The sequence below is a fragment of the Orcinus orca genome, chromosome X (assembly GCF_937001465.1).
Source record: "Orcinus orca chromosome X, mOrcOrc1.1, whole genome shotgun sequence".
Lineage (NCBI taxonomy): Eukaryota > Metazoa > Chordata > Mammalia > Artiodactyla > Delphinidae > Orcinus > Orcinus orca.
The window spans coordinates 22,227,296-22,299,384 of NC_064580.1; the positions used below are offsets into that span (position 1 = coordinate 22,227,296).

The following is a 72,089-nucleotide window of genomic DNA, read 5'->3' on the forward strand; positions in this document are numbered from 1 at the left end:
AATTTGCTCATAGATCATTTAGTGAGCATTTGTTACTTAACTACCATGGATCTGGTACTGTTCTGGGAACTGGGGATAAAGCAAAGAATAAAGCAGACAAACTCTCCAGCTTTCATGGAACTTACAGGGGTATAGCACACCAAGAACAAGAAACAGGCAAAGACATACTATGCCAGGTGGTCGATAAGGGCTTTGGAGAAGAAGGAAGCAAGGCAGAGAGGGTAGGAATTCTAGGGGAATGCAGAGTTCATGGAGAATGTTGAGACTTTATATCAGGAGAGTCTCATTGATAATTGAGAAGAGTCCTGAAGGAGTTAGGACAGCTGAGCCAGGTAGATATGTATTGAAAGTTCACTACAGGCAGAAGACATAGCAAGTGCAAAGGCACTGAGGTGGCATTGTATGTGGAATTCTTTAGAAATACAAAGAGGCCAGTAGGGCTGGAGCAGAGTGAGAGAGAGGAAGATTGGTAGGAGATGAAGTCAGAGTTAGTAATGAGGCCCAGTCACAGAGACAACACTTCTCAAGCTTTGATATGCATAGGAATCCCCTGGGGATGTTGTTGAAGTATGGTTTCAGATTCAGTAGGTCTGGAGTGGGGTCTGGGGTTCTGCATTTTGAACCTCTTTTGGGTCTGCAGACCACACTCTGAGTAGAAGCGGTGCAGGGCCATGTAAACTTATAAATAAGGATGTTCGCTTTGGCCCTGAGTGAGATGGGGAGCCACGGGGAGGTTTGGAGCAGACTGATGCCTCTGGCTGCTGTGATAATGAGGCGTGGTTAAAAGCCCTGGCTGAGTTTGTGCATTGTCTGGGTTTCCGTCCTAGTGCCACCACTCACTCACTGCCTGTCTTTGACAAGTTGCTTAAACTCCCTTCTCTCTCAACTTTTTGTTTCAAAAAATGCTAAACCTAGAGAAAAGGTGAAAGAAAAGTACAATTAGCACCCTTATATCTTTCAGCTAGATTGGTCAACTGTAAATATTTTGCTACATTTGCTTTATCTCATACTCTAAGTACATATTATCTCTATTATTATTAACCATTTAAGAGTCAGTTTTTGACATAATGACCCTTCAACCCTAACTATTTCATTATGTACTTTCTAAGAGTAAGAAAAATCTCCTATATAAATGGAATCAGCTATCAAATTCAGAACATTTGATATTGGTATAATTATCTAATATAAGATCTCAATTTAAATATAACCAATTTCCTCCCCAAATATCCTTAATAATAATTTTCTTCTTGTGTATAATCCAATCTAGGGTATTATGTTGGATGTTACGTTGCTTTAGTTTTCATGTGTCATTAGTCTTTTGACTGAAAACTGAGTCGCTAGACCTCAGCCTTACTGAAAAAATTAAATATAATTTTTTTGGTTCTACTAATTAACCCGTTTAATCTGGTTCCCATGTTCTTTTCAGGTTTTGAGTGCTTCCTTTTTTTAAAAAAATTTTATTTATTTATACAGCAGGTTCTTATTAGTTATCGATTTTATACAATTAGTGTATATATGTCAATCCCAATCTCCCAATTTATCCCACCACCACCACCCCCGCTTCCCCCTTTTGTGTCCATACATTTGTTCTTACATCTGTGTCTCTATTTCTGCCTTGCACACCAGTTCATCTGTACCATTTTTCTAGATTCCACATATGTGCGTTAATATGCAATGTTTGTTTTTCTCTTTCTGACTTACTTCACTCTCTATGACAGTCTCTAGGTCCATCCAAGTCTCTACAAATGACCCATTTCGTTCCTTTTTATGGCTGAGTAATATTCCGTTGTATATATGTACCACATCTTCTTTATCCATTCATCTGTCGATGGGCATTTAGGTTGCTTCCATGACCTGGCTATTGTAAGTAGTGCTGCAGTGAACATTGGGGTGCATGTGTCTTTTTGAATTATGGTTTTCTCTGGGTATATGCCCAGTAGTGGGATTGCTGGGTCATATGGTAATTCTGTTTTTAGTTTTTTAAGGAACCTCCATACTGTTCTCCATAGTGGCTGTATGAATCTACATTCCCACCAACAGTGCAAGAGGGTTCCCTTTTCTCCACACCCTCTGCAGCATTTGGTGTTTGTAGATTTTCTGATGATGCCCATTCTGATGGATGTGAGGTGATGCCTCATTGTAGTTTTGATTTACATTTCTCTAATAATTAGTGATGTTGAGCATCTTTTCATGTGCCTCTTGGCCATCTGTATGTCTTCTTTGGAGAAATGTCTATCTAGGTCTTCTGCCATTTTTTGATTGGGTTGTTTGTTTTTTTAATATTGAGCTACATGGGCTGTTTATATATTTTGGAGATTAATCCTTTGTCTGTTGATTTGTTTGCAAATATTTTCTCCCATTCTGAGGGTTGTCTTTTTGTCTTGTTTATGGTTTCCTTTGCTATGCAAAAGCTTTTAAGTTTCATTAGGTCTCATTTGTTTAGTTTTGGTTTTATTTCCATTACTCTGGGAGGTAGGTTGAAAAAGATCTTGCTGTGATTTACGTCAAAGAGAGTTCTTCCTATGTTTTCCTCTAAGAGTTTTACAGTGTCCGGTCTTACATTTAGGACTTTAATCCATTTTGGGTTTATTTTTGTATATGGTGTTAGGGAGTGTTCTAATTTCATTCTTTTACATGTAGCTGTCCAGTTTTCCCAGCACCACTTATTGAAGAGACTGGTTTTTCTCCATTGTATATCCTTGCCTCCTTTGTCATAGATTAGTTGACCATTGGTGCGTGGGTTTACCTCTGGGCTTTCTGTCCTCTTCCATTGATCTATGTTTCTGTTTTTGTGCCAGTACCATATTGCCTTGATTACTGTAGCTTTGTAGTATAGTCTGAAGTCAGGGAGTCTGATTCCTCCAGCTCTGTTTTTTTCCCTCAAGATTGCTTTTGCAGGCTTCCCTGGTGGCGCAGTGGTTGGGAGTCTGCCTGCCGATGCAGGGGACATGGGTTCGTGCCCCGGACCGGGAAGATCCCACATGCTGCAGAGCGGCTGGGCCCGTGAGCCATGGCTGCTGAGCCTGTGCATCCGGAGTCTGTGCTCTGCAATGGGAGAGGCCACAACAGTGAGAGGCCCGTGTACCGCAAAAAAAAAAAAAAAAAAAGATTGCTTTTGCTATTTGGGGTATTTTGTGTCTCCATACAAATTTTAAGATTTCTTTGTTCTAGTTCTGTAAAAAAAAATTGCCACTGGTAATTTGATAGGGATTGCATTGAATCTGTAGATTGCTTTGGGTAGTATAGTCATTTTCACAAGCTTGATTCTTCCAATCCGAGAACATGGTATATCTCTCCATTTGTTTGTGTCATCTTTGATTTCTTTCATCAGTGTCATAGTTTTCTGAGTACAGGTCTTTTACCTCCTTAGGTAGGTTTATTCCTAGATATTTAATTCTTTTTGTTGCAGTGGTGAATGGGATTGTTTCCTTAGTTTCTCTTTCTGATCTTTCATTGTTAGTGTATAGGAATGCAAGAGATTTCTGTGCATTAATTTTGTATCCTGCAACGTTACCAAATTCATTGACTAGCTCTAGTAGTTTTCTGGTGGCATCTTTAGGATTTTCTATGTATAGTACCATATCAACTACAAACAGTGACAGTGTTACTTCTTCTTTTCCAATTTGTATTCCTTTTATTTCTTCTCTGATTGCCGTGGCTAGGACTTCCAAAACTATCTTGAATAATAGTGGTGAGAGTGGACATCCTTGTCTTGTTCCTGATCTTAGAGAAAATGCTTTCAGTTTTTGACCATTGAGAATGATGTTTGCTGTGCTTTTGTCGTATATGGCCTTTATTATGTTGAGGTAGGTTCCCTCTATGCCCACATCCTGGAGAGTATTTATCATAAATGGGTGTTGAATTTTGTCAAAAGCTTTTTCTGCATCTGTTGAGATAATCATATGGTTTTAATTCTTCAATTTGTTAGATATTTATATATTGAAGAATCCTTGCATCCCTGGGATGAATCCCACTTGATCATGGTGTATGATCCTTTTAATGTGCTGTTGGATTCTGTTTGCTAGTATTTTGTCTAGGATTTTTGCATCTATATTCATCAGTGATATTGGTCTGTAATTTTCTTTTTTTGTAGTATCTTTGTCTGGTTTTGGTATCAGGGTGATGGTGGCCTCATAGAATGTGTTTGGGAATGTTCCTTCCTCTGCAATTTTTTCGAAGAGTTTGAGAAGGATAGATGTTAGTTCTTCTCTAAATGTTTGATAGAATTCACCTGTGAAGCCATCTGGTCCTGGACTTTTGTTTGTTGGAAGATTTTTCATCAAAGTTTCAGTTTCATTCCTTGTGATTAGACTGTTCATATTTCCTATTTCTTCCTGGTTCAGTCTTGGAAGGTTATACCTTTCTAAGAATTTATCCATTTCTTCCAGGTTGTCCATTTTATTGACATAGAGTTGCTTGTATGTAGTCTCTTATGATGCTTTGTATTTCTGCAGTGTCTGTTGTCACTTCTTCTTTCTCATTTCTAATTTTATTGATTTGAGTCCTCTCCCTCTTTTTCTTGATGAGTCTGGCTAATGGTTTATCAATTTTGTTTATCTTCTCAAAGAACCAGCTTTTAGTTTTATTGATCTTTCCTATTGTTTTCTTTGTTTTTAGTTCATTTATTCCTGCTCTGATCTTTATGATTTCTTCTGCTAACTTTGGGTTTTGTTTGTTCTTTTTTCTCTAGTTCCTTTAGGTGTAAGTTTAGATTGTTTATTGAGATTTTTCTTATTTCTTGAGGTAGGATTATATTGCTATAAACTTCCTTCTTAGAACTGCTTTTGCTGCATCCCATAGGTTTTGGATCGTCATGTTTTCATTGTCATTTGTCTCTAGGAATTTTTTGATTTCCTCTTTGATTTCTTCAGTGATCTCTTGGTTATTTAGTAATGTATTGTTTAGCCTCCATTTGTTTGTGCTTTTTATGGTTTTTTCCCCTGTAATTTATTTCTAATCTCATAGCGTTGTGGTCAGAAAAGATGCTTGATATGGTTTCAGTTTTCTTAAATTTACGAAGGCTTGATTTGTGACCCAAGATGTGATCTGTCCTGGAGGATGTTCTGTGTGCACTTGCGAAAAAAATGTAATCTGCTGTTTTCGGTTGGAATGTCCTATACATATCAATTAAATCTCTGGTCTATTGTGTCATTTAAAACTTGTATTTCCTTATTAATTTTCTGTCTGGATGAGCTGTCCATTGGTGTAAGTGAGGTGATAAAGTCCCCCACTATTATTTTGTTACTGTTGATTTCCTCTTTTATAGCTGTTAGCATTTGCCTTATGTATTGAGGTGCTCCTGTGTTGGGTGCATATATATTTATAATTGTTATATCTTCTTCTTGGATTGATCCCTTGATCATTATGTAGTGTCCTTCTTTGTCTCTTCTAACACTCTTTATTTAAAGTCTATTTTATCTAACACAAGTATTGCTACTCCAGCTTTCTTTTGATTTCCATTTGCATGGAATATCTTTTTCCATCCCCTCACTTTCAGCCTGTACGTGTCCCTAGGTCTGCAGTGGGTCTCTTGTAGATAGCATATATATGTGTCTTGTTTTTCTATCCATTCAGCAAGCCTGTGTCTTTTGGTTGTAGCATTTAATCCATTCACATTTAAGGTGATTATAAATATGTATGTTCCTATTACCGTTTTATTAATTGTTATGGGTTTGTTTTTGTAGGTCCTTTTCTTCTTTTGTGTTTCCCACTTAGAGAAGTTCCTTTAGCATTTGTTGTAGAGCTGGTTTGGTGGTGCTGAATTCTCTTAGCTTTTGCTTGTCTGTAAAGCTTTTGATTTCTCCATTGAATCTGAATGAGATCCTTGCTGGGTAGAGTAATCTTGGTGGTAGGTTCTTCCCTTTCATTACTTTAAATATATCGTGCCACTCCCTTCTGGCTTGTAGAGTTTCTGCTGAGAAATCAGCTGTTAACCTTATGAGAGTTCCCTTGTATATTATTTGTCATTTTTCCCTTGTTGCTTTCAGTAATTTTTCTTTGTCTTTAATTTTTATCCATTTGATTACTACGTGTCTCGGCGTGTTTCTCCTTGGGTTTATCCTGCCTGGGACTTTCTGTGCTTCCTGGACTTGGGTGGGTATTTCGTTTACCGTGTTAGGGAAGTTTTCGACTACAGTCTCTTCAAATATTTTCTTGGGTCCTTTCTCCCTCTCTTCTCCTTCTGGGACCCCTATAATGCGAATGTTGTTGTGTTTAATGTTGTCCCAAAGGTCTCTTAGACTGTCTTCATTTCTTTTCATTCTCATTCTTTTTTCTTTATTCTGTTCCATGGCAGTGAATTCCACCATTCTGTCTTTCAGGTCACTTATCCGTTCTTCTGCAGCAGTTTTTCTGCTATTGATTCCTTGTAGTTTATTTTTCATTTCGGTTATTGTATTCTTCATCTCTGTTTGTTTGTTCTTTAATTCTTCTAGGTCTTTGTTAAACATTTCTTTTGTCTTCTCGATCTTTGCCTCCATTCTTTTTCCAAGGTCCGGAATCATCTTCATATCATTATTCTGAATTCTTTTTCTGGAAGGTTGCCTATCTCCACTTCATTTAGTTGTTTTTGTGGTGTTTTATCTTGTTCCTTGATGTAGTACACCGTCCCCTGCCTTTTCATTTTGTCTGTCTTTCTGTGAATGTGGTTTTCATTCCATAGGCTGCAGGATTGTAGTTCTTCTTGTTTCTGTTGTCTTGCTTCCTTACTTTCTTGCCCCACAAAATATTCTAGGTACACTTTATACTTTACCTTCCCCAAGTCCGGATCAACCATTTCTTCCAAGAACCCTGGTTCCTTTTAGTGGGGACCTAAACTGGTTTAACTACCAGTTTAAAATTTTTTTTTAATTTATGAGATGGCAGTATAACATAAATTGTAGAGTTATTTTGAGGATTAAATGAGAAAATCTGTGTAAAAGAGTGTACATAATTCTTGGCTCATAGTATGTGCTCAATAAATTAACTTTTTCCAGCTATTTCCAGTGAAGTGTAAATAATGGAATTATGGATGAGAATGACAGTTGATGAATTTACAAAATGTCGATTATAATGTTCTCTGAGAGAAAGCAATTGGTCAGTTGATTCAAAGATTAGATTACATTAACCTCCTTTCTGAGCTTTTCATTGTTTATTTCCATTCTCACTCAAGTTTCTCTCTTCAGAACTCATCCTTAGGATTTAGTTGAATTTAGTCTTGGGTTGTTGATGTTTCTTAATCTTCTCTTAAGTTAAATTTTAAGCAACTTAATATGGAAACCATATCTTATGTGTGTGTATGTTTTTTTGAGGTTTTATAATGTTATTTGACAGCTAGCGGTTAGTTCTCATCTACATTTTGTCTGTAGATTTTTGAGAGTAGTGACAGGTACATATCTAACCAACATATAGAGTTTATTTGGTGAATCTTCATCCTCATTAAGTCTCCTGGACAATTGCACATGGATACAGTGTGGGACATTGCTTATTCCTTTGGCCCAGATAGCGTTACTAAGCCTGGTGTCATTGTGTACATCTGAAGTTCCCACCTCCTTCATGGCAAATTTCTGGATCCTTTTGAGTGCCCAAGGGGCAAGCTTCTTGAAGCCCACTCCCAGGATGCACTTGTGAATGTTGATAGTGTATTCTGTGGTAGCTACCTCGTTGATGGCAGGATGGTCCTTCTGCTTCTCGGCCCTCTTCTTTGCAAGAGCTGTTCTGCTGGGCCCAGGTTGGAAGTGCTTAGGTGTTTTTCATATTTCCTGCATGTCCTACAACAGTGGTGAGCACATATGCATATATTAGATACCAGTAAAAACCTAAGTAATGTATTTGTAGAAGTCACATAAGAAACATTTCCTAGCGAAAAAGGAATGTTATAATTGCTAAGATCTTAATCTAAGATTCTAATGAAAGGTAGACTTTAAGCATACAACACCTTCTTAAAGAATTTGGCATCAACTACACGGCCTAGACCTTTTTCAAATAAATACAAGTTGGAAAGCAGAAGGAGTTGTATGTTTCTGAGCTGCCTAGTGTTGTAATATTAACAGTTTCTGGTGTCATGGCAGGCTGTCTCCTCTTTAATCAAAGGAAAATGTACAGACTGACAATTCTTCCAACTATTCAAATGTCTCTTAAAAATAATGGTGGTAAGTAACAGGCATTTTGCATGTGCTGGTTATTTTGACCTGATGGATCTGCAAATTTCTTACTAGCATAGAAAAGAAAAACTGCTTCTTATTTTTAAGTACAAATCTTGTGTGCAGCAAATGAAGTCACATTTTTTATTTATTCATTTATTTTTTTGTGCTGTTAGAAAACCACTTTGCAGTGAGTGTGAAAGAGAATACTTATTAGGCTAATAACAGCAGAATCATAGAAATGAGGCCTGTAGACAAATCTCCCTCTAGAGAATAAAGTGTGGTTACAGAAGGTTAAGAATGTGTAAAGATCAATGGAGGCCAAGAGCTTAAAATAGAGATAAGCTGCCTGGAGAAAAAAAGTGAAAAGAAAAAGAAAACTTCAAGAAAACACTGAGCGTTTAGGATAGCTATTTTGTCTTTGTTCCCTGTTGAAAATTTCTAAAATTTCGTTTAGAGACAGTTATACATTCCTCCAAATACATCATTTTTATTTTTCACAATGTCTAAACTCCTGTGGGTGTCTTTTTCACTTCAACAGGTGCAATCACACATACACACATACACATGGGCCTTTGACTTCTGTAGTGAAACACACTGTCAAGTCAAAAGTACAGCTAATTCAGTAAAATGTGTTAATATAAGTAGTACAAAACGACAGAGGTTGTAATGGGTAAAGCTGATTCTTAAGTATAATAAGATTCCTGTATCCAAATGCACAAGTTCTAACTGAACTTTGAAACATCCTCATATAATTTGGGAGATAATGCATTATGCTTTCTTTGACTGAAAGGCAGATATTTTGATGAGAGTTTTGTTACTTCCTCTCAGTTTTCAGTGGCTTATTAAGCACTACATTTGCTCTTTATTTAAAATTTTATTTAAATACCTTTATGTTTATTTATTTACTTATTTTTGGCCACACGACTTGTGGGATCTTAGTTCCCCAACCAGGGATTGAACTCAGGCCCTCAGCACTGAAAGCCTGGAGTCCTAACCACTGGACCGCCAGGGAATTCCCGCTACATTTGCTCTTTATGAAGGCATCTATTCAATATGAAACAGGAAGGCCATGGTATAAGACCAGGCAGTTTTATTTGCCTATGGACATCTCCATGTTTTGTCTATCCTTCCTGTCCCCCAAATCTCAAAGGAATCCCAGAATTCATGTTCTGTGTTGTAGAAAAATACATGAAAATTACAAAAAGGCTATCCTTTCTGTCTTTCTAGGTCTCTAATGTTCGTAATATTGTTGGCCCCAACCTGTAAGTCACAGCCCATTTTGAAAGTTGGTAAGGAATAGTAAAACATGGTATTTTTGCCTTAATTTACCCTTTTGCCCCATTTACCTATCATAATTTCAGAGTTCCCTTCATATCCTTACCATATCCATGGTTAAACAATTCCAGTCTCTGACTTTTGATCTTTGGGAACTTGGATGAAGATTCGGACTTGCATGGCACACTGTGCTAGTCGGTTCAGGCTGCCATATCAAAGTATCACAGTCTGGGTGGCTTAAACAACAGAAATGGGTTTTCCCACAGTTCTGGAGGCTAGAAGTTGCAGATCAAGATACTGGTAGGGTTCATTTCTGCTGAGGCCTCTCTCCTTGGTCTGTAGATGGCTGTCTTCTCACTGAGTCTTCACCTGGTGTTCCTCAGTGCTTGTCTGTGTCCTAATTTCTTCTTATAAGGACACCAATCATATTAGCCATATCATTTTACCTTAATCACCTCTTTCAAGGCTCTGCCTCCAAATCCTGTCACATTCTGAGGTCCTAACTGGGGGTTAAGACTTCAGCATATGAATTTCGGGAGGACACAGATCAGTCCATAACACACACCATTCACCAACCTGGTGCAAGAATCTTTAGTCCACTTTATCTGTAGGGAAAAATCTCTGTTTCAAGTCAATTTTTTTCTGAATCACATTGATGTAAATATTTGTGGTTCAACATATGGTTGGCAAGCCAGAAGTGCCTCAGGGATTTAAAGAAGTGTTTTAGATACTCCAACACATTTGGTAGGTAATCCAATCCTATTGGACAGACAGCCTGAATTTCAAAACTACACCCACGTTAAATAAAGGCCAGATATGTTTTTTTTTAATTTATTTTTTTTACATCTTTATTGGAGTATAATTGCTTTACAATGGTGTGTTAGTTTCTGCTTTATAACAAAGTGAATCAGTTATACATATGTTCCCATATCTCCTCCCTCTTGCGTCTCCTTCCCTCCCACCCTCCCTATCCCACCCATCCAGGTGGTCACAAAGCACCGAGCTGATCTCCCTGTGCTATGCAGCTGCTTCCCACTAGCTATCTACCTTACGTTCGGTAGTGTATATATGTCCATGCCACTCTCTCACTTTGTCACAGCTTACCCTTCCCCCTCCCCATATCCTCAAGCCCATTCTCTAGTAGGTCTGTGTCTTTATTTCCGTCTTACCCCTAGGTTCTTCATGACATTTTTCTTTCTTAGATTCCATATATATGTGTTAGCATACGGTATTTATCTTTCTCTTTCTGACTTACTTCACTCTGTATGACAGATTCTAGGTCCATCCACCTCACTATAAATAACTCAATTTCGTTTCTTTTTATGGCTGAGTAATATTCCATTGTATATATGTGCCACATCTTCTTTATCCATTCATCCTATGATGAACACTTAGGTTGTTTCCATCTCCTGGCTATTGTAAATAGAGCTGCAATGAATATTTTGGTACATGACTCTTTTTGAATTACGGTTTTCTCAGGGTATATGCCCAGTAGTGGGATTGCTGGGTCATATGGTAGTTCTATTTGTAGTTATTATTTTTTTAAATTAATTAATTATTTATTTATGGCTGTGTTGGGTCTTCGTTTCTGTGTGAGGGCTTTCTCCACTTGTGGCAAGCGGGGGCCACTCTTCATTGCGGTGCGCGGGCCTCTCACTATTGCGGCCTCTCCTGTTGCGGAGCACAGGCTCCAGATGCGCAGGCTCAGTAGTTTTGGCTCACGGGCCCAGTTGCTCCGCGGCATGTGGGATCCTCCCAGACCAGGGCCCGAACCCGTGTCCCCTGCATTGGCAGGCAGATTCTCAACCACTGCGCCACCAGGGAAGCCCTATTTGTAGTTTTTTAAGGAACCTCCATACTGTTCTCCATAGTGGCTGTACCAATTCACATTCCCACCAGCAGTGCAAGAGTGTATCCTTTTCTCCACATCTTCTCCAGCATTTATTGTTTCTAGATTTTTTGTTGATGGCCACTCTGACCGCTGTGAGATGATATCTCATTGTAGTTTTGATTTGCATTTCTCTAATGATTAATGATGTTGAGCATTCTTTCATGTGTTTGTTGGCAATCTGTATATCTTCTTTGGAGAAATGTCTATTTAGGTCTTCTGCACATTTTTGGATTGGGTTGTTTGATTTTTTGTTATTGAGCTGCATGAGCTGCTTGTAAATTTTGGAGATTAATCCTTTGTCAGTTGCTTCATTTGCAAATATGTTCCCCCATTCTGAGGGTTGTCTTTTGGTCTTGTTTATGGTTTCCTTTGCTGTGCAAAAGCTTTGAAGTCTCATTAGGTCCCATTTGTTTATTTTTCTTTTTATTTCCATTTCTCTAGGAGGTGGGTCAAAAAGGATCTTGCTGTGATCTGTGTCATAGAGTGTTCCACCTATGTTTTCCTCTAAGAGTTTGATAGTTTCTGGCCTTACACTTAGGTCTTTAATCCATTTTGAGCTTACTTTTGTGTGTGGTGTTAGGCAGTGATCTAATCTCATACTTCTACATGTACCTGTCCAGTTTTCCCAGCACCACTTATTGAAGAGGCTATCCTTTCTCCACTGTACATTCCTGCCTCCTTTATCAAAGCTAATGTGACCATATGTGCGTGGGTTTATCTCTGGGCTTTCGATCCTGTTCCATTGATCTATATTTCTGTTTTTGTGCCAGTACCATACTGTCTTGATTACTGTAGCTTTGTAGTATAGTCTGAAGTCAGGGAGCCTGTTTCCTCCAGCTCCAATTTTCGTTCCCAAGATTGCTTTGGCTATTCGGGGTCTTTTTGTTTCCATACAAATTGTGAAATTTTTTGTTCTAGTTCTGTGAAAAATGTCAGTGGTAGTTTGATAGGGATTGTATTGAATCTGTAGATTGCTTTAGGTAGTAGAGTCATTTTCACAATGTTGATTTTTCCAATCCAAGAACGTGGTATATCTCTCCATCTATTTGTATCATCTTTTATTTCTTTCATCAGTGTCTTATAATTTTCTGCATACAGGTCTTTTGTCTCCTTACATAGGTTTATTCCTAGATATTTTTTTCTTTTTGTTGCATTGGTAAATGGGAGTGTTTTCTTGATTTCCCTTTCATATTTTTCATCATTAGTGTATAGGAATGTCAGAGATTTCTGTGCATTAATTTTTTATCCTGCTACTTTACCAAATCTATTGATTAGCTCTAGTAGTTTTCTGGTAGCATCTTTAGGATTCTCTATGTATAGTATCATGTCATCTGGAAACAGTGACAGCTTTACTTCTTGTTTTCCGATTTGGATTCCTTTTATTTCCTTTTCTTCTCTGATTGCTGTGGCTAAAGCTTCCAAAACTATGTTGAATAAGAGTGGTGAGAGTGGGCAACTTTGTCTTGTTCCTGATCTTAGTGGAAATGCTTTCAGTTTTTCACCATTGAAGATGATGTTGGCTGTGGGTTTGTCATATATGGCCTTTATTATGTTGAGGAAAGTTCCCTCTGTGCCTACTTTCTGCAGGGTTTTTATCATATATGGGTGTTGAATTTTGTCAAATGCTTTCTCTGCATCTATTGAGATGACCATATGGTTTTTCTCCTTCTATTTGTTAATATGGTGTATCACGTTGATTGATTTGCACATACTGAAGAATCCTTGCATTCCTGGAATAAACCCCACTTGATCATGTTGTATGATCCTTTTAATGTGCTGTTGGATTCTGCTTGCTAGTATTGTGTTGAGAATTTTTGCATCTATGTTCATCAGTGATGTTGGCCTGTAGTTTTGATTCTTTGTGACATCCTTGTGTGGTTTTGTTATCAGGGTGATGGTGGCCTCATAGAATGAGTTTGGGAGTGTTCTTCCCTCTGCTATATTTTGGAAGAGTTTGAGAAGGATAGGTGTTAGCTCTTCTCTAAATGTTTGAAAGAATTCACCTGTGAAGCCATCTGGTCCTGGGCTTTTGTTTGTGGGAAAATTTTTAATCACAGTTTCAATTTCAGTGCTTGTGATTGGTCTGTTCATATTTCTTCCTGATTAATTCTTGGCACGTTGTGCATTTCTAAGAATTTGTCCATTTCTTCCAGGTTGTCCATTTTATTGGCATAGAGTTGCTTGTAGTAATCTCTCATGATCGTTTGTATTTCTGCAGTGTCAGTTGTTACTTCTCCTTTTTCATTTCTAATTCTATTGATTTGAGTCTTCTCCCTTTTTTTCTTGATGAGTCTGGCTAATGGTTTATCAATTTTGTTTATCTTCTCAAAGAACCAGTTTTTAGTTTTATTAATCTTTGCTATCATTTCCTTCATTTCTTTTTCATTTATTTCTGATCTGATCTTTATGATTTCTTTCCTTCTGCTAACTTTGGGTTTTTTTTGTTCTTCTTTCTCTAATTGCTTTAGGTGCAAGGTTAGGTTGTATATTCGAGATGTTTGCTGTTTCTTAAGGTAGGATCGTATTGCTATAAACTTTCTTCTTAGAACTGCTTTTGCTGCATCCCATAGGTTTTGGGTCGTCGTGTCTCCATTGCCATTTCTTTCTAGGTATTTTTTAATTTCCTCTTTGATTTCTTCAGCGATCACTCCGTTAGTAAGTAGTGTATTGTTTAGCCTCCATGTGTTTGTATTTTTTATAGATCTTTTCCTGAAATTGATATCTAGTCTCATAGCGTTGTGGTTGGAATAGATACTTGATACAATTTCAATTTTCTTAAATTTACCAAGGCTTGATTTGTGACCCAAGATATGATCTATCCTGGAGAATGTTCCATGAGCACTTGAGAAAAATGTGTATTCTGTTGTTTTTGGATGGAATGTCCTATAAATATCAATTAAGTCCATCTTGTTCAATGTATCATTTAAAGCTTGTGTTTCTTTATTTTCATTTTGGATGATCTGTCCTTTGGTGAAAGTGGGGTGTTAAAGTCCCCTACTATGAATGTATTAGTGTCGATTTCCCCTTTTATGGCTGTTAGTATTTGCCTTATGTATTGAGGTGCTCCTGTGTTGGGTGCATAAATATTTACAGTTGTTATATCTTCTTCTTGGATCGATCCCTTGATCATTATGTAGTGTCCTTCTTTGTCTGTTCTAATAGTCTTTATTTTAAAGTCTATTTTGTCTGATATGAGAATTGCTACTCCAGCTTTCTTTTGGTTTCCATTTGCATGGAATATCTTTTTCCATCCCCTTACTTTCAGTCTGTATGTGTCTCTAGGTCTGAAGTGGGTCTCTTGTAGACAGCATATATATGGGTCTTGTTTTTGTATCCATTCAGCCAGTCTGTGTCTTTTGGTGGGAGCATTTAATCCATTAACATTTTTTTGTTTTGTTTTTTTTGCAGTACGTGGGCCCCTCACTGCCACAGCCCCTCGCGCTGCGGAGCACAGGCCCTGGACGCACAGGCTCAGCGGCCATGGCTCATGGGCCCAGCCGCTCCGCGGCATGCGGGATCCTCCCAGACTGGGGCATGAACCTGCGTCCCGCGCATCGGCCGGCGGACCCTCAACCACTGCACCACCAGGGAAGCCCTAATCCATTTACATTTAAGGTAATTATCGATATGTATGTTCCTATTCCCATTTTCTTAATTGTTTTGGGTTTGTTATTGTAGGTCTTTTCCTTCTCTTGTGTTTCTTGCCTAGAGAAGTTCCTTTAGCATTTGTTGTAAAGCTGGTTTGGTGGTGCTGAACTCTCTCAGCTTTTGCTTGTCTGTAAAGGTTTTAATTTCTCCATCAAATCTGAATGAGATCCTTGCTGGGTAGCGTAATCTTGGTTGTAGGTTTTTCTCCTTCATATCTTTAAAAATATCCTGCCAGTCCCTTCTGGCTTGCAGAGTTTCTGCTGAAAGATCAGCTGTTAACTTTGTGGGGATTCCCTTGGTGTTATTTGTTGTTTTTCCCTTGCTGCTTTTAATATGTTTTCTTTGTATTTAATTTTTGACAGTTTGATTAGTATGTGTCTTGGCGTATTTCTCCTTGGATTTATCCTGTATGGGACTCTCTGTGCTTCCTGGACTTGATTAACTATTTCCTTTCCCATGTTAGGGGAGTTTTCAACTATAATCTCTTCAAATACTTTCTCAGTCCCTTTCTTTTTCTCTTCTTCTTCTGGAACCCCTGTAATTCGAATGTTGGTGCGTTTAATGTTGTCCCAGAGGTCTCTGAGACTGTCCTCAGTTCTTTTCATTCTTTTTCCTTTATTCTTCTCTGCAGTAGTTATTTCCACTGTTTTATCTTCCGGGTCACTTATCCGTTCTTCTGCCTCAGTTATTCTGCTATTGATCCCATCTAGAGTATTGTTAATTTCACTTATTGTGTTGTTCATCATTGCATGTTTCACCTTTAGTTCTTCTAGGTCCTTGTTAAATGTTTCTTGCATTTTCTCTATTTCCAAGATTTTGGATCATGTTTACTATCATTATTCTGAATTCTTTTTCAGGTCGATTGCCTATTTCCTCTTCATGTGTTAGGTCTGGTGGGTTTTTACCTTGCTCCTTCATCTGCTGTGTGTTTTTCTGTCTTTTCATTTTGCTTATCTTACTGTGTTTGGGGTCTCCTTTTTGCTGGCTGCAGGTTCGTAGTTCCCGTTGTTTTTGGTGTCTGCCCCCAGTGGCTAAAGTTGGTTCAGTGGGTTGTGTAGGCTTCCTGGTGGAGGGGACTAGTGCCTGTGTTCTGGTGGATGAGGCTGGATCTTGTCTTTCTGGTGGGCAGGTCCACGTCTGGTGGTGTGTTTTGGGGTGTTGTGGACTTATTATGATTTTAGGCAGCCTCTCTGCTAATGGGTGGGGTTGTGTTCCTGTCTTGCTAGTTGTTTGGCATGGGGTGTCCAGCACTGTTGCTTGCTGGTCGTTGAGTGAAGCTGGGTGTTGGTGTTGAGATAGACATCTCCGGGAGATTTTCGCCTTTTGATATTATGTGGAGCTGGGAGGTCTCTTGTGGACCAGTGTCCTGAAGTTGGCTCTCCCACCTCAGAGGCACAGCCCTGCCTCCTGGCTGCAGCAGCAAGAGCCTTTATCCACACAGCTGTGAATAAAAGGGAGAAAAAGTAGAAAGAATGAAAGAAAGAAGATAAAATAAAGTAAGATAAAATAAAATAAAGTTATTATAATAAAAAATAATTAAGAAAAAGAATTTTTTTAAGTAAAAAAACCAGAAAAAAACAACCAAAAAAAAACGGACGGATAGAACCCTAGGACAAATGGTGAAAGCAAAGCTATACAGACAAAATCTCACACAGAAGCAAACACATACACACTCACAAAAAGAGGAAAAGGGGAAAAAACAATAAATCTTGCTCTCAAAGTCCACCTCCTCAATTTGGGATGATTCGTTGTCTATTCGTGTATTCCACAGATGCAGGTACATCAAGTTGATTGTGGAGCTTTAATCCACTGTTTCTGAGGCTGCTGGGAGAGGTTTCCCTTTCTCTTTTTTGTTTGCACAGCTCCAGGGGCTCAGCTTTGTATTTGGCCCCGCCTCTGCGTGTAGGTCACCAGAGGGCGTCTCTTCTTTGCTCAGAGAGGACGGGGTTAAAGGAGCAGCTGACTCGGGGGCTCTGGCTCACAAAGGCTGGGGGGAGGGAGGGGTGCGGATGCGGGGCGGGCCTGCAGCGGCAGAGGCCGGCGGGCCGTTGCACCAGCCTGAGGCGTGCCGTGCGTTCTCCCGGGAAGTTGTCCCTGGATCCCAGGACCCTGGCAGTGGCGGGCTGCACAGGCTCCCGGCAGGGGAGGTGTGGAGAGTGACCTGTGCTCGCACACAGGCTTCTTGGTGGTGGCAGCAGTAGCCTTAGCGTCTCTTGCCCGGCTCGCGCCCGTCTCTGGAGCTCCTTTAAGCAGCGCTCTGAATCCCCTCTCCTCGCGCACCAGGAAACAAAGAGGGAAGAAAAAGTCTCTTGCCTCTTCGGCAGGTCCAGACTTTTCCCCGGACTCCCTCCCGGCTAGCCGTGGTGCAGTAACCCCCTGCAGGCTTGTTCACGCCGCCAACCCCAGTCCTCTCCCTGCGCTCTGACCTAAGCCCGAGCCTCAGCTCCCAGCCCCACCCCCGCCCCGGCGGGTGAGCAGACAAGCTTCTCAGGCTGGTGAGTGCCGGTCGGCACCGATCCTCTGTGTGGGAATCTCTCCGCTTTGCCTTCCGCACCCCTGTTGCTGTGCTCTCCGAAGCTTTCCCCCTCCGCCACCTGCAGTCTCCGCCCGCGAAGGGGCTCCTAGTGTGTGGAAAGCTTTCCTCCTCCACAGCTCCCTCCCACTGGTGCAGGTCCCGTCCCTATTCTTTTGTCTCTGTTTATTCTTTTTTCTTTTGCCCTACCGAGGTACGTGGGGAGTTTCTTGCCTTTTGGGAGGTCTGAGGTCTTCTGCCAGCGTTCAGTAGGTGTTCTGTAGCAGTTGTTCCACTTGTAGATGTATTTCTAGTGTATCTGTGGGGAGGAAGGTGATCTCCGCCTTTTATTCTTTTTCCATCTTCCCCCTCTCCCCAGATATTTTTTTTTTTCCCACTCTCCACCCTCCACCCTGTACCAACTGAAATGGAATTATTTGCGGAAAAAAATTATGAGTAGAAGAATCAAGGAGAAACTCCAGATTCTCTTCCTAAAACTCTTCCAGGCTTTCATCTAAAGCATTTTATATATATATGTGTGTCTATGTCTGTGTTTGTACATATGTGTGTGTATATATATTTATATACATATATTTTTTATTTTCCTAAGATCTATTATCACGGTGAGAATGGCATAACATAACACATTTATCATATAACATCTCTTCTAAGTGCATTGCTACAAATATCTGAGATGTCACATTCCCTCCCCCTCCCTCCCTCCCTTTTCTCTCCTTCTCGCTCTCCCTATCCCCCCAACCTCCATTACCTTGACTCTATAATTCCCTAATTCACACCTATAAGGGGGCAGGGTCAGCCTCCAGTAAACTGATTGCTAATGCAATTCATTTACCAGTCATCCCTCTGTTATCACTCTGAGTCATCTGATGAAGACAGTGAAGTTAATGAGGACTCAGAAATGAAGAGAAGCAGGGAAGGATGATGATAAGGAAAAAAAGCACAGGAGTGAGAAACGTGGGAGAAGAGGGCAGGCTGTGACCTCTGTCAGGGGCAACCTGGAACCCAGAAGCCAGGGGAGAAGTGAAAGCTTCTCCCTGTGACCCTCAGTGTATTAGGGTGCAGCCAATCACATCACCCAATTGGATTTTCTGACAAAAATCTCCGTTGAAGCAGAAATGTATTTTCAAGATAATATGTATATAGGAATGATTATATGGTTTTGGTATGTTATTTCCTTGCTATCAAGAATATTTATTTATAGAAATACCACAAGCCTCACACAGTTTCCACGGGTATGAGGGGTCATTTACAAACAAAATATTAGAATCTACCAATGTAGAAAACATCAAGGTTGTAATGAGGAGGATGCTTTTTATTTTTTGTTTGTTTATTTTTAAAGCAGAATGAATAGTGCCAGCATGCTGTCACTTGGGAGAACTGTGTAGTTGTTTGCAGGTCATGGTGCTTAGTAAATTGGTCCAGTGCTATTAAGAAGGAGTTATAGAAAGCATGTTTGTTTTTCTGCTTGATGGCCAGCAGTAATTTTAATAGATGCCTGAATTCTGTCTCCAGGCAAACCGGGAACATATGGAAATCATATTCAGTTGTTAATAATTTTGTTGCTGATGGGAGTGGCAAAGAGGATTTATTTTAATCATTTTAGGACTTATTAAAGGGACGTAGCTGGGAGCTGAGAGGATTAAGCACTTCAGGTGAGTTCACTGGCAGGCCCACATGAAAGTGGGATTTTTGTCTGTCAGGAAAAAACATACCCACTGCGAGTGTCCCAGTGGCATAGGTGTTCAAGGAGCCTGGGACCCCTGCAAGGTCAGAAATCAAAGCCTGGTGACTGATCAGTTCTCTAAAACACCTCTCATTGTTCTGAATGTTTTCTCAGCAACGTAAAGCACACTATAGCAGTGAAGGTCCTGGGTGTGGTTCTTGCCTCAGTTATTAATTCTGTGGTCTTGGACAAATTACCTCACTTTTCTCTGCCTCAATGTCTTTATCTGCAGGAATGGCAATAACAATAGCAATTACCTACCTGCAATAGCACTTTGAAGGTCAGATAAGATGATTATGTCTTCCAGCACCAAGCATGATGTGGAGTGAATGCTCAATAAATTATAACTATTCTTATTAATATTTTTATTGTTATGCTTAAAATCTGTATCTGCTTCATTATACATGTTAGAAAGAGGTACCCAAACTTAAGGAGTACTGAGAAGAGAATGGGCCTAGGCCTTCAATTTTGATGCTATATATTGCAAAGTAATAGGTCTGCAATTTGGAAAATAGAAATTTACAACATTTTCTGCATAGAAAAATGTGTGACGTTCTAATGCTCTCCAGTTGCTTGAACTATTTAGATATCAACTCAAGATACATTGTCCTGCTTCGTCTGTTTTATTTTGCTTGTACCTTTGCTTGTACTCAAAAATATTGTCCCTATTCAAATAAAAGTTTGTGGTATTTTCCTTGGTTATTTTTAAAATGTAAGGTTTATATGATCAGATTGAGCCTTTTTTACTTTTATCCAGCCTGTTTCCTGAAATTAAATATCTGTAACCTTTCCATTGAATATGCAGGGTTCATGGGGTGTAATTATAAAGCAACTTTATTTTTGTCTCCTGGTATCTCTTTAACGTTTTTCTGTGGGGCTGGTTCTTTCGTTAGCCTTTGGTAAAATTTAAGGGAAGTCCCGTGATTTTTTTTTTTTATTATTTTATGTATTTATTTTTGGCTGTGTTGGGTCTTCATTGCTGCACGCGGGCTTCCTCTAGTTGTGGTGAGCGGAGGCTACTCTTTGTTGTGGTGTGCGGGCTTCTCGTTGCAGAGCACAGGCTCTCGGCGCGCGGGCTTCAGCAGTTGCGGCTCACGGGCTCTAGAGCGCAGGCTCAGTAGTTGTGGCACGTGGGCTCAGTAGTTGTGGCTCGTGGGCTCTAGACCGCAGGCTCAGTAGTGGTGGCGCACGGGCTTAGTTGCTCCGTGTCATGTGGGATCTTCCCGGACCAGGGCTCGAACCCGTGTCCCCTGCATTGGCAGGCGGATTCTTAACCACTGCGCCACCAGGGAAGCCCAAGTCCCGTGATTTTGGTGTCCACTTTTAGGTAATAAAACAACCTATCGTCGGTAATTGTCCTGTCAAAATATTACATTCCATTGGAAGGTAAAGCTTCTCTTTTCTTCTGCTTTGCTTGCTGCAGGCTGGTTGCCAGTGGGTGGGTGGGTGGGGACGCTGGTTGGTTTGTTCTTTCTTTTTCTCTTGCGTGTTAATCCCTCTTCCTCCAAAGAAATTTCAGACCCCCCCTCTAGGTTTAGAGCTAGAAGAGGCAGAGGGTAAAGAGGACAAGAATATTCTTGCTTGCCTGCCATTGTTTGGTGATCTAGCATCCACACTCTGTAGATCTGGCAGGTGTTTGAGGCTGAGTCTTTTAGGGGCACCTTTCGGGGTCCATCAGAGACCCTGGGGCCCTTTGCCTCTCTTCCTCTCATCGCTGGGGGTCTCTCACTCTCACTTTTAGTTCCTTTGAGAGGGCAGATGCGTCTCTGATTGCCCTTGGCTGGCTGGCTGGCTGGCTGGTTACTAACTCCTTCCTTAACATCTAGTCATCTGCTGGCACTTTCAGCTTCTATTTGTTCCTTCAGTGGACTCTCTTGGACAAGACAGGAGATGCAGCTATACTAACCTGCTCATGTGTAGACTACATGTTTCTCCCACGTTATTCTAGGAATGCACATGACCCCCAATGAAGTGACCTTTCTTTTATTGCTGTTTTAAAGCAGTGCACTAGCCAGGTGATGGACCCTAACATTACTTACGGAGGAGTCTGACTCTTTTCCGGTTGTTTCTGCACCTGTGAGACAAATAGGTGAAACTTTTCAGGTGGTGTCAATATACTTCTTTCCCTAGGTTTGGGAAAAGCCGTCACAGCAAATCCATTTATTTTTCCAAAATTCCTCTAACTACTTTTAATCTTCTCAGATCCTCAGTTTGGGTGTGGGGTTAAGAGTAGAATAACAGGTTATTTTTCTTTGGCTCTTAACTCAGGGGTAACATTCTGTTATTCTGGAAGAATGCCACTATTATGTGGGTGTATCACATGACAAGATGCTTTATTTTAAACTCTTTTATAACTGTGTACCAAGTCCCATTTTTTCCTTATTTTCTTTATATTATCTCATAGCGGTATATAAAAAATTGTGCTAAAAAGCACATGACAGAAATTTACTGTCTTAACCATTTTTAAATGTACAGTTCAGTAGTTAAGTAAATTCACATTATTATGCATCTTGGACCACATTTTAAACATCTCATTGTATGTTGAAAACAATCCAGCCTTTTCTGTGATTGTTTCTTTAAAAAAGCATTTTGATTATAATATTGGTTGTTAGACATTAACTCAAGCTTCTTCCTGTAAAGGGAACTGGTATCAGGACAGACATGGCCAATAAGGAGACAGAATCTCATGAAAATTCAGTTCAGTAGCTGTAACGGTGCCAAGCCCCATGGAGATTGTTGTTGGAAGGAGAGGTAGGAGCAGAAACAACTCTTGAAAGAGCTTCATGAGCCTCCTCCATTCCATAGCTACCCTATTAATAAAACTCGAGTATTCCTAGTCTGCCACCTTCTTTTGGAACTGATGCTATCTGCTTTCCTCTTCTTTGTGTATCATTTCTTCACCCATCATAATTTTGCTTTTCTCATAGTTTCCGGTTCATAATAATTTCTATTTACTGCCTTATGGCTCTGACAAACTGTTCATAACTCCAGCTCATCTTCACACAGTGAAATTCCTCATTCTCTTGGTATTGGTATTTGCTAATTTAAATTTTCAAGAGAGGAAACTGGATTGTCTTCGTTTATCTTTTCATACCATGTGGGCACTGCCAGCCAAAGGATTGGTTATACTTGGGTCAAAGTGTGGCTACAAATGGCTGCCCTTTGAGCAGAGGCTGGGGGGAGGTCGTTCCTGAGAAGGCACCTGGGTATAGGAGGCAACATGATTAATTTTATGTACTTAATAAAAATATTTTGTGTGCATGCTTAAACAAGAGTAAGTATTTCTTTATTCATTTTTTCAGCGTTTGGCAGAAAGCAGGAACTCTTATAGGAGAAAGATGGTAATAAAGGCTCTGAGAACAAAGAATTGAAAAAGGGCTTCTGCGTTTCTGATTGTAGTGGATTTTTTTGAGGGAAGGACTGTTTTCCTGGTTTGGGTTCCCCCAGAAGCGGATCCTGAGATAAGAATGCTATTGCAAATAGTTCATTTGGAAGACGATAACATGCAACACTGGTAAGGGAAGAGAAGAAATGACAGAGGGCAAGGAGGGCAGCCAAAAAAAGTGCAGTATGTTAAGTGGTTATCACCGTGGCTTATTCCACTGGTTAATTCTGGGAAATGTACAGTGCATCTCAAAGTTATCTCAGATGGGTGCCCAGGAAGCTGGATACTTATCCATCAGCTCCCTGTGGATCATTGGTTGAGGGCTGCTCCGGGGCCACTAATTCTGTGGCACATCTGGCCTGCCCTCTGTGTCGTTTATAGCTCCACGTCCAGTAAAAAGCCTGCAAGTCAGGAGGCACAGGGGTTTGCCGTCAGCAACCTTTAATGTGTGAGGGCGAGAGCAGAGAGGCTGTGGGCCGGGCACGGTTGGCATTTACCCCCAAACCCCCTCCCCATTTTCTCCTTTCTTGAATGAAACCTGATTTTATCCAGGTGTTCATCCCTTAGGGAAGGTTGCCTTACCTAAAGCTCAAGGGTAAATTTAGATTAATCTTTTTTTTTTGCCTTTTAAGTTAGTTTTATTTCGATAAATTCTTTAATACATTTGTGTTGTACCATTCAACATTAATCTTCCAAGATCGATCACATTTGTTTTTCAGGAGGAATCAGTCTTAATCAAATAGAAAAACACACTGAGGCGCCCCTGTGTTCGTTGCTCATGACTCCTCCTCCCAATTTGTGAGCGGCCTCAAGCGGTCTTAGGCATTCAGGAGAGAAGCATTCTTATTTAAGCTTTTGGTGGTTCATTTTGCATATATATTTTTTTGATTGAAGTATAGTTGACTTACAATGGTGTGCCAATCTCTGCTGTACGGCAAAGTGACTCAGTTATACATGTATAGACATTCTTTTTTTAAAGTTTGGATTAATCTTAGCTATTTATGGAGATCCCATTCCTTGTATCTGCTATTTGGCGTAGGTGTGGACACGTGGTGCAAGGTGGTATGAAATGAGAGATGAGGTCTGCTAGAGGGGCTCTGGGAAAGGTTTCTTCCTTCTTATAAAGAGACTCATAGGAAAAGGCAGCATCGTATTATACACTGGACCTCGGGACTTCCCTGGTGGTCCAGTGGTTAAGACTTCGCCTTCCAATGCAGGGGGTGCAGGTTCAGTTCCTGGTCGGGGAGCTAAGATCCCACATGCCTCCTGGCCAAAGAACCAAAACATAAACCAGAAACAGTATTATAACAAATTCAATAAAGACTTAAAAAAAAAATGGTCTGTACTGGACCTGTCACATATTCGTGAGTCACTTGGAAATGTTAGACACATCTTGGGACCATGAGCCCTGAATTAACCAACCCTAAAGATGCCCTGCCTTGAAATTTCTCAGTTTGAGAGATGACAACTTTTCCTGATTATCTAAATCATTTTGAGTAAGGTTTATTTTTACCTGCAGTCAAAGACATCCTAATTGGTACAAGGATAAAGTGTAAGTACCAGATGACAAAGCTCATTTTTGAAGTTTACAGAAAGGTTTATAAAGAGATTATAGGATCATGTCAATATGTTGTAACAATTCTAGCTCCCTTTGTTCAACCTTTACACCCCTTTTATAGTACTGATAACATTCAGGGGGTTTTGCTGATGATGGATCATGAGTTCTAGAACAGCAGTGTATTCAGTCTCAACCTTTGATTGCATACGTATTCAGTATGCTGTGATTAAATGGGAAAAGTGCATAAAACACTTTTTCTACATACCGAGGTACAACGGTTGGCTTGAAGAAAATCACGGGTGCAATTGGTTGAGCTGCCAGCTGAACCAACAACTTTTTTTCCCTGTAGACTGTTCTTTCTTGAAAGAAGGACTGACAGAAAAAGTGATGGCTACCCAGACTTGGGTATTTGACCATTTCTCAGAAATGAATGAACTGAACATGTTACTTCAAGGAAAATGACTGACAATATTTGTTGCCAATGATAAAATTTGAGGTTTCGAGTATGATTTTGATTTTCGGAAAACTTTTATCCACTAAGGTGATAGTTTCCCAACACTTAAAGACTCTTCAGATGAGTTTAGTGGTGATATTAACAAATGTAATTTTTAAATATCGTATAATAAAATGTGTCAACATTTGGAAAATCTGCATAACTCAGTGACACAGTGTTTTTCAAATGAGTGATACATGATATTATAGAATCCTGTGTGGGTAAAATATCCATTCAAAGTGCAAGATAGACTAATGGATTTTAATGGAACTAAAAACAAGTTTAGTAGTACGGTTTTTGGTTTCACATTGCAACTAACTGCTAAGAAACTACCATTTGTTGAGTTTTGATATAGTGTTAAAGAATAATACCCACGGTTATATGAAAAGATTCTCAAAATAATCCTCTTTTTTCTAACCACATATCTGGGTGAGGCCGTATTTTCTTCATATATTTCAACTAAAATAGCCTGTCACAACAGATTGAATGCAGGAGCAGATACAAGAATCCAGCTGTCTTCTGTTAAACCAGGCAGTAAAGAGATTTGCAAAAATGTAAAACAATGCTGCTCTTCTCACTAATTTTTTTCCTCATAAAAAATATATAATATTTGTTAACATGTAATGGACTTATTATTTTAAAGTGAATTAATATTTTAAAATTTTCCTTTAATTTTGAATACAGCCAATATTAGTAAATGTAACCCACATAAACCAAAGCTCTTTGGAGCTCCTCAATTACGTTTAAGAGTTTACAGGGTCCTGTAACAAAAAAAGTTTGAAACTATCCTTAGAGGGCTTGGTGGAAAGGGTTCAGAGCGTTGAGTATAAACCAAGAGATCTGGGTTGTTAACGGACAGAAACAGAAGTAGAGGGTATATGGGATTAGTTAATGATCTTGAAATAAAGAATGATAGAGGGGTTAGGAAGGAGGAGGAGGGGTGGGGGAAATTTCTAGAAGCATGGAAGTTCTGCCCTCCCTCTTGACCCCTGTAGATGGAGGGATGGAGTTCAGTGGAAGGGAAGAATAGATCTGGGGCGATGTATTAATGCATCCTACGTTGTCATGGTTCTTGATGTTTATTAAACCGACAATAAACAGAAGTAAAACGTTTAACTTTAAAAGGGATTTCTTCATAAATGAGCACATTTAATGTTTTTAAATTTGGGGGATGCAGACTTGATGGAATTTTTGCTCTTCAGGAGGTACATGACGTTTCCTAGGAAACCAGGGAACATATCATCATGTGTGAATGAATGAATCTCAGATTGTTGGAGAGAACCCTTCCCAGTGTGCTAAATATTAGTGAATGTTCCAGGTGTGTTTCAGCTATCCAGGCTGCACGTAAAAATTGAGTGATGGGGACTCTTAGAATGAATAACAGCATTTACTGAAACTGGAAATCTTGAGACTTCTGGATCCAGAATCCACAATGTCCAGCCTCAGCCTTGATGTTGCACCAGTCTTACTGTAGAATACATCATCCTTGCTCCTTAGCTGACAAGTCTTGCCTTTTTGACATTTAAGCTACAAAATGTAGGCTACTCCTTGGAAGAAATCTTGTAATTATTTGCCAGTAGAAAAAGAATGATGGGTTAAAGTAAATATATGCTGTCAAGCTGTCAATAATTATTTAATACCACTGTGTACAAGGAATGATCCATGTCAAAGTGCTCTAAATGAATTAGACAAACAAAGAAAGTACATTTGCAAAGTTTCTGGGGTAGTCACATAAATACATACTTACAATATATAATATAATATAAACTTGAGATAGGGAGGTGGGCAAAACCACTACCAAAACCAAAGCCAAAACAAAAACAAAAGATATGTTTGCATCAAATTTGAACAATAATTTTTATTTTAAAACCAGTTGGGAAATGGAAGAAAGGCTGTTACCTTACTGGGAAGGGAGGGAGGTTGCCAGAGACTCTCGCATTTATGGATGCCTCCTCTGTTCCAGACCCTCTGTATCTTTCAAGAACTTTGGAAGTACTTTTTGCCTCACGTTTCATAGATGAAGAAACCAAGACTCAAGAAAGTTGAGGAAAATTTTCCCTAAGATTTAGAAGGTTGCACAATGGAGGTTCAAGCCCCAGCTATTTTTGTCTTTGAAGGCCATTCTTTTTATGATTCCTTAGAAATTCCCAAGTCAGAGCCTATAGAGAACATACCCATTAACTGTAGGGAGAAGACCACGTTGCTGGAACTATTGTTTCTATTTTATATCATCTAGTTTATAAGAAAAAAAGTTCTACTCTCAGTTTTTACTGTTCTTTGAAAAAGCTGGGGAGTAAGCAAGGAAGTATTTGTTAAGAAAACAAAGAAACACAGCTTTGGAGGATGTTAGGGGAAGACCCTCTAAATCAGCAATATGGCGGCTATCTGTGCCCTTGTCCATTGAGACAACACTTGTATCAAGATATCCTATTGGGTAAGAAGACCTCATTTTTGCTGCCTCAAAATAGATGCAATGATATAAATTCTCTGTGCTTTGCATTTCTAACTGTTAAGCAAGCAGACACCACCAGTCTCAAAACAGACATCCACAGGATATATAGCACTATGGTGTGGGCTTCAGAGAAAAGATTGCTTTTCAAGGACTTTGAGCTCTATGGAAGGAGACACATTCACATAAACCTAACTTTTCATGGTTAGTTTAATAGTTGCCATGATTATTACTCTTTAAAGTATTCTGAGGGTAGGTACCAATTCTTAACTACTTACCCAATTTGCTGTTATTTCAGCAGCCTTGTCCAGTGTTCGCAAAATGACCCACTCCACTTTGAACTTATTTACTATTCTGTTCTTTTTTGTCCTTGTAAAGTTCTCACAGTGCCCTTAAGTAGGTTTTGCCCTGGGCGCTGCTTACCATAAGTTAGATAACTTCTTTATGTCTTAGTTCTCTTTTCTGAAAGCTAGAAATAAAAATATGATCTATCACTGTCAGAAGTAAATAAGGCAATAGTTGTAAAGCCTTTAGTCCAATGCCTGACTCATTAGATGCCAGCTATTATTCTTGTTATTATTAATAATCATGTTATAAAACAATCCCAGTTTTAAGCTATCTAAAGTTTTATTTTGCTCAAGTGTTTATTCTTTTTTAAAGAAAAATTTATACCATACTTCCAAAAAGAACTTGAAAAGGTTTACCATTAAAGGCATATTAAAAGTAAGGCTTAATGGAATAAAAATAAAATGTCTGGCAAAGTCAGCTGCCTCAGAAACATAATCAAGGCCACAGCTGACTCTCCCCATAGGTACTGGAATCACTTTTTCATCAGAAGAGTGCTGGGAACGACTGTTGGGGGATCTTGACAGTGCTCCCAAATACTCCCTTTTGCTCTGCTCCATCCTTTCCTCTGTTCTAATTTCCACACTGCTGTCTTCTCCCTTGGCTCTAATCACTCCCATTCAGTCTAAACCTTCCCACTTGGCCCTCCGAACACCATCTCATGGCGTCCTCAATCTCCTTCAGGAGGAAGAACGTTTCTTCTTGTTAGGAAAGGCATTCTCCCACGTGGGGTCTTTTGGCCCCAACTCGGCCGCATAAGAATGGGCCTTGTGCGGGGTGGCACTTTCCTTACCAGGAGATAAAGCATCCTCACAGTTTGTGATGGGCTTATCACCTTGTGGGGGCGTATCTTCCTCTCTTTCAGACTCAGGTGTGCTCCTTTGTTGGTTTTAAGCGTCTGCATCGTGTGGTCCCTGGCCATCCCCACTACTGTATCTTCCTTCTTGGGCACGAGAAGGGTGCTTGCAAATCAGGAGGGATGTGCTGGCCGTGGGAGACTGACACCCACTACTGAAGTTGACCTTGCTGTCTCTTCTCTATGTGAATAAGACATTGTTGCATCCAGTGCTGGACTGGACTGTTTGCCTTGACAACTCCAATATCAAGATGCAGTGGGCAGAAGTACTGGGGTCTCTACTCCCCATAATAGGCAACTGATGGTACTTGCTTGACACGTCTATCTTGCCCTCCAGAGCTACTGCTTTTCCTGCAACTCTCCCTGGTGGATGCATCTTCTCAAGCTACCTACTCACTCAGCGTTGGGTGTTGAGATTGGCTTCCTAAGTGGAGATTCTGATCCTCATTGCTGGGCTTTTGCATTCTTCTGTGCCTTTTCCTCTGTCTGGAGCTCATGTCTTCTAACTGCCTCACCTGATGCTTTTCTTGTTCCTGTCCTTGGACTCATTGTCCATGGCGTCATCCCTTGACAGTTTCACACCTGGCTCACACATTATTTTCTACCTTGTCATCATTGTATGAACAAGGAAGAGCTACACAAGTAGATCTCTTCCTATCTTGACCTCCTGTACTTCACTGAACTTCATTTCCATCCCATTCAGCTACCTGCTCTCATGAAAATAACCTGTCCCCATTTACAATTGTTTCTCCTCTGAAATCTTAAAAATTTGCATATCTCAGCTTTTCACTACACCCTATATAGTTCTTCCAGTTCTCTGCTTTCATTTTCCCGCCTCCCCTTTTCTTTGCTCTCATTGAGACCTTTGGTTCCACAACCCCTTCTAGTCCTCTTGTGATTGAGCTCCTTCTCCATAAACCATCAGTTCCTCCACTCTCTTGCTGGTGTTCTTGATCATCTTGCACCATTGCTCCATTGTATTCACCAAGGTAAAACAAACTAATTAAGCAAAAGCCCAACAATCTTCTCCGTATGTCATTGGAACTTTAAATCTGGGCCTCCGTGTACCCGAAGAGGTACTTTCATTCCCTTAGCTTGGTGCTGCTACAGATTCATGATTTCCATCCTTAGGCTGTCCACATTCACTCTTTCCCATTCATTTCAGCATCTGTGTACATCTCCACTCTGCTCAAACTTACTGCTCCACCATCTCTTCTCTCACTTTGCATACAATTCTGCCTACTGCTGTGCATCTCACAAGAGAAAATAGAAACCAACTTCTTCAGCTTCTGCAACCACACCTAGTTGGATGAAAACTTTTGGCCTGTCTGAGTGGAAGGTACACCTTCTTGTGGCTAAAACTATGCTTTTCACCCATACTCTAGATGCCAGTAACTCCTGACTTCTTAGGCGTTACATTTTCTAATATTTCTCTGCTCGCCTATGCTCAAACTCTTTCTTGACAATTCGTTCCCTTTCAGTCACTGTATTCTCTCCTTCCTTTCATAGCCAGACTTCATGATGGTGTTATTTACATTTAATCGCTTCACTTCCTTATATCCCATTAACTCTTCAACCCACTGAGACATTTAAAGTTATTCCGAGAGTTGGTTCTGAGCTTCCATGCAATGAAGACAAGACAGTAGAAACAGGGACACTGTTTTCAATGACTGTTAAAAGGAAATTTCTGTTCTACAAGAGAGAAAAAAGGTCCTGTACCTACATTTCAAAAGGAAGTGATTGAAACATTAAAATGAGACAGTGATCAATGTTATAGCTATTACTTTATGGAATATGAAGAAATATTCTGCATTTATATCCACTGTTTCAACTAGCAGCTGGACAACGTTGGGTATAAGATTCAGCGCTCCAGTGAGAGCCTTCAAAACAGCCAGTGTGTGCTTTTGAGAGCAAAGCTGTGCACAGCTACCGTTATCAGATCTGCAGGTGGGAAATTTTAATTTTGAAAACTGAAAAGTTTACTAAGTATGTAAAACCTCCCCGAACCTTGGTTGAAGAATCAGAGTACCAGTAGAAGGGAAACAAACTTCCTCAACAAAACAAGAAGTTTTGAATTTGTACAAGTTCACGAAAACATGGAAAGGATAACGGAGAAAAATCAAGGGCAGGGATTGTCAGTTGCCTGCAGCTTAAATCCTGGTAACAGTTACTCATTTGTGTGTGTGTGTGAATAAAAATAAGAGTTTAATAAGGATCTTCAATATTTATTTTTTCAAAAATAATGAATAGTACATGATTCATCATTTAAAAGCTTGCACGTTGAAATTTGTAGGTGGAAGTGGCCAAATGTTTAGGAGGGAAGGTTGACCAGGGCTAGCCATGACCTTGCTCAGGAATATTTTTTGGGTCAATGTACAGAAAAATGGAGACAGGCACCAGGATGCCAGTTGATTAAGATCCCATGAGAAATAACTGTCAGAGCCCTGAAATATGCAATGTCTGCATCCGCACCTGTGGTCAGTTCAGTGAATGATCCCAAGTTTCCTTTGCTGAGTAGGAAATAAAGCCAAAGATGATGTCATGGAAAGTCTCTCAACTAAGATAGAGGAACGAATCTTCCTACTTGAGGAGTCGCTTTACTACTGGGGTCAGGATATTGGCAAACACTCGCTTTGACAGAGCTGTGTACACATTGTTGATATTTCATATCTATCCATCACCTTTATTTATGCTTCATTGTGATGTCCTGTAAATAGCCACTTTCTCTTGTGTCTCTCCGCACTGGTACTATAGTCTGCATTGCAGTTTTGGCACGCTGACATATTCCTGGTTTGCCTGGGGCAGTGATTCTCAGTGCTGGCTGCACATTAGAATCACCTGGGGAGCTTTTCAATATATCAACTTAATCAATTAAATCAAAAGCCCTGGGATTGGGGCTCAGGCATTGGCAAGTTTCAAAAACTCCCCAGGTGATTCTAATGTGTAGCCAGGGTTGGAAACACTGGGCTAGTGCATTGGAGAAGGCTGCTTACTTAACCTTTTTAATCTGTTTTTTCCCCCCAGGGTTGACTAAACCTCTCTGTAGCACCTTTCTGTGTTTATCTTCAGAAGACAGTCTATTTCTGCATTTCCAAGTTCTTGGGATGTCTCTTTGTAGCCTCAAAGAACAGTCAATAATAGACAAATGCTATACTTTAAAATGATTTAATTTTGCCAATTTAGGGCTTTTTATTGCTCTTTCTCAGTATTTGAATGTACAATGTTTCTCAACCTTGACTTATTTGTCTGTATTTGACTGTACCTGGGGAACTTTAAAAAACGTTGATGCCCTGGTAGAGTCCCATCCCTGGAAATTCTAATGAAATCAGTCTGGGGTGCAACCTGGACATTGGGATTTTTAAAGAGACACGCCAACATTGTTAATTGGCTATACTCCAATATAAAATAAAAAGTTAAAAAAAATAGACTCACCAGGTGATAATATAATAGACTCTTAGCGGAAAACTCTTGTAAGTATTTTCAAGATCTGTAAACTGCCTGTTAGGTAAATGATACGCCTAATCCATGGTGAAACTGAGGCTGAAAACCCAGCCATTCCACTGGCAGCCAGTCAACCTTTGCTGCATGAGGGAATTGCTTGGGATCAGGGAGCTTTAAAAAAAATACTGATGAAAGGAATTCCCTGGTGGCGCAGTGGTTAAGAATCCGCCTGCCAGTGCAGGGGACATGGGTTCGAGTCCTGGTCTGGGAAGATCCCACATGCCACGGAGCAACTAAGCCTGTGCACCACAACTACTGAGCCTGTGCTCTAGAGCCTGCGAGCCACAACTACTGAGACTGCGTGCCACAACTACTGAAGCCCACGTGCCTAGAGCCTGTGCTCTGCCACAAGAGAAGCCACCGCAATGAGAAGCCCGCACACCGCAACAAAGAGTAGCCCCCGCTCGCCGCAACCAGAGAAAAGCCTGTGTGCAGCAACAAAGACCCAACCCAGCCAAAAATAAAATAAATAAATTAAAAAAACTGTAATTCTCAACTTAAAAAAAATACTGATGAAAAGGAAAAATACTGATGCCTGTGCCCTAGCCCTAGCAATTATGATATAATTAGTATGCCTTATAGCCTGGATTTCAGGACTCTCGAAGGCTTTCCCGGAGATTCTGATATGCAGCAAAGATTGAGAACCACAATTTGGCCTTGCTTACCAAACACATGCCTGTTTGGTCAGTTTCAGTAGTTTTACATCATATTAAAGTTTTTAAGCGTTCTGAGCCCATGTGCCACAACTACTGAGCCCATGTGCTGCAAGTACTGAAGCCTGTGCGCCTAGAGCTCATGCTCCACAACAAGAGAAGCCACTGCAATAAGAAGCCCGCAACTAGAGAAAGCCCGCATGCAGCAATGAAGACCGAACGCAACCAAAATTAAATAAGTTCATTAAAAAAAAAAAGAATTAAAGGACTAAACTGTGAAAATTGAATAGGGGATGGAACTCTACAGTTCATTATTTTGAGTTACTTATTTTTCATACCTCTGTTACTGCATTTTTGCTTCCTTTGGTCTGATTTCTTTTATTGTGTTGAACGCAGGTTTCTAGAGGGCAAGCCCAACCTTTTCGACTTGTTTTGTTGACCATTTAACACACACATGTATATATATGTATCTTTTCATGTTTCAATTCAACTATTAATTATCTTTCCAAATTTCAGTTAGACTTACATAAAGAGCTGCTGATTAAATTCTCACTAAGGCCGACTCTCCGAAGCCACTGGCCACTGCAGGGGTACAGGTCATAGGGGAGGAAAAATGTTTCCTCTACCCTTCTAGGTTCTTTGGCTGGTTTAATAATTTAGTTGCCATAAGACAGATTAATGGGAGAAAAACAAATTTAATTACGGACATCTTTGGGAGCCTCAAAGATATGAGACCCAAGAGTAAGCCAGGCAGTTGAGGCTTATATGCCATCCTGAGCTAAGGAATGGGATAGGGACCTGGGGCTTCAAAGAGGAAGAGGGTAATTCACAGGAAGATAAGAAGAGTGGATGTCGGTAATTAGATGTTTGCCCTGCCATAGAGATAGGTCATTCAGATAAAAAGTTCTCTCTGGTAATACCTCTCTCTGAGCCCTCTATCTGCATTTGTTAGGCAGCTGAGGGGAGGTAAAAAGCTCTTCCTGAATTCTTTTGGGCCTCGATTGTCTTCAGCTCAAAATAATTCACATGCCACCGTGGCACACTGGGGGAGACTCTTTCTGAACTCCTTCCAGGTGAACCCAGGTTTGATTCAGGCCTCCTTTTGACCTCTCTCTAAAGTGCCATTTTACCATTGCTGAGCAGGCTTTCCAGACACTGTGCTTCTTACTTTACAGAGTCTCTTTTGAAAGGAAAACTCATGTGTTTAACTAGTGACAGTAAAGTAGAGGAGAGGATATTGATTTTTTGGAACCAACATACAATTAGTTTTTATTACAGTTCCACAAAATTGCCAATATCCTTCTTTAAAAAAGTGTTTTAATAAAATTGACATCCTTGGCAGAGAAACGGTGCCAGTTTTTCACTTGCAAACAGTTGCCACTGGGGGTCACCATTACAATAGCTAAGCTTTGCCGGCAGGTCCGGAGCTGTGACTGACTTGCCTAAAATGAGGGGGAAGATGGGGGAAGGACTAATATTTTTCCAGCAGCTTCTTTTCCTCAGTATCTCAGGGAGGCGTTGTTCAGATACAAAGATAAATATCTGTGTTGTGTGGTAGGATACTCACCTGTGGTAAGAAGGGATTCAATAAATTGTCTTGTCTGTCTAATAGATAAGACAGTTCTTCGTGGTTACAGCTCATCTCTGAGGTCTGTGCCATTCCTCAGAAAGGGTGATCAATATGTACTTTTCTGCCCTTCTTATTTTTCCAAAATTTAACTAGGATTTTTCTGCAGCATGTTTTAAATCACTCAGCCTTGTTTTCTTTATTTTATGAGTACCAACCCTTACTGTCTTATGTTATTAGTGAATATGTTGTTTCTGCCTAGAAATCCCTTCAGCTCTTTGCTTCTTACATATTGAATCGCTGCCACTGTCGTTACATAAGGACAATCTAATAAATAACCAAACCAAAGCCAGAGTCCCCTAGAGTGGGACTTAACATAGGACCAACCAGACTTCTAGACCATAGGAGGATATGTACAGCATGAGCAGAGTGCAGTGTAGATGCTCTAGGTAGCAGCCCGGGCAGGACGGGGGCAGGTGACAGCCAGTGGCACTCCTGGTGTGTCTTAAACAGGCCATCTTAACTGTAAGGTGGACTCCATTCGTGTTAAACTTCTAAGTAAACCTCTCCTTTCCATATAACCCTCCTGACCTTCATTTATTTAAAAAAAAAAAAAAAGGCGGTGGGGACTTAAAAGCCCTTTTTTAAAAAAAAAGCACTTAAAAATATATTTATTTATTTATTTATTATTTATTTATTTATTTATTTATGCATGCATGCATGCTGAGCCGGGTCTTAGTTTCATCATGCGGGATCTTCTTTGCGGCATGCAGGATCTTTTAGTTGCGGCATGCAGACTTCTTAGTTGAGGCATGCGTGAGGGATCTAGTTCCCCAACCAGGGATCAAACCCAGGTCCCCTGCATTGGGAGCACGGAGTCGTACCCACTGGACCACCAGGGAAGTCCCCCTGACCTTCATTGTTTACTTGATATATTTAATCAACATTTATCAAAGATTCCCATTGTGGGAGTCATGGTTAAAACAATGCATAAGACAGAATTACTGCCACCAAGGCCAGTTTCCTGGGTTGTGAGCTGTGCACACAGGGCCCTCAACTCAGAAGTACCTCCTTACCTCCCTTCACTGTCTTGAAATTTCTAATACTTTGGAAACAAGGGGCCCTGCATTTTCATTTCGCTTTGGCCTGGCAAATTATATAGCTGGTCCTGACTGCCTTGAAGGGGTTTACACTGTGGGGGGGAGACAAAGGAATAAAGTCTAATCAGTAATAGAATGGTAAGATTTAAGAAGTGGTCTGTTAGCTATATGAACAAAATATTAAGGAAAGAGTATTATTCTGTCTGCAGGGAAGAGGAGCGAATTTAGGAAGCCTTAATTTGTGATTCCCATGTTAGCAAGCACTTACTATGTGCAAGGCACTGCTAAGTGGTTCAGAGGATTCAAAAATGAATTGTCCATGAGTCCTGCCATCCATCACAAGTTAACTCAGTGTATGAAAAACATACATAGGGCAGGATGAGTTTGATGTGATTAGGCGAGACATGGGACTGGGATGGAATATTTTTGTGAGTCATCCATCTTTCCTACCTTCATGTTTTCTTTTTCTAATCTATCCCATGCAGGTCTGCTAAACTAATCTTTCCAGCACACTATTTGGATAACTCCCTTATTCAAAAATACTCATAGAATCCTCACTGCCTCTTCAGAAAAAGTCTAGACCCCCTTTGCCTGGCATTCGGTACCCTGAAATACGGCTTCAGCCTTCGTTGTTAACCTAATGCTTTATTATTCTCTTAAGTGATTCCTTTCACCCTGACCAAATGGGGCCATCGGAAACCCTAATGCATCAGTTACATTTTGCTGTATAACACATTACCCCAAATTTAGCAGCTCACAACAAACAAATAAAAATTTGTTGGCTCACAGTTTTCTGTGGGTTAGGAACCTGGAGAGAGCTAAACTGGATGGTTCTGTACTTGATTTAGCAAAAGTAAAAAAAAGGAGAGAGAAGCTGACAGTGTAAACGGAAGCTGATGCAGAATCTCAGACACAAATGGGGTAGCATCTCCGGAGAAAGGAGCAAAGATGCTACCAAATTCTCAGACCTTTTGGTTGAGTTGAATCACCCTCCTTAGTAACCTCTCCCCACCCACCCGTGCCCACAATGCTGGGTGAAGGCATGAGGGTCAGTGAATGAGCTATGGAGAAATGAGGGCTTGGAGTTATTTTTCCCACTTACTGTTGGAATATTTGGATTTTAGTAGTTATTGCTAGCTTAATACTGTTCTGGCTTTTATTCACTCTTGTATATAGGGTTTAGTAGATCATTTGGTCAACTAATATAGAATAATAAGAACTACTACCTGAATAGGATAGCAACAGAACTCAAGGAGAAGTGGATATCCGCTGAGAATCATGGACTCTGAAACCAACAAACAGCTTTCACATTGGTTCCCAAAGCCCCTCTCTTGGATGAGTGACTATCGTCTTACAGAGGAAAGCAAAGAATATGTTTTTACTTGTTCAGAGGACAGTTTGAATCTATTCGTTAGGGCTCCTGTTTGCGCTTGCATGCCTAGGAAGAACACTGTTTTGTCCCTGGCAGCAAGCAAAGGTTGAAATGTATTAGGTATATACTTCTGCCATTGTGAAAGATCTGATCAGATCCAGGAACCATAGGCCCCGTCACTGGGGACTTCATGTGGCCAGGACCCATTAATCAGATACCCGTTAATTCAACTTTGAACGCATCTAATATATCACTAAGCCTGAATTCTTCCATCTGAGCCATGAGGATGTTATGATACTCGTCAAGAAAACCCAGAGGTAGAGTGAGAAGAAAAGTACAAAGGGGAGAGGCAGAGAAATGCTGTCTTCTCACACAAAGGGGCCTCTGGGATTGTGGGCTCTCTGTCCTTGATCTTGGGTCTCTGTCTCCCTTTGTTTATCTTGAATGGTTGTACTGGGAGAAGCTTGTTATCATGGGACTAGAAGCGAAGGTACATTTTCTAAGAAGGAGGTGGCTTTCAAATAATGACCTGAAACTATTGCACAGTGTTCTGTGACAAATCTCCTGTGGCCCTGCCCTCGTTAGAACTCTGGAAATGAACTTAGTTAGGTGTGGATTAGGACGATGCACTTGCAAGGTTGGAAGGAATCCGAAAGGACATCTTATATAACCTGTGTCTGAATTCCCTTTAAAAAGCAGCCTCTGTCACAGAGATAAGTCCACCCTTGTACCAGATGCTTAGTGACAGGGAAGTTTTACTGCACGGAAGTCCTGCCATATATTGAACTGAACTCTCGCTTCCTGTAGCTTCTTTTAACGGGTCCTTTGGGGTCGTAATGAAACAACTGAATCTCTCACAAAACAGTTCTTTAGAATTTTCATACAGCATGATTCCTAAACACAAGTCGCCCAATGTGTCTGTGCTCTCGTGATGAAACAGCGTAAAGATCTGAAGCTTTTAACTTTCAAACCTAACCCTGCTTAATAAGATGCGACTCTACTATTTATAACTTATATCCCCCTGCTTCTATTTATACCCCCTACAGACTGGTTTCAACCCGGCAGCTAGAGTTAACTTTATTTTTTAAATTAATTAATTACATTTATTTTGTTTTAGAGTTAACTCTAATTTTAAAAAAAATTTTCTTGAGGTGTAGTTGACATATATAAGGGGGTCAAAAGGCACAGATTTCCAGTTATTCGAGTTAACTTTAAAAAACTGAAGTCAGAGCGTGTCATTCCTCTGCTAAAAACCTGTCAGTGGCTCCGCATTTTACACAGAATGCAATACAAAGTCCTCATGATGGCCCATGAGTCCTACGTGATCTGTCCCCTATTACCGATCTGACCTTTTCTCCTCCTGTGTCCCCTTGCCAGCCCCCTGCTCCATCCATAATGACCACCTTGCTGTCTCTGGAACACGCCTCCACCTGAGGGTCATTACTTGAGCTGTCTCTCTGCCTGTAATGTTCTTCTCCCAGGTGTTTCCTTGGTTTAACTCTCTCACTTTCCCTTAATCTCATCCTTTCAATGACGCCCACCCTTTCTATCCTATTTCATATTGTAAACTGCACCACTGCCCTGTTTCCTGTGCTTCAGTCCCCCCTGCCCCCACCCGCCATAGACTCATCCCTTTTAACTCTTTACTGTTTAATTTCTTATTCGTTATGTCTATTGTTTATTCCCCGCACCCCCAAGAACGTGAGCTCAGTGAGAGGGCAGGAATCCTCACCTGTTTCGTTCACTGATGTAGCCCAAGTAAGTACCTAGATTTGTGCCTGGCAGGCACGTGATCAGTAAGCTTGGAATGAGCTGAACTTAGAATTTTGTGATTCTTCTCACCCTTTCTTAACGGATACTGAAATCTTCATTCTGTAGGATTTTAGGAATTGATCTTCGTTTCCTTCTTGAAAATCCTCAGTGCGTCTTCAGGGGCATTTTTCCTTTTCTTCATGTTTCCCAGGAGTAACTATAACTGGGGGTGGGAGTGTTATATGTTTATATCTACACATTATTTATGGTAGAAAGCATTATGTTGCAGAGTCCTGGTTGTAGCATGAACTTGGGAAATGCCAGACTCCACAAGGGTTTGAATCCTAGTCTCATTATTTACTGACTCTGACACTAAGCAAATTACTTATCTTATTTGAGCTTGAGTTTCTTCATCTATAATGAGACGAATTAAAATCTGCCTCAAAGGTTTTTATAAAATTTAAATGATGGTATATATAAATCTCCCAACATGGTTTCCAGACCAGTATTTTAAAATCTAATGTACATGCAAAATCACCTGAGAGTCATGTTAAAATGCAGATTCTGATACAGCAGGTCTGAGATGGGGCCCAAAATTCTGTTTCTAAAAAGCTTCCAGGTGGTATTGATGCTACCGGTCCACGGACCACATTTAGAGTGGCGAGATCCTAGAATGAAGGAGATGCCTAGTGAATGTTTGTCCTCATTCTCATCCTTCTTTGCCATTGCCCCTATACTGCATTCAGTTATTTATGGCCTAGAGACACATGTCCATTTACAGTGGTTCTCACGTCTTTACTCATTTGGCCTTCAAGTCCCTTTAAATGAGGTTTGTTCTACTCTTTCCAATTTGATGATCACTTTTACTGATGGAAAAGCTGGAAGTAGCATAGGAATTGAGAAATTTTCCTTTCTCATTCTCATGTGAAGTGTGTTCTAAGGACTTAGCTTTTCTTTTCCTTGTCATTTTTCTCCCGCCTTAGTCATTGCAGACTTGATTTTTCGGCCCTGATGTTCATGAGCCCCTTCTATTCCTGGCAATTCTCAATGGCTGCATGCTTCTCTCTCAGTTCTAAGTGTATGAACTTTTAAAATCTGAATTAATCAGGGAATACCCTTTGCACAGTTAAATAACATATCCCCTATAAACCCAGATATCAGAAAGGAACATTTTAAGACAAATCACTAATGGGCATAGAATTCTGACTGACTTTCAGGGTTTATCAATCACAAAGTTTATCCCTTTTCTCATACACAAACAGCTCATGCATTCATTCATTCATATTCTCTCTCTCTCTCTCTGAGAAACTTGTTCTAGTAGAAAGAAAAGTGAGAGGGGTTGTAGTCTCTGTGGAACATCCCAGGAAGTCCTCTTCCCTTGGGTAGTTTATATAGCACCAAAGATGCTGCCCAAATTCCCTTCACCTGTGGAGATGTTCGGCGCTGCACTAGCATATCTGTTAGGTTTGTAGTTGTGAAGATCTGGAATTTGTATCCACTATTATAATCAATTCAATTCAATTCTATTTCACAGACACTTATAGAGCTCCTACCTGTGCCAGTCACGGTGTAGGTAGCATTACAAAGGTGTACATGAACCCCCCACTCGGGGGCCTCACAGTCTACTGGAGGGATACACATGTAAAAGAAACCAGTACACTGGAGTATAAGATGTGCACAAGGCCCAGAGGTTGCAGGCAGGGAGCAGGTATGGTGTAGGCTTTAGTGGGGAGGGGAGATGCTCAGGGAAGTCTTCACAAAGGAGGCCTCATTGTTTATTCGTAGAGAGTAAGGGTGAGGCCTTGTTTCCATGAGATGGCATTGTAGCCAAGGAGACCGGGAAAACTAGAATTCTGCCTTCACTCATAATTGGATAAGTCCCTCCTCCTTGAGGTTCCTAAGGAAACTATGCTCAAGAGAACAAAAAAGAAGAATATCCAAAGATCATCTTTTTATTCCTTGGATGTATGCTTGCCACCCCAAAGCTGGCTTCCATAAGCAGTGCAAGAGCATGTGCCTCTCATTCACCCCTTAAATCTCAGCTCTCCAGGCCGTCTAAATGGGTGGGATCTCCTGATTGCACAGGTGCTCCCGTGGGAGGAGGAGAAAGCCTCAATTCTCCCAATGGCTGCATTGTGGGAGGGGTTTCCTACAGGAGAGTGGCGGAGGGGAACGCGAGAGAGGAAGGAACCTGGGATCAGAGCGTCTCAGCCGCTTTGACAGAAGTATAAAAGAAGACCGCATTTAGATAAGTGAGGGGCTTCCCTAGTGGCGCAGTGGTTGAGAGTCCGCTTGCCAAGGCAAGGGACACGCGTTTGTGCCGCAGTCCGGGAAGATCCCACATGCCGCGGAGCGGCTGGGCCCGTGAGCCATGGCCGCTGAGCCTGCGCGTCCGGAGCCTGTGCTCCGCAACTGGAGAGGCCACAACAGTGAGAGGCCCGCGTACCGCAAAAAAAAAAAAAAAAAAAAAAGGGTCCCTCCCTGTACAGCATGAGTTTGCCACTCACTGCCTCCAGAAGTGGAGTTTATTTCTCCAGCTCTTCCATCTGGGCTGACCCAACTCGCTTTGACCAATGCAGTGTGTCAGAAGGGCGTTGTGCGCGCTCTGGAGCCAAGGCCTCGGGAGACTTTGTGGTTTCTTCTCCTTCCCTCTTGGAACCCAGAAATGGTCATGTGAAGGAGTCAGGTGAACCTCCTTGTGGACGATAGGCCACGTCGAGGAGAGAGAGGCCCAGCTGACAGCCAGCAGGACCTGCCAGACAGGTGAGTGAAGCCATAATGGACCATCCTGTCCTTCCGAGCCAGAGAATCCTGAGTGGCATTTAGGCCACCATGTTTTGAGGTGGTTTGTTTTGCAGCAGTAGATAACAAACATCTGATAATAGTGGGGTAATTAGTGGGCTGCAGTCTGACCAATCAGATTTGAAACTCCTTTTCTTGGAAAGTCTGTAGGACAAGGATTGGACGAAGGGGATTAAGAAGGGGATAAATCCTCCTCTGTGTGGTTACTAGGAGGCTTGTCATCACACAACTTCGTAAAAGAGTACCTTTCAGCACGTAGGGCTTTTTTATATATATATATAAATTTATTTATTCATTTTTATTTTTTGGTCTCCATTGCTGTGCCCGGGCTTTCTCTAGTTGCGGCGAGCAGGGGCTACTCTTCATTGTGGTTCACGGGCTTCTCATTGCAGTAGCTTCTCTTGTTGCGGAGCACGGGTTCTAGGCGCCCAGGCTTCAGTAGTTGTGGCACACGGGCTTAGTAGTTGTGGTGCACAGGCTTAGTTGCTCCGAGGCATGTGGCATCTTCCCCGACCAGGGCTTGAACCTGTGTCCCCTGCAATGGCAGGCGGATTCTTCACCACTGCACCACCAGGGAAGTCCCAGTACGCAGGGCTTTTGAAATTCTTCTTTGGTAGGTTGGATTCTTTGATTGTTGGAAATAACTCAAAGCATGTAAGAGCCCTCTCCTCACGTCAGACTTGGCAGTATTAAAGGTCAAAGAACTCTGCAAAGTGTTGCTTAAGGGGATCTTTTCTTGTCTCTTCTCTGTTTAAGTCCTGGTTTTTTGTTGCTTTTGACCTCGTTCAGGAACTCGATATTCCAGGTGTTCCCTGATTTCCAACCTGCTCTTTTCAGCAATTTAAACACCCTTTCTCGTTAGCCTCTCATTCCCCACCTGGGGCTTAGACATGATTGCACTTAGTTGCACAGTGGGTCACTTCCCTTCTCAGCTCTGGGTTTCAGGACGAACCACAGCCTATGCTGTCACCTCCCCTCACCAGGTCAGGGAGGTCGGACACAGACTGTTCTCTACACCCACAACCATGACTCCTCAGGAGTCTCTTGGATTGTTATATACAATTATACAGTTATTTTAGATTGCTGGGATAGCATACAATCTTGGTTATATCCTATGTGATGTCGAAAGCTTAAAACGAGTAAATAAAGCTTTTAAAATTTGTTCATTTTGAGGCAGAATATGTTAAAATCTGGGGCAAGCCTCATTGCTATTTCACGGTCTTTGAAACCGTTCAGGTGTCACCTCCAGGAAGAACCCTTCCTTGATCACCTACCTTTCCTGCCAATAGGTCTCCAATCTCTTAAGCAGATTAATTTTTTCCTAGATGTTTTCTAACTTCGTGACCATATATATAAAATATTTATTTTTTATTGGTTTATAACATTATATAACTTTCACATGTACAGTAATATATTTCAACTTCTGTATACACTACAACATGCTCACCACCAAAAGTTTAGTTTCCATCCATCACTATGCAGTTGACCCCCTTTACGCATTTTGCCCTCCCCCCACCCACTCTGGTACCCACTGCTCTGTTCTCTGTATCTATGTGTTTGTTTTTGTTTGGTTTGACTTGTTCATTTATTTGGGATATTTTGTTTGTTTTTTGTATTCCACATATGAGTGAAATCATAGGGTATTTATCTTTCTCCATCTGACTTATTTCACTTAGCATAGTACCCTCAAGTCCCATCCGTGTTATCACAAATGGCAAGATTTCATCTTTTTTGTGGCTGAGTAGTATTCCATTATAAATATGTATATATGTATGTGTGTGTGTATGTGTATATATATGCCACATTGCCTTTATCCACGATCATAGGGGTGCACATATCTTTTCAAGTTAGTGTTTTTGTATTCTTTGGATCAATACCCAGAAGTGGAATAGCCGGATCATATGACAGTTCTATTCTTAGTTTTTTGAAGAATCTCCATACTGTCTCCCATAGTGGCTGTACTGACTTACCTTTCTACCAACAGTATATCAGGTTTCCCTTTTTTCCACGTTCTCACCAACACTTATCTCTTGCCTTTTGGATAATAGCCATTCTGACAGGTATGAGATGATATCTCATTGTGGTTTTGATTTGCATTTCCCTAATAATTAGTAATGCTGAGCATCTTTTCATGTGCCTCTTGGCCATCTGTATGTCTCCTTTGGAAAAATATTCAGCTCCTCTGCCCCTTTTTTTTTTTTCGGTACGCAGGCCTCTCACTGCTGTGGCCTCTCCCGTTGCAGAGTACAGGCTCCGGACGCGTAGGCTCAGCGGCCATGGCTCACAGGCCCAGCCACTCCGCGGCATGTGAGATCTTCCCAGGCCGAGGCACGAACCCGTGTCCCCTGCATCCTGGCAGGCAGACTCTCAACCACTGCGCCACCAGGGAAGCCCCCTCTGCCCATTTTTTAATTGGGTTTGCTTTTTTGTGGTTGAGTTGTATTCTTTATATATTTTGGATATTAACCCCTTATTGGATATATGATTTGCAGATATCTTCTCCCACTCGGTAGATGGTCTTTCATTTTGATGGTAGTTTCCTTTGCTGTGCAGAAGCTTTTTACTTTGATGTAGTCTCATTTGTTTATTTTTGCTTTTGTTTCCTTGCCTGAAGAGACATATCCAGAAAGATATTGCTAAGACCAGTGTCAAAGAGCATACTGCCTATGTTTTATTGTAGAAGTTTTATGGTTTTAGGTCTTATATTCAAGTCTGTAATCCATTTTCAGTTGATTTTTGTATATGGTGTGAGATAGTGGTCTAGTTTCATTCTTTTGCATGTGGCTGTCCAGTTTTCCCAACACCATTTAATGAAGAGACTGTCCTTTATCCATTGTATGTTCTTTAGCTCCTTTGTCATAAAACTGTCCGCATATGTGTGGATTTATTTCTGAGCTCTCAATTCTGTTCCATTGATCTGTGTGTCTGTTTTTCTGCCAGTACCATGCTGTTGTGATTACTATAGCTTTGTAATGTAGTTTGAAATCAGCAAGTGTGATACCTCCAGCTTTGTTTTTCTTTTCTCAGGATTGCTTTGATTATTCAGGTTCTTTGGTTCGTATTAAATTTTTTTTGTAAATCATATAAATGATTTTTTATTCTGTCTCTCTGAAAAATGTGATTGGAATTTTGATAGGGATTGCACTGAAATTGTAGATTGCTTTATGTAATATGGATATTTTAACAATGTCAGTTCTTCCAATCCATGAACACAGGATATCTTTCCATTTCTTTGTGTCTTCTTCGATTTCTTCCAGCAGTGTTTTATAGTTTTTAGTGTATAGGTCTTTCACCTCTTTGGTTAAATTTATTCCTAGGTATTTTATTCTTTTTGTTGCAATTGTAAATGGTATTGTTTTCTTAATTTCTCTTTCTGCTAGTTCATTCTTAGTATACAGAAACACAACAAATTTTTGTATATTTATTTTGTACCTGGAAATTTACTGTATTTGTTTATTATTTCTTCTAATAGTTTTTTGGTGGTGTCTTTAGGTTTTTCCATATATAAAATCATGCTACCTGCAAATAGTGACATTTTTACTTCTTCCTTTCCAATTTGGATGCTTTTTATTTCTTTTTCTTGCCTAATTGCTCTGGCTAGGACTTCCAGCACTATGTTGATACGAGTGGTGAGAGTAGACATCCTTGTCTTGTTCCTGGTCTTAGAGGGATAGTTTTCAGTTTTTCACCATTGAGTATAATATTCACTGTGGGTTTGTCATATGTGGCCTTATTGGGTTGAGTTATGTTCCTTTTATACTCATTTTGTTGAGAAGTTTTTTTTTCCGGTCATAATTGGGTGTTGAATCTCATCATAAGCTTTTTCTGCATATATTGAGATGATCATATGATTTTTATCTTTCATTTTGCTACTGTGGTATATCACACTGATTAATGTGCAGATGTTGAACCATCCTTGCATCTCTGGAATAAATGCCACTTGATCATGGTGTATGATCCTTTTAATGTGTTGTTGTATTCAGTTTGCTAATATTTTATTGAGGATGTTTGCATCTATATTCATCAGAGATGTTGACCTGTAATTTTCTTTTTTTGTCTTGTTCTGTAATTTTCTTTCTTTCTTTTTTTTTTTTTTGAGGTATGCGGGCCTCTCACTGCTGTGGCCTCTCCTGTTGCGGAGCACAGGCTCTGGATGCGCAGGCTCAGCGGCCATGGCTCATGGGCCCAGCTGCTCTGCGGCATGTGGGATCTTCCCGGACCGGGGCATGAACCTGTGTCCTCTGCACTGGCAGGCGGACTCCCAACCACTGCGCCACCAGGGCAGCCCCTGTAATTTTCTTTTTTTAACTGGTTCTGGTATCAGGGTAATGTTGGCCTTGTAGAATAAGTTAGGAATTGTTCCCTCCTTTTCAGTTTATTGGAAGAGTTTGAGAAAGATAGGCATTAATCTTTGAATGTTTGGTAGAATTCACCTGTGAAACCATCTGGTCCTTGACTTTTGTTTTTTGGGAGATTTTTGATTACTGTTTCAGTCTCATTGCTAATGATTGATCTATTCAGATTTTCTATTTCTTCATGTTTCAGTCTTGGAAAATTGTATGATTCTAAGAATTTACCCATTCCTTTTATCCAATTTGTTGTGTATAGCTGTTCATAATATTCTCTTATAACCTTTTGTATTTCTGTGGTATCCATTATTATTTCTCCTCTTTAGGTTCTGATTTTATTTATCAAACCCTTCTCTCTTTTTTTCTTAGTCTAGCTAAAGGTTTGTCAAGAACCAGCTCTTAGTTTCATTGATCTTTTCTATTGTCTTTTTAATCTCTATTTCATTTATTTCTGCTCTGATCTTTATTATTTCCTTCCTTCTCCTGAATTTGGGCTTTGTTTGTTCTTCTTCTTCTAGTTCCTTTAGGTGTAAGTTTAGATTATTTGAGATTTTTCTTGTTTCTTGAGGTAGGCCTGTATTGCTGTAAACCTCCCTCTTAATATGGCTTCTGCTGCATCCCATAGAATTTGGTATGTCATATTTTCATTTGTCTTCAGGTATTTTTTGATTTCTCCTTTAATTTCTGTGGTGACCCCATAGTTGTTCAGTAGTATGTTGTTTAGTCTCCACATATTTATCATTTTTCCAGATTTCTTTTTGTAGTTGACTTCTAGTTTTATACCATTGTGTTCAGAAAAGATGATTGTTATGATTTCAATCTTCTTGAATTTGTTGAGACTCGTTTTGTGCACCAACACATGGTCTATACTTGAGCATGTTCCATGTACACTTGAGAAGAATGTGTATTCTGCTGCAGTTGGATGGAATGTTCTGTATAAATCTAGCAAGTCAGTCTAGTCTAATGTTTCATTTAAGGCTGCTGTTTCTTTGTTGACTTTCTGGATGATCTATCCATTGATATAAGTAAGGTGTTAAAGTCCCCTATTATTATGTTGCTTTCATATTTTCCATTTAGATCTGTTAATAATTGCTTTGGAATCAATCATTCTATTGTTTGTCATTATCACCTGTCAATTAAAGACACAGACCATATGATTTTACATGTTTAAAAAAATTGCTTTATATATTTTGGTATTCCTTTGTTAGCTGCATATATATTAATAACTGTTATGTCTTCTTAATGAATTTTCCCCTTTATCATTATATAATGTCTGTCTTTATCTCTTGTTACCTTTTTTGGCTTGAGGTCTACTTTGTCTGGTATGAGTACGGCTACACCCACTTTCTTTTGGCTGCCATTTGCTTAGAGTATTATCCCTTCACTTTGAGCCTATGTTTGTCTTTAGAGCTGAGATGAGTCTCCTGGAGGCAGACTCCAGTTGGATCTTGTTTTTTAATTCATCCAGCCGTTCTGTGTCTCTTGATGGGTGAATTCAATCCATTTACATTTGGGCGATTGTTGATAAATGAGGACTTAGTACTGCCATTTTATCTTTTTTTTTTGTCTCAAATTTCCCCTTTTTATGTTGTGAGTTTCTTACCAAATTGAAGTAGCTATAGTTATTTTTTACTGTTTCTTTCCCTTTAACATTTATGCTGTAATTAAGTGTTTAACAATCTATTTTGATATAGACTTGCAATTTTCTGACTGTCTATTTGTCAGCTTACTCAAAGTTTTGTATACTTTTGCCTTTTTGTTTCAGGTAGAAGAGCTCCTTTCCACATTTCTTGTGAGAAAGGTCTAGTGTTGATAAACTCTCTTAGCTTATGCTTGTCTAGGAAAACCTTTATTTCTCCTTCATATCTTTTTTTTTTCCTCCTTCGTATCTTAATGATAACTTTGCTGCATAGAATAGTCTTGGCTGAACTTTTTTTAATCTTTCAATATTTTGAAAGTGTCATTACATTCTTTCCCGGCATGTAGAGTTTCTGCTGTGAAATCTGCTGATAGTCTAATGGGGCTTTCTTTGTAGGTTACCATCCTTTCTTTCCCCGGCTGCCTTTAAAATTCTTTTTTTGTTGTTGTTTTTTGACAGTTTTAATATAATGTGTCTTGGAGCAGGTCTTTTTGTGTTGAGGTAGTTAGGTGTCCTTTTAGCTTTATGAACTTGTATATCCAGTTCTTTTCCCAGGTTGGGGAAGTTCTCAGCTATTATTCCCTTAAATAAACTCTCTGCTTCCTTCTCCCTCTCTTCTCCTTCTGGGATACCCATTATCTTAATGCTTCCCTTCCTAATAGAGTCAGATAGGTCTCATAGGATTTCTTCTTCTTCTTCTCCTCCTTCACTTCTTCCCTCACCTTTGCTGCTGCCTCCTTCGCCTCCTCCTCCTTCTTTAGACCTTAATTCTCTCTCCTCTTCTCTCTGTATCATTTCTAGGTTTCTGTCTTCAAGCTCACTAATTCTGTCTTCCATAGGGTCTGCTTTATTTCCAGTGCTTTTAATGCATTCTTCATCTCATTTATTGAGTTCTTCAGCTCCAAAATTTTTGTTTGGTCCTTTTTTAGAGTTTCAATCTCTTTGGTAAAGTATTCCTCCTGTTCATTAATTTTATTCCTGAGCTCATTGAACTGCCTTTCTGAGTTTTGTTGTAGCTCCTTCATGACAACTATTTTTAATTCTCTATCAGTTAGAATGCAATATTCCCTGACTTTAAGTTTGGTTTCTGGAGAATTGTCTTTTTCTTTCTGTGATACTGTGTTACCATGGTTCTTCATGGTGCTTGATGAATTGTTTCTCTACTGGTACATTTGAAGTAGTGAACACCCTTCTTCTTTAGATAAAGCTTTTTTTTTTTTTTAAAAAAAAAACTTGACTATCATGATTCAACAGGTTAATAATTAGAGGCCTTTCTTTTGTTTTCAAGTATGCAGCATTCTAGCACAAGTTTCGAATTCTCTTACCTGAGCTGTCTCTGGTTATATTTGAGAGTCAGTACTTTCTGCCCTCCACCACCTCTGTCAGTGGTGTTACCCCGTGTCCTCATTGTCACTGCTTGTGCCTCTGGGGTCCATGGTACCTTGCTGCTGCTAGTGTTGCTGGTTTTGCCACCTGGGACACTGAGATTGTGGGCCCCACCATGTCTGGGGTCTTCTCGGTTGTAGGCTGTGCCACAGTGAAGGTTAGGAGGAGGTTAGGGAGAGAGCCGGCGTCATGGTGTCTCTGCTATGACTGTTGGGTTTTCAGGCACTGCTGCTGAGTGGGGGGAGGGAGGTGGAGTCTCCGGTGCCCTTGCAGATGGACAGAGAGGGTCACAGGCCTTGCTGCTGCTGTCTGGTTCCCTGTGGCTGTGAGTGCTTCTGTGCCTGGGAGGCCAGTGCCATGTGTGCTACCTACCCTGATGCTACCGGGTTCTCTGGGGCTACGAGCTTAGCTGCCATGGCTGAGGGACCAGGATCGCAGGTACTTTCTCCACTGTACCCCAGTTCTGCCTGCTCTATGTGCTCCATCTCACCTACCTTTAGATGTATAGATGTGTGGAGTTCTCTAGTGTCCTGGTGTGTTGGGCAGGGGCACCTTTACTGAGTTATAGATATTTTACTAGTTGTAGGTTGAAGAGGAGAGACAAAGGGAGTGTGTCAAATCACCATGATGCTGACTTCACTCTCCTATTACATTTTTATTTGTCTACCACAAGGGTAGGATCCTTGTCTGTTGTTCTCTGCTGTATCTAGGATCTAGAAAAGGATCTAGAAAAGCATAGAGCATAATAGATGCTCAGTAAACATTTATATAAATAAATGAATATTTACAGAATCACCCATGTTTACATCATCTATTTTTTCTTTTTAATTAATTTATTTTTGGCTGTGTTGGGTCTTTGTTGCTGTGCGCGGGCTTTCTCTAGTTGTGGTGAGTGGGGGCTACTCTTCGTTGTAGTGCGCGGGCTTCTCATCGCGGTGGCTTCTCTTCTTGTGGAGCATGGGCTCTAGGCATGTGGGCTCAGTAGTTGTGGCTTGTGGGCTCTAGAGCACAGGCTCAGTAGTTGTGGAGCACAGGCTTAGTTGCTCCGTGGCATGCATCATCTATTATTTTGATAAAAAATCGTTCTCTGACTTCATTCATGTCACAGATAATACTGTTCAGCAGCATGTAGTGAAGGAAAGAGCTCCATGGCATACCACTAGAGACAACCTTCCCCACTGAATGAGAGCAAATACTCAATATTTACAGGCTTTAATTATTTAAGTAACTATAAATTGCCCTAATAAGAGAATCCTCCGGGCCATGGTTGAGTACTTTATCCACAGGGGCATCATAGTAGGGTGACCAACTTGCCTTGGTTTGCCTGGGACTTTCCTGGTTTTAAAACAGAAAGCCCTGTGTCTGAGAACCCCCTCAGTCCTGAGCACACCAGGGCAGTTGATATCACCCCAACATGGGATACTTTTCTGAACGCTGGGGACATGATGTCCGTGTCGATCCACGGAGTTATTACTTTGGTTTCCTATCAAAGACTCTGAAATTTGCTTGCTATGCTTTGTTAATGAAGTCACGTTGATACTTCATGATCTAATTGTTTATAATTCATCTTTACTAATCACTTCTAGTACTTTTTCAGGGATTAATATCAAGCTAGCTGTCCCATCCTCCCAAAAGCCATGATACTCATTTTTGAATATTGGGCTATTTGAACTTCAAGTACTCTAGCATGTCTCTTTTTTTCCCAGAATTTTCAAGTACGAAAGACAGTGGTGCCAAGGCTTTGCACCCGCTTTGTCCTTAAGATGTCTGAAGGCAATGTAGGCCTGGAGGCATTTGTTGTCAAAGAATCCCAAGGTACTAAGGAAGGTCTGAGGGCTCATCTTTTGGTATTTGTGGGTCTGTTCCTTAGCAGGATGCCAGGTGATGGTAAGACCAGGGAAGTATACATTCTATTAGTTAGCCTCTCACTTTGAATCCTTAATGAGTTGGCTGCGAATTAGCCTTCATAAAGAACCTTCTGGAATTTTTTTGTTTTAAATCTCATAATACACTATATATTTTTTATTTACAGGCTGATTTATGCTGGCCTAAATTTATAGATTATTAAAATCTAAGAAAGTGGGTTGTGTGCTTTGCTTTACTCTGAGTAGAGTACTTAGAACTCAAAATGTTTCCTAAATGTTATTCTTTCTGGGTTCCATCATGTTCAAATGACCTCATACTTTCTACACTGTCCCTTAAATATTGATGTTCCCTTAGTCTCTGTCTCTTGTGCATTTATTATCTCATAGGATAGCTTCTTTTTCACCCATGGGTTCAACTACTTCCCATAAAGCAATGTCTCCCAAATCCAGTTCATACCTCTAGTCCTTATTTTTTTTCCTGAGCTTCTTACTTACATAGCCAACTGTCTTTACTAAAAATTGCACCCAATAACTCTCCACACCACCTGTGCCCTGCCTTGTTCCTCCTGTATTTCTTATCTAATATTATGTTAGGAATATAATCAAGATACCTGGCCCCAGTTCCAGGTCACAAGAATGTGGCTACCAGGGCAACACCCGAAAATAAGCCCTATGCTAGAACCTGGCGGGCCAGGTGGGGATCAAGGACAAACAAAGCAAAGCAAGAAAAACCGTTTGGATTTCAAATGCAAAGAGGTAAGAAAGGATTTGGGAGGAATGAAGAAGAAAATTGTTATAAGCCAGGAAGATGGAGGTCTAGGCAAGTCAAAGGACAGTTGGGGAAGGATTTGACCAAGACTTAATTCTAGCTCTAGCGTTCGCCTCTTGTGTAGTGTACTGGGTGTTGAGGTTCGTTTACTCAGTAGACAGACTATCACTGTCCTGGGAAGAATGGTGTATGGACCAACCTGGCTTCTGTATTCCATATCATTCCCCAGTTTACCAGTTGCAGATGAACTAATTCATGCTACAGAAACACATGTAATGGAAAGTTGGTTGTTTATCTATTTTCTCATTAATCTTTATCCAGCCCAATGAAGCTTGGTCCATTTGGGCAGCTATAATGGAACGCCATAGACTGGGTGGCTTATATACAACAGAAATTTATTTCTCACAGTTCTGGATGCTGGATGTCCAAGATAAAAGTGCTAGCAGATTTGGAGTCTGGTAAGGACCCACTTCATGGTTCATAGATGACCTTCTTTTTACCATGTCCTCACATGGCAGAAGAGGTAAGGGATTTCTCTGAGGTCTCTTTTTAAAAAACAATTTTTTTAAATTTATTTTATTTTTGGCTTTGTTGGGTCTTCGTTGCTGTACGTGGGCTTTCTCTAGTTGTGGCGAGCAGGGGCTACTCTTTGTTGTGGTGCGCGGGCTTCTCATTGCCGTGGCTTCTCTTGTTACAGAGCACGGGCTCTAGGTGTACGGGCTTCAGTAGTTGTGACATATGGGCTCAGTAGTTGTGGCTCGCGGGCTCTAGAGCACAGGCTCAGTAGTTGTGGTGCACGGGCTTAGTTGCTCCACAGCATATGGAATGTTTCCAGACCAGGGCTCGAACCCATGTCCCCTGCATTAGCCGGCAGATTCTTAACCACTGCGCCACAAGGGAAGCCCCCTGGGGTCTCTTTTATAAGGGCACTAATCCTTATAATCTCCTCCCAAAGGCCCCATCTACAAATACCCTCACAATGGGGATTAGATTTCAACATATGAATCTGAGGCAGATACATTCAGCCCATAGCAAGGTATCATTCCTATTTTTCCAATGAGAAAACTGAAGACTAACGAAGTTAAGTGTTCTGTTCAAAGCCACATAATTAATGGCTTTATTGATAGGATTATGTGGAAAGAATTAACCCTGAAACCTAAATGGTTTAACACAGCAAAGGTTTATTGTGCTTATTGTTACATATCTGATGTGGGTTAGTAGGGGCTCTACTTCATACAGTTACTGAGAGGACCAAGATGGGATTTCCCTGGTGGCGCAGTGGTTAAGAGTCCGCTTGTGAATGCAGGGGACACGGGTTCAATCCCTGGTCTGGGAAGATCCCACATGCCGTGGAGCAGCTAAGCCTGTGCGCCGCAACTACTGAGCCTATGCTCTAGAGCCTGTGAGCCACAACTACCGAGCTGGCATGCCACAAGCACTGAAGCCCGTGTGCCTAGAGCCCGTGCTCTGCAACAAGAGAAGCCACCGCAATGAGAACCCCGCGCACCACATCGAAGAGTAGCCCCTGCTCGCCGCAACTAGAGAAAGTCCATGCGCAGCAACAAAGACCCAGTGCAGCCGTAAATAAATAAATACGTTTATTAAAAAAAAAAAGAGAACCAAGATGATGGAGGCTCTGCCATCTTGTGTCTCCATCACCTGGAACAGGTTTCCATGAAAGCAAAGGTGGAAGTAATGGACAAGTGCACTGTTCTTAACTGCTTCCCGTTGGTCAGAACTAGTCAACACCAACCTAACTGGAAGGGAGGCTGGAAATATGAGGTTTCAAATAGACTATTTGGTGAGCACTGTCTTTATCAAACTAGTGAGTGTGGGGTCAGAGATGGAAACACAGTTCTATTTAATCTCAAATACTATATCACATTCACACCTAACCCTCTGCCACAAGTTTCCTGAAGGGCAGGGTCTCTGGAATCAAGGTCAGATGTCAGGGCGGGCCTTGGATACTGAATTTCACTCATCAGGACTGCTTGTTGAGGTAGACCACCAAGAAAGTCTAACAAGACCAAATAGAATAGATGAAATGGGAGCAGTCATGCCTAGAACAAGCCTAGTACCATGGAATAGGAGGCAAGACACGAGAGGAAAGAAGTGGGAAGGTTTAGAGGCAGAGAAAATGTAATTACGAGAGATGTCAAAGTATAAAGGCCAGAGTTAACAGGATTTGGAGACATCATGATAGCAACAATCAATATAGAGCAAGCAAAGATGGATGAGGTAGTGGGTAGATAAAAAGAAGTTGAAGAACCAACCAGGGACATATCCCACTTACGCTGACAGCAGGCCATAGAATCCTTTCATCCCTTGACAATGCCAATTGTCAAAACCCATGCTAGGCAGGAAATGTCCTTAAAGTATCAAGATATTCTGTAAAAATCCATCAGTGGCTCCAAATTCTTTCACCAGCTGAACCAGGCCCAAATCTTTGCTGCATGCCAACCTTGTTACTGCCATAAACTATTCACAGATCTCCAAGTATGCTATAGTTTTTCACACCTTCACACCCTTTACCAGTGAGATCCCTTTCCTAGAATGCTTTTTTTGCCGCTTCTCCTTCTGGCTAAAATTTTCCCATTATTGTTGAAGCAGAGAAAGTGGTCCGAACATACAGAAGATGCCTTTTGTTCCCATGGCAATCTGAGCCTATTTCTATCACTGCATTTATCACATGGTTTTTTAACTATTAGTTTTCTTGTGGGTTAGAGCTTGTATACTGTCACTTAGCATAGAGCTTGGCCCATAGAAGGTGCTCTGTAAATATTTGTTGAATGAACAGACCTGCCGATTAATGTGTTTAGGTGCCATTACATGGAGTTCCAGATCAGGTCTGTGCATCAATTTAAGAGTGAATGTGAGGGACTTCCCTGGTGGTCCATTGGTTAAGCATCTGTGCTTCTAATGCAGGGGACATGGGTTTAATCCCTGGTCAGGGAACTAAGATCCTGCATGCTGTACAGTGCAGCCAGAAAAAATAAAAAAAAAAAATAGAGTGAATGTGAATACTAAAATCAACCTATAGAAGATCAAAATGTATTATTTATTTATCTGATATTATTTATCTGTCATAAGGCAAGACCATGTAAGTATCAGGGTTTTAATTTGTTTTCTCTAGGAAATAAAAGCATTCTGGTTAAATATTTATTATTTCTTCCAATTATTTTTCATGCATCAGCCTACTGTTAGTGAGAGTTGACGTGTTTTCCTTTTTTTCTCTTTTTTCTTTGAAAGACAGTAGAATACAATAGTAAAGAAACGGTTACCCATTAAGGTCCAGTGAAAAGACCACCAGTTGTTGTGTGTGTGTGTGTGTGTGTGTGTGTGTGTGTGTGTGTGTGTGTGTGTGTGTGTGTGTGTGTGTGTGTGTGTGTGTGTGTGTGTGTGTGTGTGTGTGTGTTTTGTTTTTTTGCGGTACGCGGGCCTCTCACTGTTGTGGCCTCTCCCGTTGCGGAGTACAGGCTCCGGACGCGCAGGCTCAGCGGCCATGGCTCACGGGCCCAGCCGCTCCGCGGCACGTGGGATCTTCCCGGACCAGGGCACAAACCCGTGTCCCCTGCATCGGCAGGCGGACTCTCAACCACTGCGCCACCAGGGAAGTCCTATGATATTTCTTGTTTTTCTTTTTTTTTTTAATTAAGGGTACTTTAATTAATTAATTTATTTATTTTTGGCTGTGTTGGGTCTTCGTTTCTGTGCAAGGGCTTTCTCTAGTTGGGGCAAGTGGGGGCCACTCTTCATCACGGTGCGCGGGCCTCTCACTGTTGTGGCCTCTCCCGTTGCGGAGCACAGGCTCCAGACCTGCAGGCTCAGTAGTTGTGGCTCACGGGCCTAGTTGCTCCGCGGCATGTGGGATCTTCCCAGACCAGGGCTCGAACCCATGTCCCCTGCATTAGCAGGCAGATTCTCAACCACTGCGCCACCAGGGAAGTCCTATGATATTTCTTGATTGTAGATTTGGGAGGATGTCTGTGGTTTATGGTGGTCCATGGTTTGGGGGTCTCTGAGCTTATTTTACCCTGGAGGAACAGCCCATCTGACTCTGGTTGATGAGTGTTCAGTTAGCACAGGGTTGAGGTCAGGGGGGACAAGAAACGGATTAAAGTTTTGGATGGAGAGGTTAATCATAAACTTGGTAGGGGAACTCGGTTTGAGGGGGGACTCAGTTTCTTTAGCATAAGTGACTCTCTTTTGTCCCTGTTGTCTTGTTTTGTTTTTTGTTTTTTGTTTTTTTTTAACACAGGACACTAAATCCTAACTTGGACAATGAATGCTCACTGTGAGGCATGTTTTCTAGCCACACTTCACAGTTTTAGAGGATTTAAGTAACTTGCCTCAGATAATCCAATAATTCACTAGCAGAGTTGGAACTAGAATTAGGTCTTTTGACTCAGAGATGAGCACTCTTTTTTTTTTTTTAATCTTTATTGGAGTATAATTGCTTTACAATGGTATGTTAGTTTCTGCTGTACAGCAAAGTGAATCAGCTATAGGTATACATATATCCCCATATCCCCTCCTTCTTGAGCCTCCCTCCCACCCTCCCTATCCCACCCCTCTAGGTGGTCACAAAGCACCGAGCTGATCTCCCTGTGCTATGCGGCTGCTTCCCACTAGCTATCTATTTTACGTTTGGTAGTGTATATATGTCAGTGCTACTCTCTCACTTCATCCCAGCTTACCCTTCCCCCACCCCCATGTCCTCAAGTCCGTTCTCTACGTCTGCATCTTTATTCCTGCCCTGCCACTAGGTTCATCAGTACCGGTTTTTTAGATTCCACGTATGTGCGTTAGCATATGGTATTTGTTTTTCTTTCTGACTCACTTCACTCTGTATGACAGACTCTAGGTCCATCCACCTCACTACAAATAACTCAGTTTCGTTTCTTTTTATGGCTAATATTCCATTGTACATATGTGCCACATCTTCTTTATCCATTCATCTGTCAGTGGACGCTTAGGTTGCTTCCACGTCCTGGCTATTGTAAATAGAGCTGCAATGAACATTGTGGTACATGTCTCTTTTGGAATTATGGTTTTCTCAGGGTATATGCCCAGTAGTGGGATTGCTGGGTCATATGGTAGCTCTATTTTTAGTTTTGTAAGGAACCTCCATGCCGTTCTCTATAGTGGCTGTATCAATTTACATTCCCACCAACAGTGTAGGAGGGTTCCCTTTTCTCCACACCCTCTCCAGCATTTACTGTTTGTAGATTTTTTGATCATGGCCATTCTGACCGGTGTGAGGTGGTACCTCATTGTGTGTTTTTTTTTAATATAAATTTATTTATTTATTTTTGGTTGCATTGGGTCTTCATTGCTGCACATGGGCTTTCTCTAGTTGTGGTGAGCGGGGGCTACTCTTCATTGTGGTGCGCAGGCTTCTCATTGCGGTGGCTTCTCTTGTTGTGGAGCATGGGCTCTAGGTGCACAGGCTCAGTAGTTGTGGCTTGTGGGCTCTGGAGCGCAGGCTTAGTTGTTGTGGCGCATGGGCTTAGTTGCTCTGCGGCATGTGGGATCTTCCTGGACCAGGGATTGAACCCATGTCCACTGCATTGGCAGGTGGATTCTTAACCACTGTGCCACCAGGGAAGTCCCCTCATTGTGGTTTTGATTTGCATTTCTCTAATGATTAGTGATGTTGTGCATCTTTTCATGTGTTTGTTGGCAATCTGTATGTCTTCTTTGGAGAAATGTCTATTTAGGTCTTCCACCCATTTTTGGATTGGGTTGTTTGTTTTTTTGATGTTGAGCTGCATGAGCTGCTTGTATATTTTGGAGATTAATCCTTTGTCAGTTGCTTCGTTTGCAAATATTTTCTCCCATTCTGAGGGTTGTCTTTTCATCTTGTTTATGGCTTCCTTTGCTGTGCAAAAGCTTTTAAGTTTCATTAGGTCCCATTTGTTTATTCAACATAGTTTTGGAAGCTTTAGCCACGGCAATCAGAGAAGAAAAAGAAATAAAAGGAATCCAAATTGGAAAAGAAGAAGTAAAACTGTCACTGTTTGCAGATGACATGATACTATACATAGAAAATCCTAAAGATGCCACCAGCAAACTACTAGAGCTAATCAACGAATTTGGTAAAGTAGTAGGATACAAAATTAATGCACAGAAATCTCTTGCGTTCCTATACAGTAACAACAAAAAATCAGAAAGAGAAGTTAAGGAAACACTCCCATTTACCATTGCAACAAAAAGAATAAAATACCTAGGAATAAACTTACCTAAGGAGGCAAAAGACCTGTATGCAGAAGACTATGACACTGATGAAAGAAATCAAAGATGGTGAGAGAGTGGCGTGGACTTATATATACTACCAAATGGAAAATAGATAGCTAGTGGGAAGCAGCCGCATAACATAGGGAGATCAGCTCAGTGCTTTATGACCACCTAGAGGGGTGGGATAGGGAGGGTGGGAGGGAGATGCAAGAGGGAGGAGGTATGGGGATATATGTATATGTATAGCTGATTCACTTTGTTATAAAGCAGAAACTAACACACCATTGTAAAGCAATTATACTCCAATAAAGATGTTAAAAAAATTGTTTCAGCAAATTCAAAAAAAAAAAGATGATACAAACAGATGGAAAGATATACCATGTTCTTGGATTGGAAGAAACAACATTGTGAAAATGACTCTACTACCCAAAGCAATCTAGAGATTCAATGCGATCCCTATCAAACTACCAATGGCATTTTTTACAGAACTAGAACAAAAAATTTCACAATTTGTATGGGAACACAAAAGACCCCAATAGCCAAAGCAGTCTTGAGAAAGAAAATCGGATCTGGAGGAATCAGGCTCTCTGACTTCAGACTATACTACGAAGCTACAGTCATTAAGACAGTATGGTACTGGCACCAAAACAAATACAGATCAGTGGAACAGGATAGAAAGCCCAGAGATAAACCCACACACATTTGGTCACCTTATCTTTGACAAAGGAGGCAAGAATATACAGTGGAGAAAAGACAGCCTCTTCAGTAAGTGGAACTGGGAAAACTGGACAGCTACATGTAAGAGAATGAAATTAGAACACTCCCTAACACCATACACAAAAATAAACTTAAAATGGATTAGAGATCTGATTGTAAGGCCAGACACTATAAAATTCTTAGAGGAAAACATAGGCAGAACACTCTTTGACATAAATCACAGCAAGATCCTTTTTGCCCCACCTCCTAGAGTAATGGAAATAAGAGCACTGTTTTTATTATAGAATTCTATACCTTCCTGTCCATCCCATTCTGTTTCTCACGGCATTAACTTGTCCTTCCAGGTTCATTCCTGCTGCAGTTGTATGAGCTTTTCCACCTTGGCTGCTTAGACCCTGTGTCAGCTCTTCTCCTTTTTCCCTTCTATCTGCCCAGCTCTCCCTCACTCTCTGGCAAACTAAGGGCTCCTGTTGTGCTTGGTGAAGATCTCCATCATTGCATATATCTTATTTTCTTCTTGTTTATCTGCGTGTATGTCTCTCCACCAGGATATAAGTACTGTTAAGGGCCGAACTGAGCTTGCCCTACTTGTATACACAGGCAAGTCCAATGTGAATGACACAATAAGATTGTAATGTATATCTGAATGGGTAGTTTGAGATTTTTTTTTTTCACCACGCCATGAGGCTTGCGGGATCTTAGCTCCCTGACCAGGGATTGAACCCGGGCCCTCGGCAGTGAAAGTACTGAGGTCTAACCACTGGATCACCAGGGAATTCCCGAGACTCTTCATTTAGTCATTTCCCAAATATCTATTGAAGAACTCTCCTGAAATATACTGTGAGAGGATAATTGAAAATAAGAGACTCTGGCCTCAAGAAATTCACTGTCCTAACGGAAGAGATAAGTCATAGGTCATAAATAACTGTAATACCAGGTAGAAATTCAGACCTAGAGTAAAAAATAACGCTTTCTAGAGTGAAAACCTTCCCTGTGCTCAGTGTCAGCAAAGGACTATAGCAAATGCGACTCAGGTCTGCCCCACTAAAATGGACTTCTGTTAAAGTGAATGAGACAGTATGGAAATGTCATTCAGTCTCCAGTACCACTACTTAAATGTGCCTCCAATCACCAGGTTATTGTTTTCCATTGCTAACGTTAGTGGATTTGCCTTTGTAAGTAGACATTTGTACTAACCTAACAAATTCACTTTAGGAAAATAATATGATGTATCTTGCTGGGTTAATAGTACCTTATTGGATTGTGGTAAGAATTAAATGAAATATGTCTTAACATATTTTAGATAATAAGTATCCAAAATGTTCTTCTTTGCACTAGGGGTATTAAAATAAGCTTGGAGAACTCCACATCCAAAAAAGAGTATCAGTAAAAACATAGATTTGACAACCTGAATTGTTATTCTGTGTTAAAGAACATCTGTGATAAATTTTAAGCATGTACAGAATGGCCCAGGCCCCACTGGATTTGACCTTTCCATCCCAGACATGTTTGAAACCAGACTTCCTTGTATCAGTGATGTGATATCTGAGAGTAACAACTCAAGCAGTCTATCACAGTACACCTTGTAAGACAACCAGAGGACTAAATCCAGAATATTGCCTTATTTGGAGTATGTTGTCCTGAAGAGGAGCAGAATTTGCCGCCCCAAATATGCCTCTTTGGCCTAAGAATTATTTTGAGCCGATTATTTTTAAGAAACAGCAGGGGACCTCCCTGGTGGTTCAGTGGTTAAGACTCCGCACTTCCAAAGCAGGGAGCACGGGTTTGACCCCTGGTTGGAGATCCAAGATCCCATATGCCATGTGGCATGGCCAAAAAAGAAAAAAGAAAAAGAAACAGCAGACACAGGAGAAGCTCTGACAACCAAGTAGAAGCTGACCTTTTGTAAGACACATTTAAGTTTAAAAAGGAAATCTCCACTTGTAAGGGTGTCTCCCTCGTGTACCAGGAAGAGAAGGATGACTAAGTTTCTAGAAACTCTTACCAATGGCAAAGATGTGGACTTAAACCTGCATAATAACCTTACCCTTGTTTACCGTGCTTTGCCTGGTAACCTCCCATAAGTGGCTCCCCCTCCTCCAACATCTTCTTTTGTCTTTATCTGGAGATGGTATTGAAGGCGGTGGCTTGGACCATTTCAGAGAGTTACAGTTTTTCTGGGTCTCTCCCATGTAAACAGGAGGTATCCGTGCTATTAAACTTCTGCTTGTTTTTCTCTTGCTAATCTGTCTTATTACGGCCAAGAACCTAGAAGGGTAGAGGAAAAATTACTTTTCCTCCCCTGCAGTCCCTTTTCCCTAAATATTTAACTCTTTCAATTCTCAGAGTCCTGCCGAATGCATCCCTGAGGGACCTGGCTCCCCCTTGCAAGGCAAGCGAATAAATTCAACTTTGTTTCTTACCATTTAACACCTGTGTTCTAGCTTCTTCTAACTGTGGAAGAGCTACAGGTCTGTGTTAGCTTCAAAGAAATTAACTTATTGGGGAAATCCATCATAGAATATAAAATACTGCCAGCCTAATAAAGTGCTCGAAAGGATGATGATATTAAATCTTTATAGACTATAAAATCACAGTATTTGCTCTTAAAAGGATAGAACAGCCTTCAAATATTTTAGAAATGAGAAGAAAGGTGCCATTTATAAATGTGAAAATCATAGCAACAATTTCTTTTCATTTTTAAAGTTATATTCTTCTTCTGTATGTTGTTTAGGTTTCATTGGCTTGCTTGTTTGTGCCTTTCTCTGCATTGTCAATTTATTTACATATGTTGGAGCGCCCTTAACGAAAGTTTGGGTAAACGCTACTATGGACTTCTGTTTCTTCTTTTCTTATATCTAACTTTTTCTGGGTGAAATCACGTTGAAAAGAACATCAAGGGGGTTTGAAACAGAAAATAAGTCATAAAATGTGCAACTTGAGGTGATTAGGGTAGCAATGCATATGGACAAAAGGAGACACATTCCCATTCATTTTGCTCTCTGTTATTCTGATTAGGTGGCAAGAGTTTTGTTGAAGAACTCATGGTAGGCATGTACAGCTTCCTTCAGAGCTGCATAATTGGCCATCTTCTTTCCAAGGGCCAAAATACATTAATGATATGATTGTAGGAAAGTAATGGAACTTTCATCCTATCTGCCTACCTGCCATCTATCAAATTAATCACTTTCATTTTCTTTCTCCTTTTCTTTACTTTTTCCTCCATCCCTTCCTTCTGCCCTCTCTCTCCTATACGTCATCCTGTGTCACCCTTTAGCCTATGTCTTCCTTCCCAGCCCTCTCTCTTTAAAATCGCATATGGTGATATTGACTCAGAAAGCCCAACAACTTTCCACATATGGCTAGTGCCCTGTAAGTCTAGAGAGAATTGGATTAGCTGTTTTTCAATTTGTCAAGAGGCGATGGGGCAAATTTGACCGAATGCTTAGAAGTTAGAATATGAAGAACGAAGAGGTGTCCCACGTTTGCTTTTAGTAGAGATGATGACTACACTATGCTGGGGGCTGATGACTGTCTTTCCCCTGTAGGTATAGGCAGATACTCTGTCGTGTGGGTGATACAGACAGATATAATATGCATGTAACTCTAAAGGAGATGGACTCTGTGGTGTACTGTTGTCTTTAAAAATTGCAGTGGTAATTCCCATTTCGTACTGGCTTTCTCTCAAGGAAGTTTTGTGAACCTCAGCACTTTCAATGCCAAAATGTTAAAGGCTTCCTGGAAGACTGAGAGAAAAGGTTCTCAAACCTCCACCTTGCTTTCTGTCCTTGAGGGTGTTATGTGACATGCTGACGAAGAAAAGAAAGAGCCAGCAAAATTCTGCATAGGAAAATAATGACAAATAGTGCCTGGCTTTTGTGGTTACAACCCCAACCATTCAGGCATATCACAAACTTTCAGAAAGCCAGTAGTTGAAAAAATATATTGATTGTTACCAAGACCCTTAGAGAATGGCCCAGAATTTTCCATTTGATCAAAGGTGATATTCTAAGAGCAATGAACTTTTCCAGACAGGAAATAGTCACCAGAGATGTTAAAATTATGTAAAAATTTTTGGTGCTTTTATTTGGAAAGGACTGGAAGCATAATTGAAGTTAGCATATGTGCTAATGACAGCCACAACATGATTCTCCCACTCCCCAAATTTCTTTAGTTACTACGAAACTTGATTTAATACAGGCAATCTAAGAGAAAGGCAAATTTGCAAATTCTAAAATGACATTTCATCTATTAATAAAGAGTTCTTGATTATGAGCATATTATAATGGAAAAAAAAACTTAAGAGTTTTGAGTTCAAAACTCCTTGGGCCAGCCATTATTAATATGTCCCTGGTAAATGCTGGTGGGAATGTAAATTGATACAGCCACTATGGAGAACAGTATGGAGGTTCCTTAAAAAACTACAAATAGAACTACCATACGACCCAGCAATCCCACTACTGGGCATATACCCTGAGAAAACCATAATTCAAAAAGAGGCATGTGCCACAATGTTCATTGCAGCTCTATTTACAATAGCCCAGAGATGGAAACAACCTAAGTGTCCATCATCGGATGAATGGATAAAGAAGATGTGGCACATATATACAATGGAATATTACTCAGCCATAAAAAGAAACAAAATTGAGCTATTTGTAATGAGGTGGATGGACCTAGAGTCTGTCATACAGAGTGAAGTAAGTCAGAAAGAGAAAGACAAATACCATATGCTAACATATATATATGGAATTTAAGGGAAAAAAATGTCATGAAGAACCTAGGGGTAAGACAGGAATAAAGACACAGACCTACTAGAGAATGGACTTGAGGCTATGGGGAGGGGGAAGGGTAAGGTGTGACAAAGTGAGAGAGTGGCATGGACATATATACACTACCAAATGTAAGGTAGATAGCTAGTGGGAAGCAGCCGCATAGCACAGGGAGATCAGCTCGGTGCTTTGAGACCGCCTGGCGGGGTGGGATATGGAGGGTGGGAGGGAGGGAGACGCAAGAGGGAAGAGATATGGGAACATGTGTATATGTGTAACTGATTCACTTTGTTATAAAGCAGAAACTAGCACACCATTGTAAAGCAATTATACTCCAATAAAGATGTAAAAAAAATGTAAACCTCTTTAAACCTCTCTTTTCTTCTCTGTGAAATGGAGATAATATCTGCCGATATCTAGTGGGTGCTGAATAAAAGTTGTATTGTATTCCTTTACTTTCACTGAGTATTTGATAATTATATGTTGGAAGAATTAGCGGCCTTATTTGTTTGTTTGTTGTGCACAGCAAGCCCTAAAGGCATCTCACTTTTGAGAAAACATCTGCTATTCTCAGTTTCTCTGGAATGTTCTGATGAGGTTCTGAATGGGAAGCAAAAGGACAGACTGGATAACTTCTCATGGCTTCGTGGGACTAGAGTGACTTAGTCACTGCAAGCGACTTGAACATCTTTTTCTTCATAATGCCTCTGCAGAGCAATGCCACGCCTCTCCTCTCCACATAGCATTTCTGTTTTGGCCACTGCCTCATGGTCTGTCTTTGCTGTAACTGACGTACCTCCTGGTTGATGTGTTCAGTGCATTTGCTGCTGTGCACTCCCGGGAGCTTATTGATGTGCCACTTTGGATTACAGTAAGCTTCAGTGATATATACAGTGCACATGTAGTAGGAACTTTCACTTTAATAACTGTTAGCAGTATTCCCGCACAGTCTGATCCCCAAGCAACTGAATTTCAGAAGCGCACAAGGGTTATTTACTCATGTTAAAGAGTGTCTGAGTTCTGGGTTTATGTATGACGTCACGGCAATTCTGATAGATGAATTCATTTAGCTCCCCTGGGTTGTAGGTTCTACACACATAAAATGGAAGTCTTTGCCCTCTCCCAGTTTTGAATTATAATGAGGACTGACCAAATATACTACAGATGAAAATCACCATTTATAAAATCAAGCTAGGGCTTTAAACTCTAATCTGAGGCTTTGTTAATCAGTTTCTATATCTTCACTTGGGCATCAAAACATCACAAAACTATGACCTACACTGCTGCATGTTTTGAAACTACAAAATTTGCACTGTATCTTCGTGACTTTTTACAACCCATTTGTTTTGACAAAAATTAAATTTGAATGACAGAAAAAGGTTTTGGCCATATGAAGATTGTTGAAGGTAAAATTTTTGGGACTGGAGACCCATCTTTAATGAAATCATTTCATTAAATAAGGAGGGAGCCTTTCATCAGGCATTTGCAAACTGTGGGTTTGATTTTAGATCTATTTATAATTCTGGCAATTCTCATTAGAATGTGATACTGAAAGTATGTCCATGTTCCTTTGTGAAAGTCTTCTTTCTAAGGGGCAAAGTGTACATTAAAGGTGTAATTCTAGGAAAGTCATTTGACCTGTCAGTTGTCCAAAGAGGACTCGCGTGGAGAAGGATGGAATCTGAAATGTTGAGTAGAAGCAAGAACTAGTTCCTGCTGTGGAGAGTGGGAAATACTGCCTTCATTTAGGAGAGGGCTTTGGAAAGGATATAAGGGGACTAAAACTTACTGAGTTCTGCTCTGTTCAAGGCTCTGAATGTCCTTATTTACATATTTCACATTATTTAATTATTTCAACGACCAGCAAATTCTGTCCCTGTAAGCAAGCTACACATGAAGCCCAATCCCAGGGTTCTTTGGTGAACATGGAATCAGAAAAAAAAAGTTGATTGCATAATATGAATGTTTAATGTTTGTGGCAACTTCTTGTTAACTATATGCCTGCACACACAGATCAGAGAGGTTCTGTCCTTGCGTGTGGTTCACCAGACTTCTGGGTGGATATTGGCTAGGTCCATTTGCCTTGCAAGCTTTCTCTTTTCTGTGTTTCTGTGGCTGACCACCCCCATTCTGATAGACGTTGGTCTGGGAGAGATCGTTTCTTTAAGATGACTGTATTAGATTTTTTGTTTTTTTGTTTGCGGTACACGGGCCGCTCACTGCTGTGGCCTCTCCCGTTGCGGAGCACAGGCTCCGGACGCGCAGGTCCAGCGGCCATGGCTCACGGGCCCAGCCGCTCCGCAGCATGTGGGATCCTCCCAGACTGGGGCACGAACCCGCGTCCCCTGCATCGGCAGGCGGACTCTCAACCACTGCGCCACCAGGGAAACCCCAGACTGTATTAGTTTTTACTGCAAAAAAAACCAGCTGGGAAATCTCAGTGGTTACAGCATCAAACATTTATTTTCAAGCTCCTAGGTCTGTAGGTCAGCCATGATTTGTCTGATTAGGCTGAACTTGGCTGGGCCAGGATGGACACCAGACTTCTGTTCAGGTTCAGGTCTTCTGGGACCAAGGCTGGAGGGGCCATGGCTGCCTGGAGTATGCTCTTCTAATGGCAGGTCATAGGAGCGCAAGAAGGCAAGCAGAAACGTGTGATGTTTCTTAAGGCCTCAGCTTGGAACTGTCACTTCCCCTACACTCTAGCAGCTAAAGTCACGAGGCTGAGCCCAGCATCGATGGGGTGGGGAAGATACACTTCTCAAAGGGGGAGGTGAAATGAAAAAAGCATGGATGTAGAGTCTCGAAGAAAAGAGAGGGAGGAGTATAGAATTGGGAACAATGATCCCAGCCACCATAATAACTATGAAGATATGTACTCTAATCCGTTATGTGTTGATTTCATAGTTTAGTTCTCAGAGGACAAATTCCTTTAGATTCTTGGGGGTAGCAAAGGAGCATGGCATCTTATTTTTGCCTTCTGTTCTCACCTGCAAGGACAGGGCAAGATGGAATCTTCTGGCTTTGCCTTTAAGCATTTGCTCTGTAAGCCAAACTGACTCTTATGCCTGCCACCAGGTGTATTAATGATGTAAAGAATTGTGCGAGAGGTCAAAAACCCGGGGGGATGTCTCCCCTGGCCTGATGTCAAGGTAGATGACAAATTCTATTAAATCAGAACCTTTTCCCTTCCTGATAAATCAGCCTCATCTATCTTTGCTAAAGTTAATTTATGAGCTATCCCAAGGCATTGGTGGTATTTGGGCATCTGTGTGTCTGCTATATTGGTTGCTCCTGGAAATTAAATTGCTCACCTATTTCACCAAATATAAAGATGACTATTCTCGTTCTGAAAAAATTATGAAATATTTCATACATACAGGAGAGTATATACAATATATGTACAGATCCAGACTTTCTGAAGCTGTAGCGTATTCTAAGTTATGAATATAGCACAACTGATCTCTTCTTTTGTTGATGAACATCTGAGTTTTTCCAGTTTGGGACTATTATCAACAATGCTTCTATGAACATTTTTGTATACATCTCCTGGGGACATTTGTGTTTCTTTGGTGAGTTTCTCTAGGCTACAAAACTAGGAGTGGACTTTCTGAGTCAAAGGATATGAGCAGTGACTCAGTAATCTGTTTGTGTGTAACAAGCCGCCATAAATATAGTGACTTAGAACAACCACCATTTTATTTGCTCATAAATCCAGCAATTTAGGTTGTATTCAGCTAGGCAGTTCTCTTACTGGTCTGTCCTGGGCTCATTCTTGTGGCTGCAGTCACCTGGCAGTCAACTAGAGTGAGATGGTTCAAGATGGCCTCATTCATAAGTCTGGCAATCAGTGCTGGCTGTCGACCAGACCGCTTTCTCCACGTAGTCTCTACTCTTCAAGGGCTACCCTGGTTTCTTCACTTAGCAGTCTCATGGCAGCAAAGTGGCCAGAGTGGAAGCTGCCAGGCTTCTTGAGGGCTAGATTCAATATTGCCACCCCACCACATCTACCTCATTCTACTAGTTAAAGAATGCCATAAAGCCATCTTGGAATAAAGAGTGCGGAGAAATAGATTCTACCTATTGATGGCAGGAGCAGCAAAGTCACATTACCAAAGGGGCATGCCTACAGGAATAGAAAGAATTTGTGGTCATGTTTTGTACAAGACACATTTCTAAGTTTTTTAGGTAATGATGGACCACTTTTCAGTGTGGTCATACTTTAAAATTAATGTACTCATTGGTAGTGAAAGAGAGTTTCCACTGCTCCATTTCCTTCGCAACTCTTGGCAATGTTAGATTTCTAAATTTTGTTGGTCTGCTGAGTATTTAATAGCATCTCATGTGGTTTTGATTTACATTTCCTAAATAGTAGTGAAGTTGAGCAACTTTTCTTATATTTATTTGCCATTTAGATTTCCTATTTTATAAGGTGCCTGTGTCTTAATATCATTTTACATTTTTTGTTTATTTTGTTTTAGTGACTCATAGACGTTTTCTTTCCCTATATATTCTGGATATCAGTCCTTCGTTGGTCATGAAACTTGTGGATTCTCTTTCTGCTCCTTTTATGGTGTCTTTTGATAAACAGAAGTTCTTAATTTTATTTATTTTTATTGAAGTATAGCTGCTGTACAATATTATGTAAGTTACAGGTGTGCAACATAATGATTCACAATTTTTAAAGGTTATACTCCATTTATAAGAATTATAAAATATTGTCTATATTCCCTGTGTTGTACAATATATCCTCTTATTTTATATCTGATAGTTTGTACCTCTTATTCCTTGCCACTCCTATATTGCCCCCCCCTTCCCTCTCCCCACTGGTAACCACTGGTTTGTTCTCTATATCTGCGAGTCTGCTTCTTTTTTGTTACATTCACTAGTTAGTTGTATTTTTTTTAAACATCTCCAAATTTTTAAAAAATAATTTATTTATTTATATTTGGCTTTTTTGGGTCTTCGTTGCTGGGCACTGGCTTTCTCTAGTTGCGGCGAGCAGGAGCTACTCTTCATTGCAGTGTGCGGGCTTCTTACTGTGGTGGCTTCTCTTGTTGTGGAGCACAGGCTCTAGGCACGCGGGCTTCAGTAGTTGTGGCTTGTGGGCTCTAGAGCACAGGCTTAGTAGTTGTGGATTACGGGCTACAGAGCGCAGGCTCAGTAGTTGTGGCGCATGGGCTTAGTTGCTCCGTGGCATGTAGGATCTTCCTGGACCAAGGGTCGAACCCGTGTCCCCTGCATTGGCAGGCGGATTCTTAACCACTGCACCACCAGGGAAGCCCCAAGTTGGTTGTATTTTTAAGATTCCATATATAAGTGATATCACACAGTATTTGTCTTTCTCTGTCTGGCTTATTTCACTTAGTGTAATGCCCTCCAAATCCATCCATGTTGCTGAAAATGGCAATATTTCATTCTGTTTTATGGCTAATATTCCTTTGTGTATATATACCACATCTTCCTTTTTTTCCATTCATTTGTGAATGGACACTTAAGTTGTTTCTGTATCTTGGCTATTGTAAATAATGGTGCTATCAACGCTGGGGTGCATGTATCTTTTTGAATTAGTGTTTTGAATTTTTCAGATCTATACCCAGGAGTGGAATTATTGGGTCATATGGTAGTTCAGTTTTTAGACTTTTTGAGAAATCTCCATACTGTTTTCCACAGTGGCTGCACCAGTTTACATTCCCACCAACAGTGTACAAGGGTTTCCTTTTATCCACATCCTCACCAACATTTATTATTTGTGTTCTTTTTGATGATAGCCATTGTGACAGGTATGAAGTGATATCTCATTGTGGTTATGATTTGTGTTTCCCTGATAATTAGCAATGTTGAATATCTTTTCATGTGCCTGTTGGCCATCTGCATTTCCTCTTTGGAAAAGTGCATATTTAGGCCTTCTGTCCATTTTTTCATTGTTGTTTTTTTGTTTTTGATGTTGAGTTGTATGACCTGTTTATATATTGTGGATATTAACCCCTTATTGATCATGTCGTTTGCAAATCTTTTCTCCCATTCAGTAGGTTGTCTTTTCATTTTGTCAGTGGTTTCCTTTACTGTGCAAAAGCTTTTAAGTTCAATTAGGTCCCATTTGTTTATTTTTGCTTTTTTTCCTTTACTTTAGGAGATGGATCCAAAAAAATATTGCTGCAATTTATGTCAAAGAGTCTTCTCCCTGTGTTTTCCTCTAGGAGTTTTACAGTATTCAGTATTACATTTAGAAAAAGAATATATTACATTTAGGTCTTTAATCCATTTTGAGTTTATTTTTGTATATGGTGTTAGAGAATATTCTAATTTCATTCTTTTACATGTAGCTGTCCAGTTTTCCCAGCACTATTTATTGGAGAGACTGTCTTTTTCCATTGTATATTCTTGCCTCCTTTGTCATAGACTAATCGACCATAAGTGTGTGGGTTTATTTGTGGACTCTCAATCCTCTTCCACTGGTCTGTGGGTCTTTCTGGGGCCAGTACCATACTGTTTTGATTACTATAGCTTTGTAGTATAGTCTGAAGTCAGGGAGTGTGATTTGTCCAGCTCAGTTTTTGTTTCTCAAGATTGTTTTGGCTATTTGGGGTCTTTTGTGTTTCCATATGAATTAAAATTATTTGTTCTAGTTCTGTGAAAAAAGCCATTGGTATTTTGATAAGGATTGCACTGAACCTGTAGATTGCCTTGGGTAGTATGATACCAAAACAAGGCAAAGATATCACAAAACAAAATTACAGGCCAATATTACTGATGAACATAGATTCAAAAATCCTCAACAAAATACTAGCAAACCAAATCCAACAATACATTAAAAGGATCATACACCATGATCACGTGGGTTTTATCCCAGGATGCAGGGGTTTTTCAGTATCTGCAAATTGATCAGTGTGATACACCACATTAACAAACTGAAGAATAAAAACCATATGATCCTCTCATTAGATGCAGGAAAAGCTTTTGATAAAATTCAACATCTGTGTATGATTAAAACTCTCCAGAAAGTGGGCATAGAGGGAACATACCTCAAAATGATAAAGGCCATATACGACAAACCCACAGCTAACATCACACTCAATGGTGAAGAGCTGAAAACATTTCCTCTAAGATCAGGAACTAAGAAAGGATGCCCACTCTCATCACTTTTATTCAACATAGCTTTCAAAGTCCTAGCCATAGCAATCAGAGAAGGAAAAGAAATAAAGGGAATCCAAATTGGAAAGGAAGAAGTAAAACTTTCACTGTTTGCAGATGACATGATACTATGATACTATACATGGTAAATCCTAAAGATGCCACCAGAAAACTACTAGAGTTTATCAGTGAATTCGATAAAGTTGCAGGATACAAAATTAATATACAGAAATCTGTTGCATTTCTCTACACTAACAGCAAACTGTCAGAAGGAGAAACTAAAGATCCCATTTACCATCACATCAAAAAGAATAGAATACCTAGGAATAAACCTACCTAAGGACACAAAAGACCTGTACTTGGAATACGGTAAGACAGTGATGAAAGAGGAAGAAGCTGAGTGGATTCCTTCTTTTCTCTTTCTCATCGTGGAGTAGAGTGAAAATTGTTTTCCCTCTGGAGAAATCTGGAGACTAGGGAATAATTTTCCCCCACTTCCCCCCACCTAAATTTCTCTTCATCTCTAAAGGGATGAGTCAAACTGAGAAACTTTACCTAAGCCCATTTTACTCATATGAATGAGTTCCTTTTAAAACTCCTGGACCAGGCAAGACAGTAATGAATTACACTGATATTCTAGAGTACGTTGTAAAGTGAACTGATCTAGGTAAGAGTCAAGAGCCTTGCATTCTGGGTTCTGCTGCCATTGATGATATCCAGGAAGAAGTCACCTTCATTTTCAGGGCTCCAGATTCATCACCTGCAAAATAAGGGAGTTTAACTAAATGATCTTTAAGGTCCCTTCCATCTCTAACAATCATTCCTTCCTTATAGTGTTCAGTTGGGTCTGTTAAGAGGCAACATATTCAGAAGTCTTGTCTACAGTGGCCAATATGTAAAGCCTTACCTAGCATGGGTGGTCCATGTAGCATGACTGACACACTGCTATGATCTTAAATTGATTTTTAATAGCAGCAACTTATACGGAATGCAATCATATTTTTTCTTACATGTACAAACAAAAACTTACAGAACAGTCCTCACAAAATGAAAAAAATGGGCCTTTTTGTATTATCATAATATCTTTTTTAGATTCTAATAAAGTATCAACTTGATCTTATTGCTGTAAAATAAACAATGATTTTTTTTTAAGTATGGAAATGTACATGTATTGCTGATTCATTTTGCTGTATAGTAGAAACTAACACAACAACTATAAAGCAACTATACTCCAGTAAAAATTAATTTAAAAAAAAGTATGAAAATGACTATAAGACACTGCCTGCCTTATCTGTTTTCATGTGTTGGGAAGATGATTGACGAGATCTGGTTTGTGAGTAAGGCTTTTCTGGTGGATTTTCTGAGACCTTTGAGACTGTCAAGTCTTTCCTCTAAGAGAGTGGCAAGACAATAGAACTTGATTAGTGGATACAGATTGCTTCCCTTCATCTAATAATTAGGGCAAGTGAGATTGTTGTGCCCATTAAAAACTCACTCGGCCTTTACCATTTACTCTGTGGAGTATTTGACTGAAATGGAAACAAAGTCCTCATTTAGTATTTATTATTTTTAAGCGCTGGCATTATATCATCTTGATGCCAATTTGTGTATAGTAGCTATAAGACACAAGGTTTAGAATAGACTCAATTCCAATTTTCTTAGTCATTAGGTACTTCTGGCCTCCTTGAAATTCAAATTTACGTCAACAGAAGCAACATGAACTTCTTGTATTGTACTAATTTCTATAGCAACAGTCGTTTGGGGGAAGAGTTATGTTCTTTTTAAACCACCTTTTTTCATGAAAATTTTACTCTAGAGTCTTAAAATGGAAAATCAGTAGGATCCCTTCAGGCTTATCACTTTAGATGTTATCCAGAAGGACCTATTAACTAGACAAGGAAACGCTATGATGTACTATTAAGAGAATGGCTTTTGGTCTCAGACTGACTAATTCTGTCACTAGCTAGTTCTCTAACTTTGGCTAATTAATTCAATCTCTAATTCAGTGATATAAAAGTTCATTAAGCATCAGAACCCCTTGGGGGACTTGTTAAAATACAGGCTGCTGGGCCCCACCCCCAGAGTTTCTCATTCAGTAGGTCTAGGGTGGGGCCCCCAAATCTGAATTTCCTACAAGCTCCGGGTTGATGCTGATGCTGCTGGTCCGAGGACCATTCTCTGAGAGTCACTACCCTAAG

At 40.4% G+C, this 72,089-nt stretch overlaps 1 pseudogene; it reads right to left on the minus strand.

Moving 5' to 3' along the window:
- Positions 1 to 7,318: 7,318 nt before the first annotated feature.
- Positions 7,319 to 28,835, minus strand: LOC101270186 (60S ribosomal protein L31-like; annotated as a pseudogene).
- Positions 28,836 to 72,089: the final 43,254 nt, after the last annotated feature.